The following is a 72,089-nucleotide window of genomic DNA, read 5'->3' as shown; positions in this document are numbered from 1 at the left end:
TGTTAATTCGTCGATGACGTGTGTATTTTTCTTTATATAAATGAATAGTCTTTTTTATTGATAAGTTTGTGATATTTATCTTGTACGTATTCGATATTCTCCTTTATGTAAGATAATTCGTTTTTATGATGTTCTTATAAACAATTTTGGAAAAAATATTTATGCAAAAATTAGTTTAAAAAAATCTTACGTTGCCTATATAACATGTTTCGAGATAATTTAGCTCTGGCTGCTTTGCCTTTGCCAGTGTTTTTCGTTTATGTATGTGTAAAGCGTTGACGATGAACGGTATTGAGGAGCAACATGTATGAATTGTGCATGTATATGAAAAAAAAAAAAAAAAAAAAATAACAATAGACTAAGCGGAGAAAATGCTCGAATCGCAGCGTTCATCGACAAATTTCTTCATATGAAAGTTTATAAAAGAATTCTTCTTTAATAGTGCCAACTATGTAATATGAAAAACAAAAAAAAATAAAAGTCAAGTAGAAAAAATATGCAACCTAATCGTGTAAATCAAATTCACAATATTAAACAATCAGAAAATTTTTACTGATTAAAAAATGTATGCAAAAATATTGAGATGTAACTTATCATATCTTATAATTTACAAATTAATACTATGTTGAGGATTAAATAGAAAAAAAATTTAATTAGTATGCAATCGAAACAAGCATAATATGAATTATTGCGGCATCTTGGATGACGCAAGAGTCTCGTACAGCAATTTCTTTGTCCTCATTGTCCTGCTATTGCACTATTTATTTCCGCACACACCCTGCATCGGAACGAGATGCAATTTGCATACATGCAAGTAGGTGCAGCATTGTCGATTGCTAACTATCTGTGTCAGAACAACGATGCATACAAGAAAAGGTTGTAGTTGTATTACGTAACGCTTGTTACGAGTCAGCATATATTTAAATTAAGTCTCATTTATTTTGCACATAGTCTTACATATCTTTACACAGTACTAATCTACACGAAAGGGCGTCGTGGAACATTGACAATTTCGTTTTCCCAAAAATGTCGTATACGCGAAGACTTGGTATAAGGTACTATATATCTATAAGGCTTGTTTTATATATCTGTAATGTCTAGAAATCAAACATTTACAAATTCTGTTAAATATTGCTTTTAAAAGATATTAAATTTGTCCATCCTCTTCGCGTGTATGGCAGATCTAATTGCGCAGATAACCCGACGGCAGCAACGAGGATAAGTTTTGCGACAGGTATGCAACAGTATTAAAAAACATGGAAGAGAACATCTATGATTCTTTCATCAGTCACTGCTTCTCGGCTGGTGATGCCAAAGAATTCGTCTTTTCTTGGATCACAACACGAAAGAATCGCGGTGCTTTGGGCTCGGATCTGTTACAATTGCTCTATGGCAGAGCGGAGTCGCGGAGAAATCTTAATCCGCACAAATGGGTGCGATTATCATTAATCAAAGGCCCCTTCGAGCGTTATCACAAGTAGAGAGGAGAGCGACGCGCCGAGCTAAAATCAGCTCTCTCGCTCGCGGCAATCGAGTCCTTCCTTTTTTAGAGCGCGATATATGCGGAATGTCATTATTGCAAATTGGCAAGTCGATGCTCTTCTCCGGGCAGAAATTCTGTGAGAAGTGATTATTATCTTGCATATGTAAAACAACTTTCGCGTATTGGCGACTGAATTACTGCGGTCTTCTACCGTCGAGTTTTGATTCGATCATCAATCCTTCCGTGCTGAAATAGCGGTCACAGATAATGTCGAATAGTTCTTTAAACAGCCTGCGGGAAAAGCGGACTTCTTCAGATAGTTACACAGATAGCACCGTACGCGCGACCACGACTAATCTATCGCGAAATAATCTTTTAGCCAACCGACCGATTCAATCATCAATTTCGGTCACAAATTAAAGAACCGCGATCTCGAATGGTTCTGCAAGCGACGTTGCAGGTACTTCTTAGGAATCAGCAATTCGTAATCGAATATCACGATGCGCGTGCACGCGCGAATCTTGCGACCACCGATTTTGATAGTCGCAGTTTTCATTTTCACGAAAATCTCTGAGGTTTTTTCTCGTGTTTCGGAGATACTGACGCTCGCTGGAACACCATTCTAGGTGCGATGAGAGGACCGAGACCTTTTTGAGTATTTCTTCCTCTCGGTGACGATACGTCAAACGGCCCCGTACTCTTCACTCGATGGTGACTCGTCACTGGCTGATGGCCTGGGTGGCCTGGGAGGTCGTGGCGGTCGATGATGCAGCGTGGGTGCTGGTCTTCTTGGTGGCGGCGGCGGATGCACCCCGTAAGTTATATCTTCTCCCTCTTCGCTGCTGGGCGACGGCGAAGGCGCTCGATCCTCTTGTTCCTGCAGCAATTGTCGGAATTCCTGGATCGACTCGTTCAAGGACCACAATTGCGACAATAACGAGAGATCAAGCTGTCGCAGACCAAACTGCAAAAATAATTACTAATATTGTAATGCACTAAAAATGAAAAAAAGATTGTGGTATTGCAATGAGTTTGCAATAGACACGTAAAATATTTGTACAAGTAATTATCGCTTTGAGACTTATATATTGTTTTATGACACTGGAAACTAAATTAATTCGAATTTTATAGCATCTCGATTTCCAATTAGAAATAAATATATAAAATACTTAGATATAATGTTACTGCTTACATAAATTTTATTCTCTAAAAGATTGACTTTTAGATATTTATTAAAGAGATTTTACGATCATCATTTTCCGTAACCCCGTGACTTTTCTTCGTCACCGTGGATTGCTGCGAAATTTCACATAGGGTTCAATATATAGAAGCTGGAGGAACGTATTCACTTTTACCATACAGTCTCCAAGGTAAATGTTACCTCGTGATTTACGGACTGAAACGACGCATTTCCAACCAGCTTGGTGACTGCTTGGTCGTGGGAACTGAGGAAGAGGGAGTTGTATAGGAGAGATATGGAAAAGGAGAACGGGAAGAATATGAGAGACGCGAACAGACAACACGACGAAGAGAAATGAGGCTAGAAGAAGGACGAAGAGTAGAAGAGAGAACGAAGGAGGCGAGGGAAAAGGGGTACAGAGGAGTAAAATCATGCCTGAGGGAATGTAGCGTGGGAGCGGCTGTACGAACTCGCTTCCCGTGTCTGGATTGACTATTAAATTATTAGCCCAACTTAGATACGCGAGTCGGGATGTTGACGCGAACGGAGATCCAACAAGAGTTTATCACGAGAGTTCTCCTCGGAGAGAGCCTACTCAAGATCCCGTTACAGTTAATTTCGGAAAGATTGCCGCAATGTCACGCAAACGTGCATGACAATATTTTTATACGAAACAAATACATAGCGATCGCTGAATCAATAAGATATTTAAATTTCTAATGAAAAGAACGGTTTTGCTAAAATATTCCAAAAACTCACCTAAATAGTCTGAATAAATTTTGTTTGACTATTAAAATAATTATATAAGATGCTATCATGTTTGAGATTCTCACATAATTATTTTGATAGACCGATAAAATCATTTTTAGATTTGTTAGACATAAATTTAGATAATTCAGTAAAACTTTCCACGTAGTTGCAAAGCGACGACAAAATTGAATTGCTAATGAGGTGTACACAAAAAGATGTAGCAATAGTTGTAGTTTAGTTTATTTGAAATAAACAGTCTTTTAGAATTTCAATCATTAGTCGACGCGATAATGAGATCGTTGAACTACTAATGAGATGTACGCCAAGAGATATTGTAGTAATTTTATTTGAAATAAACACAAAGCCTCTTAGAATTTCAATCGTTAATCGACGTAGATGAATACGGCGTGTAACTAGCAGTAGGTATGTGAAGTATATTTGCGCAGCAAACTTGCAAGGTAATATAGCTATTAAAAAGCGGCGCCTCCGCACGGTTGAGTGATATAAGCGCGTCCCGTCTTTCTCTACCGCGGTATGATATACTCTGGTTTCCCTCGCTGCTTATGATCCCACGCATAAAATACACGTTCATCGTGCGGCGCAATTTACTCACACGCGATCACGGCCTCGAGGTAACGGGTCATTCGGGTCGCCCAAACAAATGCGGAAGGATCGGGAGAAACAGACAGGAGAGCAACAGAGGTGGACAACGACGACAGAGTAGAAAATGAAGATTCGCAAAACGTGATCGGACTATTACGGAATATCGAGGATAAGGAGTGGCAAGGATCGAAGTTTAAAAGACAAAGAATACTTCCAAGTAGAAATCAAAGACGACAGGAAAAGGAAACTATTCAAAAGAAATTAAATTTGTACACAAAAATAACAAAGATAATATAAAAAGAATTAGAAAACCAATAAAAAAATATTATCTGAAATAAGAAATAAAAATTATGAAAAATAACAAAGAGAAAAATTATCTAAGTATCGAAGGAATTGAGGAATTGAATTAAGGATTTCGATAGAAACTAGATCATAGATACAAAGCCAACATGAATGGAATAAAAGTTTTAAAAATATTTTAAATACGCGAACATTTTTATGTTATGTTTAAAAAATTCAAATGATAACAAATGTGGTTTATAGAAATGAGAGTCGTTTATAGAAATGAGAGAGAGTATAGAAATGCGAATAATTTGCACAGCTTCCGTCGCGATCGATGACAGCGGAAGAATCTCGACCACTCTGAAATCGCACGTGCTTATTGCACGCGTAGGCGTGGAATTTTCCTGCACATACTCATAAATATACGTTTCATGCCGTGATAGATGACTAATGGTTTCTATTAGAGTTAATGGCTGCCGTTATGGGATGCACAATTTCAGACACCAATTTGAATCACATCGACAATTTACTGACCGCAGTCGAGTGATACTCTGTTACACGTGCCGTAAAATCCAATCCAATGGTCAAATAATTTTCTAAATGTAAAAGATTTCAATTATTCATTTCTAATTACTCTCAGTTGCTTCAGTTAATCTAAAAATCGCATCCGCAAAACTCTTAAAACATTTTATTTTTCCAGATTGCACATTAAGAGTATTTTATCGTGTCAAAATAATCATTGTCCGTATTTCTGCATTTTGTTTGCCTAAAGATCCTTAAAAAAATAAAATAATTTTATATTACTAAATCATTGAACGATTGAGTATCATTACTTTAAAGACTATAACTTTCTTGGGGAATTGTAACATAAAGGAAATTGTAACATAAAGATTCTCTCTCTCTCTCTCTCTCTCTCTCTCTCTCTCTCTCTTTCTGCACATATATATCTTCTATCTTATCATATATAAATAATTAACGTCACTAGACATTAAAAATCAGAGAAAAAAAATCAAAATCCTGATAGTCTGCAAACCAGTTCTATATTGCGCAGCAACTATTAGTTTCATGAGACATCGAGAAACATCGAGAAATATATTTTACGATTAAAATAACGAGAGTGCGATGTTAACGGAGAAGTAAAAGAGTGAAAATAATTTTCGGATGAATACCATTTCTCTCCTGAGCACTGCCAGTTGGGTATCCAAGGTAGTAAGTTGTCTGGCAGGTGGAGACGGCCTCGATGACGATGTTTGCAGCGACGTTTTGCTGCCTCTTTGGGATTTACTGGACGACCTCGTGGGCGGTGGAGGCGGCTCGCCGCTCTCGCCGCGACCGCTCAGGTTGAAGCCACTCAAGCTTCTCGGTAACGGGGGTAATCCTTGTAGGGAAGACATCGCAATCCTTTCTTGAATACTAGAACATACAAGTACGAGATTTTTAGATAATTTATATTCTGTATACAATGGAATATTTTCAGCACGTTTCAATAAACAAGACAACGCAAAGTGTTTTCAGTGATAAAGAATGCATTTAGTGACAGAAATATCATTCTTTGCATCCAATGAGTAAAGAACGGCATTTGTGTTACTAAATGAAAAACACTCAAAGTTAAGAAATTTATTCGACGTTAATTATTAATATTTAATATATGTAACAGTATAGTTGTCGCATATAGATATTCTGGTTATTTTTGCCAAACAAGATACTTTTTGTAAAAATATCGAAGTCGATATTATATACAATCATTTGTCAGAAAAATAAAGTAAATTTTACGTAAGTGAGCGCTTATTCCTATATAAACCTGTCGATAAAAAAATCGATAAAAAATATACTAGAATTCTAAAATACACATTACTTCGATTTCTCCGTATATGAAGGGGAAATTAATAGTTTCATGATACTCGGGGAAGGGGAAACTTCTGCGGGTCGTACAGTCTTCTTGTAAACTGTCACAGATGCAGTACGATAGAAGCCACAGAAAATGGGAATACCGTTACACGATCATCTTATGGAATAAAAATCGATCTGTCTTTAGGAGTGTCAGTTGCCCGTAAGAAGGCAGGGGATTTGGCGAATGACTCACATCGCCCTGCGGTTTATTATCATCGCGGGCACATCGCGGAAGTGTGTGATCCTTCAATCGTTCTTATCGATATCGATATCCGTTCAACTCGGCTCCGTTTACTCGTCTCATCTTATTTTCCGCATGCTGAGATAAGATCAATTCGATACGCCAAGTTCAGCGATATCGATTCGATAGCAATTATAGATAGCGATATCAGTTTAAAAAAATCAACGCTCTTAATAATAAATTCTTCATCAACTTGTAGCCAGGACTGCCACAAATTCCTCGCCCTAAAATTTCATATAACTTTATAGACAAACAAAATTTCATGATTTCTTATAATTTCTAATAATACTTTGAAATTTTTTGTATTTTCTTTCTGGAAACCGTTAAATATTTTTGGGAGAACAATTTAATATAACAATGTAAATTAATGTTGCTAACACTGCTTGCATTTAATTGTTGGTAGTATTTCAAAATTACGTAAGTATATGTTTGTACGCTTGTTAAACTTCATTAAAATCAAGATTAATTTTTTATAAAATTTTGCAAAATTCCCTGATTCTCCTCCAATTTCCTCGACTGTTTCAATTTCCCTAACATTTCCCTAATTTCTTTGATTTCTAGTTTCGTAGCAATCAGTTATGTAAATGCGAGAAAAGTATATTCATGCAGTCTCTATTTATATTTATTTCTCGAGAATATAATATATTTCTTCTTTTTTTTATAACATTCGTTTAAATTATTCGTTTCATTTATATAACTGCACAATCCGCATAATATCGCATATTCATGTGCACATAAATGCTATACAACAATACTCGAAAGATTAGTGTAAATCTTGTAAATTTGTCAGGATTTATCTGTGTTAATTAGAAGCAAATTGAAGGGATTTCAGGATTGAACTGAGGACAAAATAAAAAAAGAGAGCGCAAGCGTTTTTTGAACGTTAGTTGACGCTAACGAGCGGTTGATTTTTACGGTTGGCTGAGACAGCATTTATCGCGAGAAAGCGATGCGTTCACATCACCAGATAGTTGAATTTAGATCAATACGCGTAATACAGTGAGCGAGCCTGCATCGCGACTTCTCGATAATTATTACATCGTTAGCGCTGATGTACAGTAACGTCGCGCCTTGCGACAACGTTACTTATCATAGAACTTAAGCAATGTATTTACATATTTTCCCCAAACACATTATTTTTAATGCTGTACTCTAAAAATAAGAGCATCAAAATTCACTTTAAGAAGATTATAGTACATTTTAAACACACTCAAAAATTAAAAATGTTTAAATTGTTTAAATTAGGAAATCAGTACTTCTTATCTTGCAAATTCTTCTTAATTATTATTGTCATCCACGAGAAAATATTAGAACATTAGATGTAAAGAATGTAAAGAGTGATTTTTTAGAAATTAAAGCAATGTTATCTCCTAAAGATAATTATCACATAATTATGGAAAAAAAATTTCTTTCTTGATTTTCAAAACAAATAAAAACTAAAATCTAAGCTTTGAATTTCTCGATTATGATCAATCTCTTAATTTTACAGGTAGCCCCTAGATAATTAATATTATTGTACAATATTTGATATCACATAATATTATTGGGTTGTCTGGAAAATTCGTGCCGATTTTGAAGGAAAATTTAAACGCAGAAGATTTAAATTTTAGTATACATTTATTAAATTTAAATCTTTTGCGGCACGAACTTTTCGGACAACCCAATATGTACTGTTTGCAAATTATATTGAACCTCCAGCATGTTTGCTTTGAATTGTTTAAGAGACATATCAATAATATTGCAAAATAATAATACAATAATTGAGCGTCTAGAAGCCATTTAAAAGACACTTATAAATTTATTTCATCAATAAGAAATTTTCAAATTCTTTGCCGAATGGATAAGAGTCTCATTCATATTGTAATCTAGTTCCACTTTTATAATTTTAATTTCCAGTAGAGACAATTGTGAGTAAAGTCTCTGGCGATTTAATTTCATTTTAATACCTGATGAAATCAAGATCAGTTATTCTCTCCTCTTCGTGATGATCATAACCATTGACTTGACCTACGTCGACGGTGTCGGTGTCGTCGCCATCATCTCCATGCAAAGTAATCTGCGTGGAAGAGTAACGAACCCCCGCCTCCAGCCAGTCCTGCCGGTGGATATTATTGTCGCTATCGTTGTCGTTACTGTCCTCTTGGTCGCTGGGCGCAATTTTACGCTCCGATTCATCGACGACGAGCAACGTGGTGGCAGCGCGGTCAACGCTCGAGATATTCGTCGATTTCTCAATAGGAGACAGATTCTTGACACCTTCGTTACCGAGCTTTCCACTAGCCACGAACGTTTCCTGCTGTTGTTGCAATTGTTGCTCATCAGGACTCGTGGGCGTCGACCGGGCGTTGTGTTCATCTGCTCTCTCCGAATCGCCGTTGCATTTTTCCGCGTGACTCACTGTGACTCGCCCTCGAGCGGAATCCGGACTGGAGGACGAGGCACGATGCTCGTCTTCGAAGGACACGTTGACAGCTCGGATAGCCACCGATGGTTTCGTCGCTGTCAGTGCCGTTTCGAATTTCTCAGTCGAGGTGACGACACTATTCTTTCTTTGCTGATCTTTATCAGGAAACTTCTTCCATCGGTCACGATGATATGGCAGAGCACCGGCTAGGTCTTTCCCGCGGGAGTTTCTTCGGATCTCCAGCTTACGTTGCGGCCGTTGATCCTCGGTCAGACTGTTGCGCTTCCGCACGATATTCACTGGAACGTTCCCCGTGGGATAAGGCTTTTCTGAACCGGTACCAAGTCTGTGATGTTGATCGTGAGACGAGATAACTTTGTTTCCATTCTCTGACCGGTTATCCTCAACAATTGTGTCTGTATTTCGTGTCTGGTTGCGATCTCGTGAATTTCTGTCGTTGGATACATTCTCATCCTTGCAATCCTTCGTGCACTCCTTGAAGGATTCGTATACAGTTGTACGTCCACCCGTTGGGTCCTTCTGTTGCTGCTGCTGCTGCTGCTGCTGCTGCTGTTGCTGATCGAATCTCCAGGGTTTCGTGTTTGGCGGCGGTGGTGCCTGCCTAGTGGGACAGGGCGGCCTTGGCGATCTCTTAAGGGCCTCGGCAACCACCTGCCGACTCGGTCGAGGTGGCACCGGAGGCGGATGAGGCCTTTGACTTGCCAGCTGCATTCCGCTCGTCTTTCAAATCTTCTAACCTTCAAAGCGATTGCTCATTCTCTATGACGACATACTTATACGTATTCAAAAAACGAATTTTACTTTTCGAGCCAACTAACTGCACAATCTCGACTCGTGGTTACGTCAATACAAAATATCTATGCTATTACCACTATTACTAAACACAATACTAAATGTCAGCAGTAACACGAGGTACCTTCACCTCGCACGTAAACGACAAAGATTGCGCTTCGTTCAAAATTCTCTCAAGATAAGAAGCGACGTTTATCGTTCTTATCGCGTGCGTGTCTATTATAAGCCAACGGAATTGAAGAACGCGGTAAATAACTCGGCAAGCGAGGCATATTTTGTGAGCTTGGCAAATTTCTCGCATCAGCAGTATTTCATCATCCGCAAAATTCTTCGGATAGGAATTCGTTGTTTGCAATTTTATTGTGATGTATTGTCAGTCGAGACGAATATAATAACCGTTGGATATCTTTGTATAAAATCTTGCAGCCCTGAGGTATGATTCGCGAGGCGTGCGTTTCTTGGAATTATCTTATTTCCTTAAAACGCACGGACGAGCATGCTTTAAATGCCGATCGGAGATGACGGGAATGTTGTGCAACGTCGCCACATGATTCCACACACTGTTGCGCCAGCGAAATCACCGCAATCTTGCTGCGCGTACCCTCGATTCGCCGCGTTTCCTTCTCTTTCGCTTCTTCTCTTTCGTTTCTCCCCTCGAGTCCGCCTCGTCCTCTTTATTCGTAAGCGGGTCGCGATCGCGTCGATGCCTCGCGATATCGCCGACGCGATTTTGCATACAATTCTGTGGGAGCCACGAAACGTGCCTTCGTTCGTTCGCTAATAGCTTCATGCGCGGTTGTCTTCAATTTCTCAAATACTTCTTCGTTCGCGATCGCGATGAGCGGAATCGACCTGTGATTTTGCACACAATCGCGAGAATCACGTCGCAAAATATTCCTCGTGCATGTCAATTAAAAACTTCAAGAAGCCACTTCCGATTCTCAATACAGGAATTTATTTCGCGCGCATTTCGCCCTTTTCCTTTCTTTCTCTCTCTGTCTTTTTCTCTCTTCAGCTTGTCATTGAAGCTGATCTTCAAGATGACGTTACGGCCTCGATAGTCGCCTTTCTATCTCGATCGCTCGAGCTTTCCTTCCATGAAGAATGTACGAGCAGATCCGGCGAACTCGCTTCTTTGTGAACGAACGAGGCAACCTGACTTGCCGCCTTTTGTAAGTAAACTTTCTATCGCATGCCGCGATTCACAGTGCGCACCAACCATTCAATGGTCCTGACAAAGGACTTCTTTTCTATTTTTTTTTCTGAAGCGTATCAAAATTTATTTTTAACAAATTCAGCAATTAAATTTCTTTATATAAAACTTTTTTATTCTTCCTTTATTATAGGACAGAGGAAGTAACAGAAAACTTTTGTTGGAAGAATCAAGAATTTAATTTAATTTATGTATTGTTATTTCGAATGAAAGAAAATCATCTTCTTTGACTCGAGCCATTTCGTCTTCGCATCATCCGCGCGTCTTCAGCAGTCACTTCCGAGTCTCGCTTGACGTCACATCGCGTCTTCCACGTTTCAGTGCACCGAAATCCACACTTTCTAACGCACAAATTGGCAATTCCTTCTCCTTTTCTAAAATTAAAAACACTATTGATTCCTACGTCATGATCGCATCAATGATGCCTCCTTTCAAGACTTCTCTTGCTCCCGTGATGATAGGAACCAATCACTTGAGAAACACTTGAAAACTTTGATTCGGTGAACTACGAGGAATAAGCCGAAACGATCGCGCAACGAATGCCTTTGGACAGGTAGTTAAAACAGCGACGATCCCGAGACCCCAGGCGGTATCCCCGATCCAGTATCTCCTCCTCCGTTCAGTCCTTTCCCTCTTCCTCTTCCACCCGATAGCGTTTCTATCCTCTCTTTCTCAACGGACCGACCGCCACGGACTGACTTTGCGGTCCCACAAACATCCTTCGCGATCGGTGGCCACGTGACTGGCCGAGCTCGAGTTCTTGTCAGGTAGTCAACGAGTGTGCGCCTTATGCATGTATGAGTATGTGTGAGCGAACCAGTGGGTGAGCGAAGGAATGAGCGTGCGAACAAGCGAAAGAGCGAATAAACGAGTGAGTAAGCGTGCCTAGGTGTGTTCGTGTGTGGAGACACAGAAGGGAGAGACACAGGCGAATGCAAAGAGGACCTGCGGTTGATGGTGATGGTAAAGATTCACGACAGCGGTCTCGTGACGATCTCAACACTGTTGATCATGATGATGTGTGAGTTCTTGACCTGATAGGAAAAACTCTTGGATCGCTCGACACGTTACGTAAATTACAGATCTCAGAAGAGGGAGAGGGAAATGCGGTTGCCGTTCTAAACTTTACGGAAAGTCGTGGTCACACTTTCTAGCGTCGTCAAGGCGCTATAGTTTCTTCTTAGGGATGCTGTCTTTCAATGATTTTCATAGTACATTACGATCTCTCGGTCATCTACACTATAATCATTCAAAATATTAAAAATGAGAAAATATTAATTTCAAAAGGCAATTTAAATAAGAACAAACAACACAGATATTTCTTCAAAGTCTGATTTACAAATATTTTGAAATATTATAAATCTTTATCCACACTGAAGATGGTTCAGTGAAATGTTTGGATCTGAATGTGTGAATCTTAATTAATTTTAATTTGCACTGCAGCTTGATTTATTGCCTTGTTATTACTTATTTAAATTTTAATTCTCTGAACCTTCAGAACTGGTTATCAATTTAATTTCGTTATAAAATTATTAATTTCGTATAAAATTATATTAGATTTTATCGTTATATTACATCGTTGATGTAATGTATTTTCACAGGATTCGCTCGAATGGATTCAATTATGTACCAGCGCGTCCTAATTACACACATGCACTCGCCCGAGATTGTTTAAGTTTATGTAAGTCGATTTCGCTATGCTTCCATAGAGTTACGAGTACTACACTTCACGGAACACGTCACATATCGTTTCGTTTCTTTACGTCATATATCTATCGCAGGTGTAGCAGTTAATTACTCGCGAATGTGCGTTCATTTCGCAATACGCATTATTCGCATCGACGCGAACGCAACGACGATCTGTGATAAGTGTGAACTTTCTAGAGTTCGTGAGGCATAAAATGTCTTATCGATCATATCAATTTCCATGCTTTGCCAGAGCATCGTTATAATTTTTCATAAAAGAGATAAACGAAGTAAAGAATACACGTAAAAGATCGCATAGACGATTCCGTAGGAAACGCGAAAAGGAATGAAGACTCGAATGAATTTTTTATATGATTAGTTGTATGACTAAAACAGACTAGGAGTCACGAATTAAAAGAACTGGAAACTATAAATTAAAAAAACTAGGAGTCTCATGAATTAAAGATTATAAGACTCAAGAATCAAAAAAAGAAAGCATAATTTAAAAGGCTTAGGAGTTAAATTAAAAGAACTAAAAATTATGAATTGAAAGATTTGGGAATCACGAATTAAAAGGATTAGTTGGGAGTCATGAATTAAAAGGATTAAGTTTCATGAATTAAAAGAACTAGGACTCATGATTTAAAAGGACTAAGAATCACGAAGTAAAAGGATTAGGAGTTACAAATTAAAAGGATCAGAAGGACAATTATGAAAGGACTCGGAGCCAACCATCTCGGGGTCCATCTACCTCCATCATTGGGTGTAGGTGTATACCGCGACCAGTGGTATCGCGTGAGAGAGTAACCCGTGGCAGACGAGGAGAACGGGATGGAAGAGGGAAGAGAAAGGAAAGGACTATTAAAGGAAGAGGTGAACGAAGAGAGATGGAGAAAAGGGAAGGGACCTATTAGATCCCCTCCGTCTCGCCGTTCTCTGCAATAGCACGAAGGTCTGTTCACCAGTGCCGTAGCTTGTGCGACATTCAGACTTCCCCCGTTTTCTTTCTTCTCTCTGTTTCGAAGATTGCGGAAAGAGGAATCCAGGGGAACGCGATTACTCTTAATTCGCGCAATTCGTCTTAACGAAGCGATTTCTCTCCTTTAAGATACGCTCTCGAGCTATATGATTGACGCGATTTTACAAAATCTTGAAACTAAGTTTTTTTCTTCAACTTGTTACATGTGGAGATATACACCTCATTCAAGACAATCGGTTTCTAAACTCGCTATATCGGGAGATGGCACATCTCTCGAATATTTCACAAATGTTTTCTGTCACTCAACTGAAACGGAATGACGAAGATAAGATATCAGCGGTATCCCGCAGTCTCACGTGCTCCGTAGAATGAAGTAATCGCTGATGATACGCGTTATCGGCTTGCGATCATCATGCGTATCGCTCGCCCATTCACGGCGCAATTAAGCTCGAGGAGGAAGTGGCACGACCGGCCGGCTGAGAAAACGCGAGCCGCGGAATTTATTCACACTCTGTTTCGCTCTGGCTCAGGCAAAAACGACTTGTTCCACTTTAGCGACCGATCTTCCGCCGATAAAATGCAAATTGACTCCACCTCTCCCTCCCGCCCGCGCAATCCGGCCGGTTCCTTGATCGATCGAAATCGTACACATCACGAAGACGTTTCTGTCCGTCCGGTTGTTACCGTACAACGTGGCCGTCAAAACAAAATTCGATTACTGGGTCACGGGGTTTCGTGAAGTGCGCGTTCGAGATGCGAATGCCAATGTCAAACGTGAGTTCGTCTGCGACTCTATTGTGCATTTCTACAAACAGGATTGTCAGAAATTTCTCATCCTAATATTTCATAACTTTTTCCTTTTCAGACAAAATGTCATGATTTTGCTTAATGCTTTTAATAATATTTTGAATTTTTTGGTTCATATTTTCATATTTCCTAATTTGGAAACTGTCAAATATTTTGTTGAGAGAGCAATTTAACAATGTTACTATTTATATCGCGCTAGTAACTGCTTGCGTTTGATCATTAAGTTAATAATATTCAAAAAGTACCGAAGGTAAGATGTATGTACATTGAACTTTTTTAAAGTCGAAAATTTTAATTTTCTGAAAAATTAAAATTCTTGACTTTTTCTTGATTTTCAACTTTGGTCAATGAAGATCAGTGTTTTTTAACCTTTCTTAATTCGCAATACATTAAATAACAAACCATTTTTTCGAGATACATTAGCACACGCTTCAGCGCTCATAGATCTTTTATCAGATATCACCAAATACGACGTTCAGAAATAAAACGTAAAGTTCTCAAATTTTTATTTTATCGTTTTAAAAGATTTTATTGCAATTATCACTTTGGTTAAAATGAGAATAAATACAATCAGGGTTGTCACAGAAAATAAATTTAAAAATTCCCTGACTTTTCCAGAAATGAAAATGGAAAAGTCAGGGATATATTTAAAGTTAAGAATTATAGGAAAACTAGCTTATATTAAAAACAACGCAAAAAAGATTAGTAGCATATTAAAATTTTGAGTGCAAATTCAAGCTAAAAAAAAAATTAGTATTAAAAAATTAGTATAAAAAATGCAGTTACGAAAAAAGGCGATCAAATAAAAATTGAATAAAATATAAATTTTAATTACGTTATTAAAGAATTTAAGTGTGCGAGTTTTGAACGTATTTCACTATAAACGTCAAATAATATTAAATTATTATAACAATTATCTAGAATAAGAGCAGTTTAAGGAAATTGTAAGCAAATTTCAAAATTTCAGACTTTTTTACATTTTCCCTTGACTTTTCCCGGATTTCCCGATTTTCTAGGTCTGTGGCAACCCTAACAACATTACATAATTTAAATAATTATAATTTTTTAAATATTTTTACTTCCTTGTTTTCTTATTTATTTCTGAAGTTTTACTTCTTATTATTTTCTCTATTTTCATGACTTGAAGACCATTTGCGGCATATCGATTAAAAAACCTTGATATATGTAGATAGATTAATTTTAATCTCGGTTTGATTTACTTTTATCATTTTCTAGTTTTAATTAAGAATTAGAAAACATAAAGAGAAATTAATAAAGAAAATTAAACCAAGATTAAAATTAATCTACATTGAAACGGACATATATTTATTAATTCGTAAGCAGAGAGTTCATAAAGGACATTTTTTAGCATCTCTCTTTGATCTTGATAGGTCGCATTGACAAATAATATTTTTTTTTCGTAAATATTTTTAACAATCCTTTTTTTTTCTAAAACTCACGATATCATATTCGACATTAAACTAATTCTGACAGTCATTCTTCAATTGTCGATATGTCCGTTGAATCATACATTTTTTTCTTGGAATTAAACATGACTCATGTTGCTATTTTTACACTCCGTCGTACTTTGAACACCGCGTCGAAAGAAATAAAGTTGAAAGCGGCCGTCTTTTTTTACAATCATAAATAATTCAGCCCCGCAGTCGAGGTAAAGAGTCAAATTGACTCGCAAAAGCGATCAGTTAAAGTGCTGCATTGAAAATAGTGTTCTTGCTGTCGCAATTTGACTTAACCATCCATTCGCGCTTCGCGTTGAACTCCATTAAATTTCGCGTCGGAGTTTCCTCGCGCGCGATTATGTCAGCAAAACGCAATTCCCGCGATTAAAGCGAGAAAAAAAGAGGGGCCTCTCCCCCTTCCCGAGCTCACGATAGAACTATTTCTAACGCGTGGTAGAACCGCAACCGCGTTGCCGAGAGAATGGATTATGCGGCGCGGCTGCAGCTATTACGTTACATTCGAACACACGCAAGATACTGATGACGCGTATGTTGTCGGATACAACGACTTATTAATAATTCAACGAGCCAATGCGTTGCCCGCAGATATCAGACCGAGAGGAGAGAGGCTGATTCGCACGCTGCACGTTAACCCTTTGAACCGGAAACGTACTCTTTGTCGCGCGGAGAGATCAGAGTGAAGGGGACAAGAGATGTTCAAATTTCACTGACAGTGAAGACTCGGATGTCATATGGAAAGAATGGTTTTGCTGAAGTATAAAAATTTAGCTAGATACAGATCTGAAAATAATTTTGTTGGACTATCAAAATAATTATTAGGACGCTCAAGCTGGTTGTTAGAAAATTTTTTACAGCATTGCTTCAATGACCCACATAATTATTTTGATGACATAAATATCTAAAAATTCAGCTAGAAACAGATCTGAAAATAATTTTGTTAAATTATCCAATAATTATACAGACGCTCCAGCTGATTGTTAGAATATTAAAACTTTTTGTAGCATTGCTCATCAGCTCAAGTTTTTTTACATAATTATTTTGATGATTTTCTAATGAAATTATTCAAATCTGTATCTATCTAAATTTTTAAATGTTTTGGCAATCGGTCTTTCCATACAGTTTCGAGTAAATAGCACGACGTCTTTTATACAATTCCTCTCCAAGACTTTTTTTGTACGCAAAAAGAAAAGATTAATCGCAAGTACTGCTGTGGTGAAAATTCTGAATGGAATGAGGCATAAAAAGATTTTAGATATTCGCGAGATGACGAATTTCAGATGTCATCAATCGCGACAACATACGAGAATGTACAACGGGTTGTCGTATGGCAGGCGAATTTAATCGTCGGCGGATGGACGACTCTAGATAAGTTTCTAAATTTAGGTACGACATTTTCTCTTGGAAGACATATAAGTCATTTGTATGAAATTTGTATAAATCTTATTACACATTTTACGGCGAACAGCGCATTGGATACGACGAATCGGCTTAAAAAAAAAATGCTATGAATAAATAAACATGCTATAAAGCATTATTATTGGCATTTACTAGCTATTTGATTACTCCTAATGGCTTTTTTAAACAAATTTATGTAGGCTTGATGCTGAAAGCCTGAGTTTATGTGAATTTGCGAGGTTTAGCAAAAGAGATTCGTGTTACACAGATTATTTAGATTGTATAAATTATATAAACCGGTATTTATAGTTGCTCCTATTTCTCTCTTAAATTCTTTGAAATGAAATTTCACTCTAAAGAGTTTCACTCCAAAGAATTTAGAGAACCTCTTTAGAAAGAGATTCCATTCCAAAGAATTTAGAGAGAGTTTCAGAGAGTTTCTGTCTTAAATAATATATCTTAAGATGCTAATATTCTATTTTTGATTAGTATACTTATAACATCTTAAGACTGTACGTAAGACTGGTCTTAAATATAAAAACCAACTATAATATATATATAAGAGAATACCAGCTATAGATATAAACAGACTATGAGGAGATGTCTAATTTCCTAAAATAACCGGTCCAATTTACATCCGAATCTCTTCAGAAAGGAAACCTCGCAAGGAGAAAGAACGAAGAGGCACGCGTCATTTACCTGATCACTCGCTGCGTGCTGACACCTGCGGGTCTGCGGGATAAGCGGCGGTTACTCCTTAAACTTCCACTCCTGGCGACACATCGGGCATATGTGGTTGGTCTGCTGCGAGTGTAGCCACTTCATGATGCAGTGTATATGGAAACAATGCGAGCACTGCCCCCACACTGAAACGAAACGATGTATACGAGCGGTTAAATTAATTTCGTCGGTGTTGGGCAACGGACCGGTGAACAGTCGGGTGCACCTGGCGATTAGCAGCAAGAGAAAGGAAGGGTGGTAACAACGGGAAGAACGGACGGACGTGCGTGCACACATTCGCCGCGCATCGATACCCGAGGGTGCTTAGGGCGAGGGTGAGGGACAGCGGCGCCTACCAGCCGCGTTTCTCCATCGGCCGACCGGCACGCGTCGATCGATATCATGACATCGCGCGCCGTCGCGGATGCGGCCTTCTCGTTGTGGCGGTATTTTACAAGTCGGGAGTATAAAGCCTTGTGTTTTATGATACTCGAAAAGAATGATTCTGTTGAAGTCTAAAAATTTAGCTAAATACAGATCAAAAATAATTTCATTAGACTAACAAAATAATTACGTAGGTTGTGCAAACATAGTGAGCAATATTGTAAAAAATTTTCTAGTAACCACTTTGAGTGGTTCTTATATAATTATTTTGGTGGCTTAACAGAATTATTTCCAGATTCTGTTGATTTAGATTAATTTTTAAATAGTTTAGAAATCTTTTATTTCATATAGAAATCGCTCCGAGATTTCGGATGGTGAAAGAATTGACAAATCACATTTGAACAATTCAGCTTTGGCCAATGGTCGATTCTTTGCCTGAGATCTCGAAGCAATTTATACAGGGAAAGAATAGTTTTACTAAAGAATCTAAAATTTAGATAGGTCACTTTGTGGACACAAGGCTTAAAGGAGATCTATTTTTAACCTGATTTTTTTTGGCCATCTATAATTATATATTAAAATTTAGTATGATATTTTATTTTATGTGTAATATATGTATATAGAACTTAAATGGATACAAATAGAAAGGGTATAACTATTAAAATATATACATATATTAAATATATATGTATATTAAATAGATTATAAATAAAAATAAATAAATGCAAATTATAGATAATTAAATTTCATTTAACTTAATCAATGATAATTCATTTAACAGAAATGTTTTTCCAAGGAATTTGTTTCCAAATAAATTTCTAACTATATAATTTGTCCAATTTAATCTAATTCATAATCTTTCTTGTTAAATATGTGTTAAATAAAAAATTAATCATTCATTTAAAATACAGATACCACATTTAATAAATAAATCTTATTAATTTAAGTAACAGTTATTTCATATGATAGAATTTTTGCTTACATTAAAATTTTTAATTGCATAAATCATCACTGTTTCTAATTTTTCTCTCGAAAAATGTAAAAATATTCAATAGCACTAATAAAAAATATAAATATATGCTTTTGTTTAAAGGAACAAGAAGAAATTATTTTCAAATAAATAATTAAGAAAAGAGAAAGTAGTAAAAAATAGCAATCATAAAGTTTACTTTAGTGGAATATTGCAATAAAAAGAATATGTTTCAAGTACCCAGTGGACAGTCATCTCCAGGGATCTTGCAATCTGGACAACTGGCGTCAAACGGCATCCTGCATATACCGCAGTTGTCGTCGTTCGCAATCCATCGCCAGGTGGCGACGCCTGTCCAACCTAGACAGAGAAATACTCGTAGACGTTGATCTATATGTTGCTTTACGGCCAAGAAAAACGTACGAATGATGCGAACGTTAGCCATGACATAACCATAACGTCCATTATCATGAGATTGATATATATTTCATACATATCGCAGATTAGAATTACATACACAAGACAGAACAGCAAGAACATTTCGAATGTCACTCCATATACTTACTCTTTATCGTCACCTTCATCTCGAAAAGTTAGGATTGTTCTCTCGAATAATAAACGCAATGCGATGCGACTTGAACTTCTCTGCGAATTCTCTGCTATTCTCCGATAACGTGACTTTGGTGAAAATAATTTAGGTAAAATTATGCGTTTATATATCGTGGTAGAATGATCAACTGACTGCAGCTGCTGCAGCTGACAGAGAAACACGAATAAAAGCGATAAAAGGCTGCGCCATCTTAAGATTTTCAAATCGCGATTCAACATTCGATTCTCGTGCGGAGCTCTGGTCTGGAGCTCACTTCAGACAATTCGCATCGGTTTTAAGAATAAAATTCTATTTATTATTATTTTATAGTTATTATTTTATAGATGTTTAAAGAAATGTACATATATTTAAAATATATATTTCATAAATTTACATTGCACTGTAATATTGAATTAAGTTATTATACAAATTCTAGACAGTTGGATTTTCTGAAGTGAACATCATATATAAATAATAAATAAATATGAATAAGAAATTTCGATATATAAATAAATTTTGCTGTGTCAATATTCATTTTAAGCAAAATATTAAAAATAAACATATGTTGAGAAATAAACAAAAAATATTGTTAAATCTGACTTCTTAAAATGTATTATATTATTCTGTGTCTGCGATAGATACTTAATTATAATTAAAAAATATTAAAACATAAAATGATTAGTTTCAAATTAATTAAAATTATATCAGTTTCATCTTTTGCTTTAAAATGCAAAAATAATTTCTATCTTTATTTGTAGCGATCGTAGCGATGTAAAGTGATATAATTGTATTTTTTTGTTATATCTGTAAGTATATAAAAATCTACTAATTTTTCGCTTTCATTTGATGCAGAAATAATTTCTTAGATTTATTCGCTACATGCAGATATCCCAACTCTCTGATTGACTCTTTTTCACGTACGAGAGCTAGATTTATAAATTCTATCGCTTCCAATTTTTTGCTTCACAGTGCAAAAAGCGATGATTTTATCATCGTTCGTTACGATGGAAATAATTGGCGTGACGGCATTCGAGTCACGCGGAACGCGCTAATCAATCTCCCCCGTCATGTATCTATTATTTCCGAAAAAGCGGGAGGTTGATTGGCCGACGCGCATATACGTATATATTTTCTGTGTCTATTGCGCGTCAAAAAATCAGACATCGCGCCTACAGAAAGCATGCCGTCGGTTTCCATCGGTATTCGTAGCGCGGCGCGACGGTGGCAACCGAGTGGAAACGAAACGCGAGTCGCGACTGCTGACTCCTGTCGCAAGTATCGCAAGCAAGAGGCGGTTCATCGCGACTCGCGAGTGGAGGAGCGCGGCGCCGCTGGACGGCCACGGCACGGTACGGTACGGCACGGCACGGCACCCGTACGTCGTACGTCCCGTACAGCGTCGCAACGACACGGTCAGCAACGAGAGCGCGGGCGGCGAGGAGGAGGCGGAGGAGGTGAAGGAGGAGAAGGAGAGAACGGTCGCTGGCGGCTTTCGTCGTGCGGTGATGCGAGAGGACCCGCGCAACGCCGGGTAACGTTCACTAGCGGAGCGGAGTAAACGCGCGCGCGTTGGCTGGACGGAGTCGGCGGGCCCGACGTGGCCGCCCGTTGCGTTGCGAGTTTCTGTCTCTGAGTCCCTGGTTTCTGTCAGAAGTCGTACACTGAAACGGCCAGCGGTATGACGAGCCTCACACGGGCGTCGTAGATCGGCTGCCGCGCCACCGCCGCTACCAACGACGGTCGTTGCGTGCGTAGCGTAACGTGCGTTGGTGTCCAACCTCCCCAAGTTCGGCGGGGCCTTCGTACGACATGGCGGGCTTTCATGACAGAGATAGGGCCCTGTTCCCGATCCGGAGCATCTCCGCGATCGTGCAGATCTTCAAGAATCAGCTGGAGAACAGCGCCGAGCCGGATCTCGCGTTGCTCTCGATCCTCATCGGCGCAGTCGAGAATTCCTTGACGTGCAATCGCGTCTTCACGCCCCAGGAGAACGCCGTCTACGACGAACCGAAACTGCCGCCTGTGGAGTATCACATCGCCGAGGCATTATACACAAAGTTTCATGCGGTGATCAAGGGCGCTGTCGATCTCACCGTGTATGACACCAAGTACGCCACCAGGGAACTCGTGAAAAAGGTATCGGACGTTATATGGAATTCTCTTACCAGAAGCTACTACAAGGACCGAGCGCATCTGCAAAGTCTCTACAGTTATTTAACAGCGAACAAGCTCGATTGTTATGGAGTCGCCTTCGCTGTGGTGGCTGGTTGCCAGGTTTTAGGTTTCAAGGATGTGCATCTTGCTATGTCAGAGGACCATGCATGGGTCGTGTACGGAGAAGATGGTACAGAGACTGCGGAGGTTACATGGCATGGTATGTGGGTAAAGTCTTAATGCAATTAGGTGTAAAGTTATGATTATACTTTGTACCGAAATAGTCTTTCTTCAAAGAAAAAAACGTAAACTGTATTTAAAATAAATTATCTTGAGTATCCGAATTATAAACTCAGGTCTTTCAATCCTAATGCTTGGAAGAAGAAGTGAAACACTATTTTTGTTTCACTTTAACTGCACATGTGCATCATCAGTTCAGAGAATTCTTCAACAAAGAACAGGTCTTTTCTTTCTTTCTTCTAGAACTTTCAACTGTTGGGATTGAAAGACCACAATTTAATCAGATATCCAAGATGGATTCTTTTAAATATATTTTATATTTTTTCTTTCGAAACTATTAATCGACACAAAATACCACACTTTACACCAAGTAATTTTGGATTTGTTTAAGAAAAGTTTTTCTTGTTACACGATATAATAATATTTGCTTCTTAAAATTCTTTGATAGATGCAAAGTGATAGAAAGATTCAACCTAGAGCTTTCGACTTACACTACTTCTATTAAATTCTACTTTTATTAAATTCTACTTGCGACTTCAAAAATTTAGGGTAAGAGGTAATTACAATTTATTACCAGGTAAGGGAAACGAGGATAAACGTGGGCAACCAGTGGAGCCTGGTGTAGCGTCTCGATCGTGGTTGTATTTAAATGGGCAAGCTATGGTGTGCAGTCGTGCTTTAGAAGTGGCTACCATAGTATCAGCTATAAATCCTAGTCTGAATGCAACTACCGATGCGGTCGAAGTGGCGTTGCTCCAGCAGGAATTATTATGGCTGCTGTATGATTTAGGCCATCTAGCGAAGTATCCTATGGCACTCGGTAATTTGGCTGAGTTGGAAGAGGCTGCGCCTACGCCTGGAAGACCACCACCTATAGACCTTTTTCAGGTTTGCGATATTAAAGTATCAATTAGCATCACTAAATCTGTTTTCTATGACTGAACTAGTATATATTTTTGAAATTTAAAAAGAGAGATTGTACGTTTGATATTAGGCGAAAACGAGAAAGAGAAGTTCTAATGCAGTCTAATGTAGGAGGAATAAAAATAGAAAGACTTGCTGTTTATCTGCAGATATAATGCATATACATATTCTGAACATATTTTGTAGGAAGCTGTAAGATCAGCAAGAAAATATTATGGAAATGCGCATGTATATCCTTACACTTATCAAGGTGGATATCTGTACCGGCATGAATTACACGTAAACGCGCTTGCGTCATGGGCCGATGCCGCGGATGTTTTGCGGAAGTAAGTATCTGACGTATGCGTTTTTAAAAATCTTTTTTACATTCTTAATGAGTTTGCTGAAACTGCGTTTGGAGAGTGGTAGTGAATATGTTAAATGCTTCATGCGGTTTGTTAGCGGTGAATAATAAAATTCTATGCGCGGCAGATATGATTATTCGCGGGACGACGGGGAAATATACAAGGAATTGCTGGAGATTGCCAATGAATTGATACCGCACGTGGTGCGCGTCGACAACGCGCGTTTACTACGACAGCCACGTTGCTTCGCATACCTGTTGAGATTCTACGATGGTATCTGCCAATGGGAGGAGGGCGCCAATACTCCTGTATTACACATAGGTTGGGCTCGTCCATTGGTGAACACGATCTCGAAATTCGATGCTAATATACGCGCTCAGGTTGTCATAGAGTGCTACGAAATAGAGGTGAAGCAGAAGGAGGAAACGACACAGAAGAGAGAGACGAGTCCCGAGGAGACCTTGAACAATAATAACAACTATTGTAAGACTAAGGAGAGAGGAAACGCGGCACGAGAGCTGATCAAGAGCCTAGAGTCCAAAGTGCCCTCTAATTCAGCATCAACACATCCCAGTATTCAAGCTCTAACGGCAGCCTGCAGCGAGAAGATACTTAACAGAGATTACCTACTACAGGGTGGTGGTGAGCCGTTTGTCGCGCCGCCAGATGACGCTCTACCACCGGCACCCTCCACTTCTCAGGAGAATGTCGAGTCCGAAGTTCTTCCGGAGGCTGATTCCGAGAACGAAAGACCAAGGATAACACTATACAGCCAGAAGATGAAGGGTCTCAAAGATCTGTTGCTCGCGGAGAAACTCAACACCCACGCGATCTCGCTGCAGCTTACGGCGCAGAGCCAGGTACAAATCGGTAAGAAGTCACGTGGCAGCGACGACATGGGAGTCAGTCAGCGTCCCAAGAGGACGCGTCGGGAATAGTATAAGATCTTCGACCGACGTTTCGGTATAGTGAAGTATTGAAAGTGCCACCACATTTCTCGAGATTAACTCTCTGCTCGTGCTCGCTGCGAGCGGAAACGCGAGACGCAAACGGACGGCTATCCGACGCGGCCCGCGCAAACAGTCATTAAGGTATATCGACCTCCTCGCTCTCGGTGTCTCCCGCTGATACCCGGGACGCGGATTCTCCTCGGCTGGACTCCTCCGGAATCTCGACTCGAGAGCGTCGTGATGAATTTTGTGCCGTTTGATTTGAATGAAGCCCTCCACGGTGCTCCTCTCGTTTTGCAACGACGCTGCGGGTCTTTGCGAGACAACGTTTACGTTACCGTCGGGGATATATCGCCGTTAGTATCTATAGAGTATAAAAGTAGATATGGAGAGAGAAAATTGTAGAAAAGTACAAAAAAGTTTTCCCCACTTTTTAAGTTAATAGACGGAATCGTGAGAGTCGCTCCCCCGTTGTCTCGCTGATCGTCAACCCGTGACTCGAGTATTTTTATGTGTAAATATTTCTCTTGATTCTTCCACAGTGCGTATAGAGCTGTGACTTGCGGTATAAAAGGGGGAGAGGAAAAGAGTGGAAAAAGAATCGAATATTGTACCTAATCTCTATCTTCGCGGGTAGACCGATCTTTTTGGAGCATAGTTATTTATTCTACGAATTATACAATTTGCCGACGATATCGCCGATGGATGCGTTTGTCGGCGATCGTCACTTTGTCATACGTATATAATCTCTTGTTGCACTCTTATTTATTGATTCACGTTTTTTCTATTTGAAGCTATTGCACTATTGATAATTACGATTGACAAGTTGCCGTTAATGTTTTTTACACTTGGTAGTTGAACTTCTGTTAGAATTACGCTTCTACGATCTAGTAAGGGAAACACATTCCACTCCGCATGTGGTGCAAACTAATTAAGTTCTTACCCTAAGGTATTTTTAAGCATAAAATTCTCGCTTATTTTTATAACTATTTATTTTCGGAATAACTCTAAGTATCTAGATTTGTAAGACTTCTCTATTTTACTGTTTGTCAATAGAGACGGAATGAATGTCCGAACAGTTCATCATCCTTGATCTTTGAATCTGAGTCATCTGAGAGTAGCAGATGATGTTTTATTGCAAAATAGAATAGGAGCGCGCTTTTAGTATCATTATATATTATAAATCGTGTATCATTTGATCACCGATCATGCATAATCTTTCTTCCGTCTTAATATAAGAATGCGTTTACTCTTATCCGGTGATGAGACTCGAGAACTGTCCGTGGCGTGTTCATTCATGTGCTCTAGAGATTCGTATTCGTTTTGTCTTATTTTTTTAATCCGTCGCGAAAGAAAAAAAATACAGAATGGCGACCCTTACGATTGCACTTGCATTGTGACTATGATCATGTTTAGTTAATCGTCGACCCATGTGCAAAATCAATAGTCACGCTTTTCCAGCTATTAATCGCCTTCAATCAGACGCGGCTCTACGATCCATCCTACGATTTTTAATTAATACTCTCTCCCAACTTTCGCAGGTGATCGATACCCTCTCGCCTGTCTGTAGTATGTAAAACTCGCTGCATGCCGAACGCATGCCGGGATTCTTTGATGATGTTTAAAGCGGATTGTTGTAGAGTATGTTGTTGACAGGAATGAAAATATAATGTCCGAGCTGATCGACGATAACTTAATAATGAAGGGCGCTATCTTACTGTGATGCTGAATATATATATATATACTATATTATATTATATTACATTATATTATATTATATTATATATATAAAACAAAGTATATATATATATATATATATATATACATATATATATAAATATAATTATACGATTTAATAACCGTAGTTGATAATGAGCGACGCGATACGATCCCGTGAACGCCGTGTCGCGACTATAAAATTAATTAAAGGATAATAGTATTAACTTTAATCAAGGAACATGAAATACCGATATCGCAATGACAGTCCGTCGCCTGTGGCGCGCGCGTATCAAAATTCACGCAAGATTCTTCTGCGGAAAGAACGATGTTGTACATCATTTTCTCTCGTTAAATTTCCGTTACCGCCTCTATTTTTTTCTTGATATAAATTTTTCAGCCAGTATTGCTATTAGCGTTATCTTCTCTTGATGCGTATCGTCGTGCGGCTCTCTTGACGCTCACCGAGACTGAGTTTCACCGACATTCCGATCTGCCTGACTCCGAGCAGTGATTTCTTATAAAAAAAAGATCTGAAATGCAAATCACATAATCATCACTTATTATTAATCACTCTTAAGAATATTTGCAAGCGGCAGCTCTCTCGAGAGACTTGAAAGCAATCAACTTTTTGATTACTACATATTTGTATAGTCTCATGTACATATGTATCCTTTGTAATATATTCTACATTACTCATGTATAATCTGCATGTATAATACAATCGCTGCTCCGAATTAGCTGCAACCAATGTCGGTGCGACTGGCTCTGAAATAAAGGAGAGTAAAGATTGCGCGCGTTATGTAACTCTCAGAAATGAGCGTTTCATCCAGAAATAAGAGTACGAGCTCTCATGGTCGAAATTCGGTACATTCGCAATACAATTCTTTTTTCTTACATACATACACACACATTGTATGACACACACCTCCCTATTCAGTATTCTTTCCTTATCCACGATTACGGAGCGTTTTAAAGACTACAGGGATTATAATGTGCATAATGATAGGGATAGTAGGTGAAGATATGGTGCATCAGAACAGTATTTTTGTATTTAATGGAGGATGTGCCCTCCGATCGACGTATTATCGGTGATGTTTACGAGCGTAGGAAAACAGAATGAAAACGATTGCCGAAATGGCGGTCACGTTAATTGGCTTATCGTGAAGCATTAATACTTTTTCCATAGACTTTTGTCCGGTGAGTGCAACCGTGTGTGCAATCATCGCGCGAATCCAGGCAAATCTTGCGTGCGGGTGAGACGAATGGCGACTTTGAGAAACTTCTTCGAAAATGATAATAACGAAACTGATGAGATCGTCGCGCGACATTCATCGCCTTTTTGTCAGTCACGTCCTCTCGCCTTCGTTCGTAAACGATTGCTCGGAATTATGACACTTGCGCAAAGGATGTCTTACCCTTGCCCCGAGTTTCGACGTGTTCTTCGATAAATTTGAAATGGATCTTTATTAGCGAAACTAGCAATACTGTGAGAAAATATTTCATCTGCAATTAATTCGGGCAATTCAGGTATTTTATTCTATCCCTCAGGAATTTTATTTTACTTCCCTGCGAAGAAAATACATTTCAAATTCGTCGAGATAACATCTCATTATTAATAGATTTGGGGTGAAGGTGGGATATCTTGTAATGAAAAATTGTACACGGTAGATGGTAGAATCTTCGTCTTTTTATCTGTGCCCTTTTTACTTCCAACTCCGTATTTTAATCTAAGTAAGAAAGTAGTACTCGCCATACACTTCTCTCTTTCTTCTTTTCTTCTTTTTTTAAATACGACTATTCGAAGTTGCCCCGCTTTTTATCGTAAAGATGATTGATTGAGAAAGAACGAATTGCTTATAGCATCATTTTATACGTCAGAGCATATTTTAACATATTAATTAGGCTTATAGTCAATGAGAATTTTTATTGCAAAGGAAAAATATTCTAGGTACGATCGTATGATCATTTTTTAATTGTTATAAATAAATATGCAGATAAATTTACAGTATATAGAAAAGTAAATAAGTTGTCAATAAAATCAATTGCGAATATATAAAATTTCATATTAAAAAAAATATGCTCTATATTTGTTTTTATGATTTTCTTAGTAAATGTTCAGTATATAGAATTTTATTTACTACGGTCTGGATTGTACCTGGAAGTTTTCTGTCTCTCAATGTGAGAACCATTGCTGTCGAATCCATCCGGTATATTTATTTATTTTTATGTGCCATAAAGCCTGCTTGCTGAAGCATGCATGATTCATGCTGCATACTATAACGACACGTGTTAGCCACACCGTTAGTTTCCTTATGAATGCTTCATAGGATTGATCAATCTTTTCATCATGCGCAACTCATTCCGCTTGTTTCCATCATTTCCTTGACAGGAGCGTATTCACACCGAGCCTCTAATCCGAAAGAAGATCTTAAATGCGAATCTAGTTTAACTTACACGATTAGTGAAAGTAAAAGCCCCATTGTTCGCATTGATTTTCATAGAATCAGCACTTCGGGCTTGTACGACATGACGAAGCTCTTGTTGAGACAGAGAGTACAAACATCCGAAGAATGTTACAAAGACGACGCCCCAGATCCTTGTAAACGTCTTTCAAACATTCCTCAGATTTTGCATTGTCGTTCCTATGCCAGGTTCAATCAGCAAGAGAATACAATTGGAAATCTCAGAAACTTCGCGTTCTTGCCGGAACGACATCTCATTTGCTTGACTCGTGCTTTATTAATTTCCATGACAGACGGACGATGCGATATTTCGCTGGTTAAAGAGCTCTTGCAACGAATGACACATTACGAATCTGAACTCTCGTGCAGATGACTGCGTAAGGTTTCATTAAAATAGTTCTTTGACACTATTGTGTATGACTCTTTCCCGAGCGTTACACGTCGATTACCTTTTGCGCCTGTAAGATGCGCTTTGAGATTTATTCACGCGAACGATATTTCATCCAGAATTTCGTAATGGAGATGTACTTCCACGTAAGGGCGTGTTAATTAGAGATATATAGGAAAAAAAGCGCTATTAGAGTAAAAAATTAAGTCCGAATGTTTAAACATCTTTACGACTAATTACACTTGCTAAACATAACTTCTTATGTACTTAAGCGAACAAAACCGAAGAGGAGCCTCGGTGACGTAAGCGTTACACGCAGAGCGTGAAATATTACTTCACAGTGTTTCGATTATAGGCAGTCAAATATTCTCTCGCATAATCACTTTCCTCTCAGAAAGCGCAGTAATCGGGGCGTTCCTCAAACGCCATTATACATAGATTTAGAGATTAGAAACGAGCTAATTATCGATACATACACATTTAACGCATAAATAATAGACAGTGAGATATGGAGAATGTACGTGACGCTCGCAAGAATGGAGTAATATTTTGCTTGTCTCTGATTACATCGATAACGATAATCGCGTCGAGACGGTCCGGATTCAGCCCGGACGTCGTGAACACGAGGAGAAAAAAAAGAACGAAGGAAGAAGGAGAACATACTGCGCTATTCTTCCGCAATGCGATTAGAAGGATAGACGTATCGCGACACAGCAACAGCCAGTAGTAAGCCGCCGGAATCGCGATGTCGCGCGGCAGTAAAAAACCGTAACTTCTTTTTATCTTATAAGGATACAAAACGCATAATCCGATCCTTCGTAAGTCTGGATTCTAGTTGAGTACTGACTAGATCTAGTATTAAGGACTGTCGCTGCTGCCGGTATCGCGACACGGCGGCGAGCATTTTCGCGTGGTCTCGAATTGAAGGGAGTGTAATCGCAGCTAATTGTTAAACTGACAGAACAGTGAGACAGACAGATCTTAAGGCATCATGGAAATGTCTTGTTTTTTTCTGTGGATTACAATAAACTATTTTATTCTAATCAGTGTCAATAGTTCAATTGATCCCCGTACTATCCATTCCTTACGTAAAATGTCCTTCGGGCGCTTATATGTTACAAAAACATGGGAATATACTTTACATTTGATTCTTTTCAGGAATGAAGATATCATTAAAGTACACATTTCTCTTTATTGATAGACTCACGGTCTTTAGGAAACGTCACTTTCGTACATTATGTGGAAATTATGCTTCGTCACTTATTTCAAAGGAGAAATTCCTTGCTGAGAGCGCGTCGCTCTTGTGCCGATATCCACTTTAGCGCGTGCGACGTTTCCATTAATACTCTATATATTGTATATAAGATTAATATAAAATGCGTAATAAATTACAGAATTAAAGCGGTCCTTAGCTCGCTAGTAATATTTGGTCATTTGGTCGCTTTTGTAAAATCAAACATTGATATTGCTTAACGTACGTTGCCCTTATACAGACATATATTTTGTCGGATGATTTAGATGGTAGTTCTGTTGTCAACGCACGAATCCTCGAGTAAAGGAAACAGTACGATGGTAACTTATACTTTACAATAGAATCTAATGAATTTATATAATACAAAATGCTGAAGAGATCGCCGAAAGAGTTGTGGATATATTATTTTCGCTCAGTGTTTACGTACCTCCACAATTGTCTATGGTCGTCTCCGATCGATCTATTCTACATCTATACGTTTAGGCGAAGGTCGCGTTAATACTGTACTTACAATGATCATGATCCGAGCGATCGAGAAAAAAAAACGCGATCGAAGTAAATCGATCTAATTGATAACGATTGAACATAAAGATAACTCGTTTAGTTCATATTTAAAGATCATTGGCGATGATATGTTTTCATCTTCGTGTAAATAACATTCAAAATTCATTATTATATTGATTATTGATGATCCATCGTTTGAAAGAACCACTCCGTGAAACGCCGGAGTTGCTGCGCGGCTGCGTGATTCTCATCCTTTAGACGGCGGTTTTCGTCTTCTAAGGAGAGTCGCAAACTCTCGGACTCCTGCAAACGTCGATTCTCGTCACGCAATCGGCGCACCTCATCTTCCAACGACTGTCGCAAACGCGTCTCTCTCACCATTCTCAGCTCGAGAGTGGATAGATGAGATTGCAAGTCCGAAACGGGATTCCTGCGAAAGATACAATGTTCTTATTAACTGTTTAATATCGCGTGCCCGATCAAATGCTGTATATATAGATATATACTTACGCGTTTGGATTGCATCCATCGATGAGCCTGTCATCGGACCATTCTTGAGGATGCTGCTTCGTCGATCTGTTGGAATCCGCATGCTGGTTTTTCCAACAGTCAACATTTGTGTCGTTATGAGACTTTACGTCTTTGATTGGCGTTAGATTATTGTGCGGTTTCATAATTGGATGAAGTGGTTTCGTGACACGCGGCGATAATCTACAGAAAAATTATAGAGTCACTAAGCGAATTATTTACCTAAAAATTTTTGTATTTTATTATTTATAACATAATCATATATTATATTTTGTGTAAGTAAAATTTAATTTTTCGTAATTAATCATTAAGTTTTACAATTTTCCACACCTTTCCTCTTTCGACAATTTATTTTCGCTCGGCGCCGGACTCGAGGCAGTGCTGGCATTCGAGATCACTGTGGCTGGCCTGGCCATCGTCAGAATCACTTCCGAGCCATTATTTCCGTTTTCCTGTCCATTCGCGGGCAACACACTCAAAGTAGATGTACTGTTGCCGCACAAGTTCTCCCTAGACCTACATCTGTTTTGAATCTCCAGCATATTATTGTTCATCTTATTTGAGTTTTGATTCGGGCTCATCACACTGTTCACGAGATTGTTGTTAATGATCTGGCTATCATCAGCTATATAATCAGGATTGATTAATCTCATAAGGTCTTCCTGCAACGTGCTGGATGTCAAGTTCGCGGAATTCCGGTGCGAATTCCTCATACCAGGCTTGGGTCGAGGACTTTGGTTTCTAGAGCTGCCGCTGGATGGGGTGCGATTGCCGCCGCGATGTTTGTTGGCACGTCGCAGTCTCGGCGATACACTACCTGAGCCATTCGAGAGCTCATCCTCGCTGGGCATCGTAGTTATCTCCAAACAATTGACGTCAGTTATTCTCATTTCTGGTGGTAGACTTGCTGGAAAATCCTTTGATTGTCGGTATTCAACGGTTACTTTATGAGGCACTGGTCGTTCTGACATGCTGGTTTTCAAGCAGGTGACTTTCTCGCCTACTTTGAAGTCATGCGGCATCTCATATTTTATGGGATCTCGATTGTGCTCTCCATTACTGTCGTTGCTATATTTTCTTTCGTTACCATGTTGACATTCCATTTCATACTTGGCCATCTCTATGTCATATTTGCTATTTCTCCTCTCATAAATATCCTCCGAATACTCGTAACCGATCCTCTTTTCGTGAGCTCGTACCTCGTGTTCATACTTGGCCGTCGGTCGTTCGATTACTTTCTCCTCCTGCATTTCGTACTTTGAATTCCTTTCCGCTTTTGTGGGCGTCTCATAGTCATATTTGCCGCCGGATTGCTCGTACTCGTACCTGCCAAGATTGTTGTTGCTACCTGATTTTGGTAGACTGTAAACAGCATTGTGAGCCAATGGCAGAGAATTTGATACACCAAGCTTCTGATGGCCGTGATGTTGTACGTCATTTTTATGGAGCTCTCTTTGAGACGCATACAAGTTCTCTTGCTTGATTTCATACCGTTCTTTTTGCAATTTTACGTAATTCGTTGTTACGTGATCTTGACCGCGATGCGCATTTTCTAGTTGCCGTTGATAATTCTCGTGTCGCGCGTTCTCTTGGATCATTTTTGATGACACGTAATTGCTCTCTTTCGTATAATGCTCGTGACTATGATCACGATGCTTTGAACTGTCCACAAGTTGTTTGGCGCTGACGTAATGAGATTTATCTTTCTTCTGACCGGACTTGCTGGGTGTTACGGCTTGGTAGTTCTGTCGCACTGGTAATGGAGGGGGCGTGCCATCCGGGCGGTGATTACCGTCTTGATCTTGCGGTTCCAGAAGCTCGTACCTGAAACAAGAAGTACTTTGGTCCCTTCGATTCATTTATCAAGCCTAAAATGGTTATCTATATTAATTGGATCCGTCAAAGAATGTGATATTACGCAATTTTGTTCAACGATCGACAGTTCAAAAAGAAGGTTTGTTAATATTGATATGATGATCCATGTAAGGATTAATACAATCTCGATGTTAATCACTCACCAACGATCATCGGCACTACTGTGTCCGCTACTGCTGCTAGTCATTGTACCCTCCAATGGAAACCGTGGATCGTTGAACGATCTAGAGCTTGATCCAGTACCGTACCCGGAGCTGTTGCTCGATCGCGGCGGACTGAATGATCGTTCATATCGTCGTTGATGCGACATCGCCGTTTGCTGACTCGGTGTGTTATCCGCGCTTGTTACATTCTCGTAATCTCCTTCGTAATTATTCGCCAGATAATGACAGTTTTGCAGCGTGCAGCCTCTGTCATAATAAAAAAAAAAGAAAATTTATGGAATAATTTAATTTAGTTAAGCTAATTTTTAGTTATTCTAACTATTTAATTTAAAAGTTAAAACTTGAATTTATAAAAGCGATGCACAAGAAAATTAATATAAGATTGATTAATTTTATATTTGATTTTCTTTATGAAACAATTATAAAAATCGATTGGAAGCTAAAAAAGCCGGGATAAGATAATTTAGAATTCTGTACCTTCGCGGATTTCCTTCATTGGTCGGTGGTATTACAGTGACGGTAACCTGGACGCTGGTCTTCAGTAGATCAACCATTTGATCATGACTCAAGGTCGACACGGCTACCTTGCAAATCTCGACCAACCTGGATGCTTGCCTCAGGCCCGCCTGCCATGACAGCCCCATACTTTCAACCTGCGTCACAACGCCATCGGGCTGAACGTGGAAGCCCAACTGTCCGACACTGTTCCTCTTCAATGACAGTTCTGAGGCCGGCGCGCCTTGAGTTACGGCACGCAGCCGAGCTACAATTTCCATTAACTCGTCCCTCTCGCCGTAATCACCGCGTACGTGTATAGTAATACACTCGCCTTGATGATGATACAATCTTAAACTATACCGCAAAGCAAAGCAAAAATGTTAGTCTGCAATTAATCGTCCGATTTCCAATCGTCCGCGAGCGTTTTTACGATACTTAAACTAGTCATGAATAATGCGGTAAGTGGCGGTTGCACTCTAGTTAAGCGACTCAAGAAGAAATTATTACGATTGAAAACTGAAAGACTTAATTTATTTTTATCAATGTTAAGAAGTTAAATTTCAAATTAGTAGATGTGCGTGCAAGTAATAAATTAATTTGACATACTAAAATTACAAGACATTTACCTGTTTGTTTGGGCGTGCCATCCGAGTACGCTCACGCATGGAGTGACGAATACTATTTGTCTGGAGTGCTCTTCGATCAATACAATGGTATCTATGCTTATGCCTAAATAACAATCGGTATTCTGATTGCTGTCTTCGAGTACGACTTGCCAGCAAATCGCGCCGCGTTGAGACGCATCACAAGAGAGTCTCGGTCGCACTGTTGTCTTTTTCTTGGTGCTGAAGGAGAGCATCGCTATTTCACAAAAAAGAAAACAATAAGCTCAAGAATTAAAATAATTTTGATCTATATCTATTTTAATCTAATTAAATGATAATTTAATTAATTACCATTGTGTCATTATGAATTACTTATTATGAACTAGAATCTATTAAACTTTCAACGTACAAAATTTCTGGCCTGTGTCGACAACTGTGGTAGTAGTATAATTCGTAGCAAGATCCTTCAGATATTCCTGTCTTGTCCTCGTGGCCATTGTGGCGAATTTTTCGGATCTAGTGAAAAATATGTTCAATTTCATTAATCTTATCATACAAAATTAAAAAGAAAAAAGTTAACTTACCTGTGAGCCGCATTTTCGGCGTTTATGACTTTCGCCAACATAAAATCCGCAAAAGCCTTTCCTTTTGTGAATGTAGCACCCTGTGGGACAGGCGGTCCAAAGATAGGCACTTCTTTGCTTCTGGACACCGCTACGCTGTATTGTGTGTTCTCAGTACAAGGATTTACGGCTCGCACAATGATAAATACATGTTGAAACTGGGAGCGTATTCTTCGTGGACTGAACGGTAATGCACCAGGTTCCTGAAGAAACAATTATTAATTATAGGCATTAATCTACACAAAAAGAATGATTTTACTAAAGTATTTAAAAATTTAGTTAGATACAAATCTGAAAATAATTTTATTGGACTATCAAAATAATTATATCGGTCGTTCAAGCATAATGGTGCAAAAAGCTTTGAGCATTGTAGCGATAGACTTGAGCATCCTATAATATAATTATTTTGATAATTCAACAAAATTATTTTCAGATCTGAATCTAACTAAATTTTTGAATAGTTTTAGACGGTTTTTTCCGTATTGTTTTCGTATACATAAATGCATGCGACCAAACCACCTGTTGAATATCTAGCTAAACTCGAAGAACCGGTATTGCGGATGCAAATAAATTATTTCACAAATCTAACACAAGTATGCGACAAACATCGCGATTAAATATTCAACGATGTGAATCACAGGGGCGCGATCGCGATGTCTCACGTTGCTTATTGCGGACGGAGCTGAATAATAAATTTAGTGAGTCGCAAGAGAGCCGTGCGTCATATTCATGTTTCATCGCGTAGTCATTATTATACAATTGCGTAATCGCGCGGCCTTAATTTACGGCCGGTATAAAACTGTACCTGAAAAACTATCGTGACTATGTCATTTCCGATGTGCCTCTTCCTTAGCAGCTGCTGCCGGTTATTAGGCGTGAAGGGTAACATGGTGGACACATGAAAGGTGACTTCCGTCCCGCGATGCGTCGCCGCTACAGCGTGTGTACCCGTCGAGTCAGTTCTGGTATCCAGTCCAGCCTTGTAACCCTCGAATCCTCGCAGTCTTATTCTTTGGCCTGTCATGAAAACATGCAATTATCTCAATTGCCTGGCGTGCATCGAAGAATTGTCGATCGCATTATGCGTCTTCAGGACGTGCTTACGCTTGCACGTCGAACGGGGTTGTCAATCCTATTTTCTGTGATTTGGTCACACATAGTTGTTATGTTAAAATATAATTATCGGACGTAATCATAGCTTTTCAAAGGATGTAAAATATAAACAAAGAAGCAAAAAGTATGTCAATATTTTATATCAAACGATCTAAGTTTACAAGAAAAGGAAAAAATGTGTTCATGTAAACTTCTTTGAATCGTTTGTTGTTTTCAGAATTACATAGAAGCTGATAATCATGTCCACGAATTAAGATAACCATCGGCCAGGCACTCACAGAAGCGACGTGAAACGCAACGCGCGACGCGTGAAGAAAAAAAACAGGACGTGCGTTTCTCTTTTAGAAAGCGACAGTAATCGTTAATAACTAAGAATAACTAAGGCGATCGTAAACAATTCAACAACAATTTCATTCGGACAGTTCGTACGTAACGACCGCGAAATTACGCGCGAGTTTGCGGATGATTAGCGTTACGAAGTGCAGTAAGTAAAATCATTCCGGGACATTGAATCGATTAATCGCCGATAAAGTGAGTCAAACTATCCGCGAAACGACTGGATCGCATGTAAGACCCATGTGTAAATCGCTTTTCTGGCTGATTTATTTATGGTATTTACGAGAGAATTTTATTGACTTTCAACGAGACTTCTTCAACTCATTACACTGTGTTGACTCGCTTGTTAATGCAAACGTGAAAACTTTCTAGCTGTGTAGATCTCCTAATAGATAACAATAAGTAAAAATTATAAAAATTAAAAGAGCAATTTTTTAACATTAATATGAATAAAAGTGAACAAATATTCTTGACAAGATAGACGCTAAACTAAAAATTTATGCTAAAAGTGAAAGCATGATTGTAAATGCAAACCCTGTTTTTTAACTTCATTGATTTTTTATAGCAAAACATTTATTTATATATTTTTAAGTACTTTTAATCTTTTTACTTGTAGGAACGTATTTTGATTTTAGCTTCAATATTTAAGAGCAAAAGTTATAAAAAGTTATAAAGAGCATTGCGTACCAATAGTGTCCAAGAATTCCAGGAAGGCTGGACCGGCATGCTGATTGTTGTACATCTCTTCTTCGGACCTCTGGCCGGATCGGCAATATAGCACACCAACTTTGTACTTATTGGACAATCCTTGCTCATCCAACCTGGCTAGCGCTTCCTCAGCGGCAGGCGTGCCGAGCCTCAAACAGCCCAATTGTACCTCCGGTGCAACCAGCTCAAGGAGTTCCCTTGTAGGCGGTCGGCCTTGCGGCCTAATGCCGAGAGCCTCCTCCGGCACAGAGCCACGTAGCGTTAGTAATTCCGATGTGCGCACGATTACGCGGTACTGATTGACATCTTTGCGGATACTGATAGCTACCGGTCCCAGTTGTTCGTCCATGCCGAACCAGTTCTGATGCTCTCGTCCTACAATAAGATTCCATTCTCTTTATATCCCGCCCATGAGCTTTTGAGCGAATAATCGACTAGAATTTTCCATTATTTATATACTTCTAGTTTATGTATTTTACTTCAATTATTAATAAATAGTACAAGCGTAGCAAATTATTTTATAATTTCATAGTGTTGATTGACTGGTCGTCAATCAAAAGTTTTGACTTAAAAAAATTAAATTTCCGTTTATAATACACGCATGTAATCACGCAGATGTATCTCGCGACAAAAGATTTAAACAAGCACAGATACGCGTCTTTACTTACCGAAAAAGTATCGCCGATAGTAATAGGCCCCTTCATCGATGCTCTCGATGGGCAGGGGCCGTTTCTGTAGTGGACAAGTATTTTTCCACAAAGTCTCACCGGGCAGGGGCTCCAGAACGGAGACACCGTAAGACAACGATGGTCTATGAATTCCGTTACCCTGAGAGCAGCGAGTGAGACCAACCTCGCGTTCTCCCTCGCCACCGATCTCGTTGCGGAAGAAGGGACACGATTCCAACAGATCATTACCTGAATCGTCAATCATTAGCATGATTCTTTTAAATTCTTTTCATTTGTATTAAGTTGTCAAAATAGTGCTGGATCACTCTTCGATTTTTACATACAAATTTATTCTAAAACAATAACAATTATTCCTCAAAATAAAGATCATTTAATAACAATTTGTTAATCTACTAGCTGTCCAATTTGGTTTCATTATCATTCGAGTTCCTTAGACGCGAAAAATTCATGACAAGCTGCTTTAACTTGCTCAACAATTTCGAATCGTTGCCTTCGCAAGAAATGTTTCATTGAGCGAAACAGAAGTTAAATGATGCAAGAAATGATACAAGAAACGAAACGTAATTAAACGATGCAAGAAATGTATGTCAGGTGCGAATCTCGAGCCATCTAGATTAATGGTACTAAGACTAAATCCGACAGTTAACAGACTGATGGTTATTGAACATGATAGTCTTTACTATTCGAGGAACAATTGCCGTTGTTTCAGAATGTATGTAAAAACCGAAGAGTAAATTAGAATTTTTTTGACAACCTAATATGACTGTTTTTTCCTTTTTTAACATACCTTTTCCATCGCCGGCGTCTTCCTCGGGGGTCTCGTCAGGCGTGGATGCTCTCAGAGCACTGGCGGCGGACGCTCCGGTGGCCGTATTTCTTCTCCTGGCCAAGAGAATCCCCCGGAGCTTCGCGGCGTAGCCTAGATTTGCCGTCAACGACTGGCAGTCGTAATGAGCGAACGCACGTCTCCGATGCCGCTCTTCTACGTCGGCCGATACCACCGGGCTGGTGCATGTCTCCTCCATCGCCCGTGGCGGTTTACTGCTCCACAGTCTGTTCAGCTTCAACCGCAGCTTCGGACTGGAACCAGCGCCGGTCGGACCGCAGACCTCGTCGACGTCAAGCGGTTGGCTAGATCCGTCTTGTTGATGAACGCGACGCAAATAGTCAGCGGCGACGACGCCGCGCTGCTCCGACGGTCGAAAGTCCTGTAGCATGGCGAAGAAATTTTCGCCGCCTGTGATGGACTGCGCCACTACATCGATGCTTCCTACGATGGGACAAGTAAAATTGAAACGCTTTTACAACATTATTCTAAAGCAGCACAGCTAATTTCTTTCAAAAATTGAAAAATGAAAATTGAAAAATTATAAAGGAAAATACTAATAAATCACGAAAAATTGAAGTCACATTAAAATTATATAAACTCATGCGCATATTTTAAAATACTCTTTCGTCCTGATAATACAATTGAATAAAAGACGAGGAAGTGGATGTGTTGCTCTATATAAAAAATTATTTTCGGGGAAAATATTAAAAAAAGAAATAAATTTAACTCGTACCATGAGAACCATACTCCCTTCTCAGAGGCGTCTCTGGCACCCGGGAGGCAGGATCCGGACTGTGTGGAAGCTCCAGACTAGAATTGGACCTGTGAAGGGCCAATCCACGACCTACGCGGTTCACCGGCCCTCCGCTGCCGTTCATTGACAGACTCGCGATCATCTCTTCATTCTGTTAACACAAAAGAAAAAGAAAAACGTAAGAAATGGATATAATACACTTAATAATAGAGTAATGGATTCACATTCGGTGTTAAATTGCTAAATACGTTCCTTCGCGTTCGTTCGAAAGTAAGAAACTAGATAGTCGCCACGCGGCTCAAGTGTAGATAAACTTAAGTGTCTCTAAACAAGCGCAAACTAGGACGACTAATTAGAATCATCGAGCCTTTTGCCGTTGTACTTGGCACTTGGTACGTAAACACACGTGTATGTGCGTGTTACACGCACACGCACATATGAGGTAGAAGTATACCCGAGGGTACTACATATTCTCGCGACGAGTTCATTCATCCTGCGAAGTAACTCTCGTGCCGCTAGCGACTTTTTCCCTGTCCTTTCCTCTTAATTAAATTGGCCCTTAATTACAAGCAAGGTCGACGAGACGGTAGGAGACGAAGAATGGAAGTATGATGGACTAAAAGTCGCGACACACTAGTTTCCCTCGCCGGTATAACTGGATTTCTAGGTATAAAAATTGCGTTTTTTTTAATATGCTTCTATTTAGTCGGAGAGAATAAAATTATTCTAGAGCAGTTTTATTATCTCCGGCTTTAGCTTTCCAGCAAGAGACATAGATGACACAGCGTAATACAGTGAATTATCACATCATCCTGTTGTTTGCCAAAGTTAAACAAAGATGAAATGAAATCACTGTGTTACACTGTTTCTTGCTGGAAAGTTCCATTAACTTCATCAATAGATAGTTTTAATTGAAGTTTCCTTTTCCATTTTATATTTATCATTATGTATAATTTATACATAATATCGCGATATACACGTCCATTGTCAGGGTTGTCACAGAAAATGAATTTGAAAATTCCCTGACTTTTCCAAGTTTTCTAAATAAAATTAGGAAATTTCCATAACCAATATAAAATATGCAAAAATTTTAATATTAAAAAATATCAACTAATACAAAAAATTTCAACATTTAGAATCAAGAATTGTAAGAAAGTTAGCTAGCTTATATTATTAAAAACTCAAAAGAAGCTTAGTAGCGTAATATAAAATTTTGAGGGCAAATTCAAGCTAACAATAAAAATTAATTAGTATTGAAAAAAGAATGCAATTATGACGAAAAAGAGCGATCGAATGAAATTAATGAATAAGGTTATAAATTTTAATTATTTTTAAAACATCATTTAAAGTGCACGAGTTTTGAACGAGTATCTGACTATAAATATCAGATATAATATTTAAAAAATTATTAAAATTATTGAGAATAAGAGCAGTTTAAGCGAATTATAAGCAAAGTTCAAAATTCCAGTCTTTTTCATATTTTCCCCTAACTTTTCCCGATTTCCCAGATCTGTGACAACCGTGTGATTATGTATGTAAATTCATCCAAAATATTTTTTTATACACATTTCAAATTGCTGCCTTCCAATTGAACTCTTCAAGAAGAGATCACGAGCGGCGTAATCTCCCCTCTGGATCCCCGTTTCTGGCTGGTATTCGAACTGGCGCCGTCTGGCCTTCTCTCTTTCTCTCATCTGTGGGGAAGGAGCATTAATTAGCCCCGTTCTCTCCGAAGTGTACAGTTCATTGTATATCGTCATCGAAAATGTGGCGCTCGCAATCTACGAGCATCGCCGGGAGGGCAGCAAAATTCACGTAGAATGCACCTGCTGCGATTACTCGACCGGGTTCGAATTAGCCATGTACCGTTGACCGTTTTGCCAAACACGTCCGGTGAATGGTCGTTCGTATTGTTAACCCCCTCGAGCCTTACGGGATGGCCGAGTTGTACACGCGCTGATGGGATCGGCATTGCGTGTCGTCGTCGCCACCGCTGTCACCATTGCTGATACCGCATTATTCTGGCGACACGCACCAACGTATCCGGGAACAATGCGTGCAATTCCGAATGTCCGGCTGTTCAGGTCGTTTTATTTAACCTTGGCAAACGTTCCCAATGTGTGGCCAGATGTCCGGATTCTCAGCGTACGGTCGAACACAAAGAGAATGCGGCCTCTTTTTCGGATGCCCTCAAAGTATGCTATCGCATACTTTTTTAAATGATCTTAAAGATCTTAATGCTCATCCGTGACGGAACATTTACGTGTATCTTCCTTTTCTGTATATTATCGCTTATATTTACAAAACTAGAACACATTTTTTTACACAGGATTCATTTATCTCTTTCTTCTACCTAAATTCTTTAGAATGGAATTTCCCTTTTAAAGAAGAATGGCAGAATTTTCATTCTTTAAGAATGAGATTTTACTCCAAAGAATTTAGAGTTTCTTTCCTTCTTAGTTAATTTCAAGAAAAAGTTATTAATTAATCCAAATCGAGTCTTTATTATAATAGTAAATTCTCACAGTATCCACAGACCTCCAAGGAACTCGTGTCCTAAAGACAATTCCCTACACTGAAAGAAAAGATTAGTTGAATATAGCATAGAATTTTTAATTGGTTTGCATTAGCAAAACAAAATCCTATACTGACATTACGGATAGGCTAATGCAACAAAAAATTGGCTGTTGCAGCCAATTAAAAATGCTATGCCGTACTTTACCATCTAATCTGCTGCAGCAGCCAATTTTTTCTTCCAGTGTATATTCTAAAAACGTTTCCAGAACGTCTTTAGGACATAGGATGAACTAGATTTATTTTACTTACACATTTCTTTTTTTTTATAAATTTTATAATAGAAAGCAAAACTCATTTAATAGTTTTATACCACTGTTAAAAACCAGTCTCAGTTTTTCCTGTCCTCACTATGTCAGTCACGGATGAAAGGTGCGGTCACGCTATTCGACGCTGCATCCATTGTCTCGTGGCTCGCCTCATACCGGATATCATTCGCGTATATGACGCGTCGCGTTTTATGCAACTTGGAACGTCGATTGAAGCCGAACTTCGCCCTCGACTTGCTGTGAAGTGACGAGTGACGGGCGCGTCGCGTCGTGAAAAAACGGGAGCTCGGACTCCGGAGATATTCGGGCACCGAGAGCGGTCCGTGATCATCATCGGGGAACGTCGGTGGCCCCGTTGCATTCCGCGCATTCCGCACGACCCTCCGTCGCACTCGTGCTCTCTTGCTCACGCTATGTAGTTTCGTATGCACCGGATGCACGACGGCGACCTTACGTCCGCCTGGTCCGCCTAGCCGGGAATGCGCACGTCTCAAATATCGTATCTTCAACTGTTGCCACAATAACGAAAATTTAACCGCGGACATTTCCAGAGTTATCAGTGGCGAAGCTTGGCTTTACATTGCTTTTTTCGTTTACGTAACGTTTTCTCTACACTTATTACATATGTAATCATAGCAATTTCTCTTCATTTAATGCGCAATTGCGTTTCGTGTTATAGGAATCCGTATTATATTCGTATTATACAAGACTATTATTGTCAGAAATGAGAACATGTTTCTCTATATTTACTCTATAGAAAAATAAAAGATGATTTAACATTATAACAAGAGAAAAAGTATTCTTATTAATAAGAATAAAAAAATATTCTTAAGTTAAAAATAAATTTAGAAATTTTATTAAATAAGTGATAAAACGAATCTTAGTATTAAGATTACAAGATTATATTTTTTTTTAATTTTTAATTTTTAATAAAATTATTAACAAAATTAATGTACATGTAGAAATAATCTTATCACAAAAATGCAAATTAGATTGATCATACAATAATATATGACAAGAATTGCACTGATTCATTAAAAAAAAGTAGGATAATATTATAATTTACTGCGAATTACTGAGGATTATTGTAAGAGAAATTGCATTATTATTATGTGTATTTTTTATTATGTGTATTTTCTACGCGAAACAATGCTTTCGTGAGTCATTAACGCGTATTATGCCGTTTATTCATTTCGATATAGATTTATTTTCGAAATGTATTCGCGAAAGATTCAGCGTCCATCTGCGAATTGCATCTTTCGCAGAAGGGGGTAATAATGATGCGTACAGACTCTACGCAGGCGAACGTAGAATACCAGATGCGTCTGTGGATTCGCTACCTCCTGCCTTGCAGCACCCTGCACGCGCGTGCTTGCATATGCTCGACCACGCGTGGGTGATACTTGCAGCGTGTACGAGATACGTGCAGAAAACGAGTAGCCGCGACCTGCATAATACAGGTCTCTATCTGAAGGTAACGCGCCTATTTCACTCGTGAATTGCGTTTAACGTAACTCCAAAGTCGTTCCTTTCTGAGGCTTTCACAGAGAAGGCTATCTTTCTTCCCTTCGTTACAGATACACGGTGTTCTAGAATTATCGGCAGTCTTATGCCCGTGTCTACCAATGTAGATAATTTTAATCTTAACTTGCTCTTCATCTTTTTTTAGTTCTAAGAAGTAAAGAAAGATGAAGATTATAAAATTCATAATGTCAAATTATTACAATTATAATTTGAGTTACTTTTAATCATTTCTGATAAACTATCATCGTGATACTTTTTCTCCAAGTGTAAAGCTGTCTTTTATATTTAAAATATATCAATATGGACATTAATTACTTGAAACTAATAGAAATGGATTGATTTATATTTTAGTATACATGGGAGTTAAAAGTAATGAAATGTAACTCAAGATATTGGGTTGCCATTACTCTTTTGATATCTAATAGTGAAGAGTAAGATTAATCCACATTGATTAAAAACAGGCATAGACTATCACGATGCAAAAGTAAGAAAATCGGTTCCTCGATGTTACGTTTGTATAACAGGATCGTTTTGGTATCATATTAAATTTAATTAAATTTATCTTCTCACATTTTATCTGTCGTTTATCCCTCAAGTTTGCTACGAGATCTGTTGTTTTCTTATTTAACGTTTCTATGTAAATAAATAAAAAGATAACATGAAGCGCACACGAAAACAAAAAGTGCGAAAAAATGAACACGACGAGATCCTGCGGGTAGCCGGCAAGGCGATAATAGAGAAGAAACTTAAGAACCAATCCCACGGTCAAGCCGAGTTGACTCATCGAGCACTCGACTCGCCAAGGACAACCGTGTCCGTAAGCTTCGTCCCGCCGGAAGGAAATACTTATGTTCGTTGTAAACAGCCGTGCCGCGATCGTATTGAGCGATAATAATTCGAATCGTACTGACTCAATCGCTAGAACAACTTATCGTGGTGAATATGCGTACAATATATCGAATATCATGCGTAAGGGACTTCCCACAATAAAAGGAACAGGGAATAAGAATTTCAACTTATCAGAAACTGTATATTCCACAATGATTTCTGATAGGTTGAAATTCTTATTCTCTGTACTCTGTTCTCTGTTCCTTTTTTTATTGTGCGGAGCCCCTAAAATCTATTCTACAATGTGCTTCTTGTTCTCTATTTCTTGCTTTTTGCTATTATTTACATCTTGTTTTTTTTGCTTTTTATCCGGTTTTTTGTTTTATATCGCCCGAGATAAAAGTTAACGAACTTCGAAAGAAACAAGAAATATGTAGCAAAAAATACAATTGTCAAATGGTTGCAAAGGAGAAAAAAAACAAAAGGTAAAAAACAAAAACAAGAAACAAAGAGTACATTGTAAAATAGACTTTACGCTCATCTGTTTGACCATTTTAAATTAGACATCAAAATATAATGCATTTTTGAAAAAAATGTTACAAATAAAAGTTACAGGATTTAAAGAGGGCCGTTAGATGAGCAATTTAGATTTTAGATCCTAATAAGGCCCAAAAAATGAACCTGGCATCAAAATTTGAGCATCCAATTATTTTAATGATGCAATGAAATTATTTTCAAATTTGTATCTAGTTTTTCAGATGCTTTATAAAAATCTTTCGTTTATCATTTATTTAATATCTCTTGTTTGCTTACATTTTATAGATTAGAGTAGAATAAAAGTTCGTTAGAGTAGAATAAAAGATTAAAAACTCGATAAACGTAGAAATTGTAATAATTAACAATTATTATATAAATACACAATACTATTATAAAAAATTAATTAATATTCTAGAAGAGTCATAGAATAAGAAACAAAGAGAAAATAAATAAAGGAGCTTCAGTGTTTCACAATTTCATTGTTTTACGTGTATTCACTGCTTCACAGCTCATTGCGTAATGACATTCGTCAAGATTAAGGAATCCGGGCGATAAGCGGATGTTGAATATCGACATGACGTGCTCTGCGTTGCATCAGCGTGTGAACGCGCGTAATCAGAGCTTATGTGTTTCGTTTCATCTCGTTGCACCTTTGTTCGGGAACAGCTGTTCGTGCGCTTCCTTCATGTGCGATCGACGATCTTGTATACGCGATGCAGTGATTTATGCGTCGATTCCCGCATCGCGCAACGGGAACGAGATAGGTGATTAACACCAAACAAAAGACGTCACGCGCAGGTGCAGGCTGCACTTAAATGTAAATGCACCACGCACTGAGCGTTATCGGCCATTATTTATTATTCCATTTATGTTAATTGCTCTCCTACTACTTGGAAAATAATAAAACGAATAGTAAAATAATCATGAGATTTGTGATAGATCAGCAAAAAGAATAGTTTTGCTAAAGTATCTAAAAATTTAGGTAGATACAGATCTGAAAATAATTTTATTTGAACCATCAAAATAACTGCGTGGGAATCTCGAATATGATAAGCAATGATGCAAAAAAAATTTTGACATTCTAGCAACCAGTTTGAGCGTCCTGCATAATTCATTTGATGGTCAATAAAATTATTTTCAGACCGAGCCAAATTTTTAAATCAGCAAAACCGTTCTCCTTTCAATGTATTTTTTTTCTTAGAATCACTGGCTCCCTCGGATAAAATAACAAGATCGTAAAATAAAATAGTTTATTTATAATGCGCTTTTTATACGCCGATTAATGCATCCACGCATTTCAGACTTCGTCCGCGGAAGGTAAGTCGACAAAGTCGGATAGGTCCAACCAAGAGAGAAAATGACAGCCGATGTTACACGTTCCACAGCCATTCTGAGAGATAAGAAGACCACCTTCGAGCTACCGAGAAGTTCTCGATGTCTCGATAACCGGTCGCGGACGATCGTCATACGGATGAAGAGCGGGTGGGTGGCCTTGTAGTTGATTACGATGAGTGCTCCTCCGGTACGTAAAAAAGGAAACCTGAAATCCGAGAAGAGCCGCGGATGCCATATTTAACACATTAAGTATGAAATAATTGTGATTATTTATGATCGGATTGCGTAAGACCGTATTACGGAAGTCGAGATCTAACACGCGATTTCCTTGCGAACAGCGGAATATATCTTCTCCGATAGTAATATTTCTGATAACGTGCCAAAAAAAAAAAAATATTCTTAATGTACATAATTTTATTGCAACCGTATAAAAATAAAACATTAAAACATTAAAATTAGTTCAATATAATTCCGATTTTTCTCTCTTAATTGAATATAAGATTGACTTATTGTCTTGAGACAATAATAATATTGTATTTTTAATTTATATATTAATTCTTACATTCGGAATAAATCTTTACTCGATATTATAACGCAAGATGCTGGCATAGTATTTAGCACAAAATCGATGTTACTAAAATTATTTTATTCTAGATTTAAAAATTTTCATTGAGAGTAAAATATTTCTCTTAATAATAAATATAATCATCAAATTGTTATCTCTATATCGATCCTATTTCATGACAGATTTAAGAATAATAATATTGAATCCGAAAATCTTTTCTGCACTGAAAGAAAAGGTTGATTGCTGCAACAATTTAGATAGTAAAATATGACATAGCATTTTTATATGACTGCAGCAACCAAATTTTTGGTAGCAGCAAATTTTTAGTTGTATTAGCCTACCGCAATATCAGCATATGATTTCGATACAATCTAAATACTACAACCAAAAACTGGTTACTGCAGCCATATAAAAATACCATGCCATATTTTACGATCTAAATTATTACAGCAATCAAGCTTTTTTTTCAATGTGTGAGTGAATTCTGCGTTCTCTATTCATTTATAAGCTATTTGTGCACGGTGCGCATTCCGGCTCCGGAAAAGCACTTATCGGCGAGAATTCAGTAAACTGAAGAAAAGAAGAAAAGATGACGAACACAATCACGAAAGCGGGCAATCCGTTCCACCCGCGATCGCCCGTGTTACCTTCAGGAATTTTCTACGCTTGGTTTGCCTGGGAAGAAATCCTTGGCAACACCCCGGCGTGTCGGTGCATCGAATTCCTCCGTTGGCGATCAGCGAGCGTGTCGTATACCTGCGCGACGACTTTTCCGCGTGTATACGCGATGTGGGAATGCTCGCGGTGCGTGCAACCGCGGCGTCGAGCGAGTTCGCGCGACGGCCGACGACATGCGGACGTGCGATGCGTGCGACCGCGTACTGAGAAAAAGAATTTTGTTAATTTAGCAAGCCACCAGTACCTTTAATCGGTGATCGATAAATATGTGACAACAAATTTTGCTGCTAGTCCAACCAATTATTAGTAACAGAAGCAAACTATATAAAATCTAATCTATCTTTTGGATAGATTAACGCACTTTAGGTGCGTTTACATAGAATTCGTAGATGATTCGTGGAGTCTTAAGTCGTAAGAAACCGACCAAGCACAGTCAAATATAAGGAGAATACTTGACTAGAATTGATCAATTTCTATGATTTGAGACCCTGCAACCGTCTACGACTTATATATATATATATATATATATATATATATATATATGAGCTTCTTATTTGCTAGCGATACTATTGATTATTTGTTACATTGGCAAATTAATTTGCAATCGTAATTTTTAATTTGAAATCGTTTTTTTTTCAACAATATCACATTTACTTTTTCTTGATTTGTTCCTATAACAAAATCATTTCTCTCATTGCGCGCAACGGTCGACGACGTACGATGCGTGCGATCATCATCGCACGTGTTCTCGCATCATCGCAGGTCGACGCAGGTACAACACGCAGGTGGATCGTCCGTCCGCACTCTCTTCTCTCTCTCTCTCTCTCTCTCTCTTGTTCTTTCGAATCGGATGTCCGCTTCGATAAGTTTCACGGATGGCTCATACACTATGTTCTACCGAGCAGAACCGAGCGTATTGCAGTTCACTGTCATTTCTATGCCCGGGAAGCATAAGGGAGTCAGTCTAAAATTATCGGTTCCGACATATTTATATCGTTGTGTTTGAGAAAACGAGGCTAGTGAGTTGTGGAACAAAGAAAGTCCAAACTCTAAAGTTCCCAGGTATACAACTTGAAAATAGTAGAAACTCTCTAATTAATCATAAAGTGTACCATTCATTTTTGATAAAATCCAGCAAGTGAGAAAAATATGTGCTATGTGGCTTTATTTTACATGAATTGTCAGAAAATGTCGAATTAATCAGTGGACTTCTTATTAGTGGTCTTTAATTAGAAAACAATGTGAAAACCAACCACCATCTATAATGTTATGATCAATTTTATAGAATATCAACTTACGTAATTTTATAATAACTATTGTTATATAAATACTAAAAAGTCTGTGCTGTTTTACGATATTAAAATTTTATCGATTAATATGTTAGCGTCACGGAAAGCTGTTGTGCGAAATCTTGTTGTTTTTCTCAAGATATAGGAAATTTACATGAGATTGCGCCATGTTGCGTCTTTAATAAAGTAAATAAACAAACAGATATCTCGATGATCGTAGGTATGCTTCATTAAATATTACACAACATCCTTTAGATGGACCTTTCGATTGCAGGATGCTACTCTTTCAGCGCGCACATCATATTCGTTATTAATTAATTAATTAATTAATTAATTAATTAATTCATGACATGGATTTTTTGTATCGTGCGACTAAATGCAACTAAATTTTTTATTATGTAAACAAAATAGTATATATATATATATTTAGTAGCCATTAAAAAATGCCTCCAATAAACAGTTTTGCTGAAGGCACTACATTTTTTTTAGTGCAGGTATCCAATGAAGAAATCACGAGCGACGCTGCGGCGCCGCGACATCCTTTCGCACGTAGTTCTCGATAACGTGAGCACACCAGTTATCCCACAATTTCTTAAACGCCATATATGCGTGCAAGGAACGCGTTGCCGAACTAGTTATGTAAATGTACGCTGCGCATTCTCGACACGATCTACGAGCGATCGGAATGTCCGTCTCAGAATGCATTCATGAATTGCATTCTTTCATAATTCTTAAACACGAACGGCAGATTAGATGTCAGATTTATTTTTGGCGATTAATTGAGAGAAGTCGATAAGAACTAATTGTGCAAACATTCGCGTTGACATGATAATTATTTTAATCTAAGAGGATTATTTTCAGATCTGTATCTCTCTCTACTTAAATCTTTAGATATTTCAGCAGGATCCTTCTTTTCAGATAATATTAAGGAATAATTCGTTGAAATGTCGCGTGAAAATATAAGTAAGCCACATAAAACTCGTATTGACTATGTACGTTCTTATCCTTGGGCTCTCGTTAAAATTAATGCAGCACGAATTCTTGAAGCTAATGAAGATTAAATAGATAAAGAAGTATCGTGGAAAGTACAGTGAATTTTTCACGGGGTCGAGTGAGATAAAAATGCGTCATGATGTATTCGCTCTTTTACGATGCTACTATCGTGCGCACACGTGTGATAACATGCGACTTTATTAACCGTTGGGAGTTATCGCTGCCATATGATGAGTCGACGTCCTTATAACCCGCCAAAGAATTTTCCTAATATTAAATTTCGACTCTTTTAAAAGAACGAAGAGTAATTTCAAAAAGATTACTAAAACAGAATAATTAAAGTGAGTATATATATATATATGTATGCACATTATAATTTTAATCGATAATAAAAGATTGATATTTCTACATAAACTATGCTAATACGTATGATTAAAAAATTCCTATGAGTTTTTTCGATTTTTCAAATATTTAGAAAATTTACAAAAAATGTTAGATTTCCGAAAAAAGTTTCGAATAGAATGAAATTTGTTTCCTATGGAAACTTAAAAAATTCTATTCAAGGATTAAATGCTAAAATAATCGTCAGAATTGTTGAAAATCTTTATGCAAAAAAAGGACAGATTGTAATAAAGAAAAGACTTCAAAGAGATTTAACTTTCACATCCATATTTATCTGTATCTACACTCTTCGTTTAAGTCTATATGAAATATTCAATATATGCATATGCATCTCTATTAGGATACACTGAGAAAAATGATCTGGTTGAATTAAATAATAATTCTGATAGAAAATGGACGAATCAGAATTTTCTGGTTTATTAGAATTCTAGATAACTAGAATTCTGATTAATATAATTATTCTGGTAAGAATTCTAGTAGATTTTATCAGAAATATTGTATCAACTAGAATTCCAGTTATCTCAACTAGAATTTTAATAAATTTAACCAGAAATTTTTGATTCTATTTTCAACCAGAAATTTCTTTCAGTATAGTATAAAAAAAGCAATAAGACTTTTCATAATTACGCAAATTTCCATCATGAGAAAAGCCATTCGTATTTTTCCCCCTTGAGTGCCTAGAGCGTGAATACAATCCGCATAAAGACATGAAGAATATTGCTTTACCGTTCTCGCGAAACTAACATGTCGAGTTTATAATGGTTGTTGCAGTGGAAAGCGTTTTTCCGTTGATTTCCGCCCGTTGATTACATTCGCACCTCCTTATGCGCATTGGGAAAGTCATTATTCTTTAAATTATTTCTTGCGAGGATAGATACAAATATACGACACCGTATTTAGAGCATCGATGATACTAAAGGCTTCGGCAAATGCACAAGTATCATAATTCAAAAGGATCTTTTTAATTTTTAATTTTTTATTAAAAAAAATATACATATTAATTTTGATATCCGCGCGCGATATAAATCAAATACTTATGCGAATTTCCACGATTATTAGCGCGGATTAAATGCATAAATTAAATTATTGCATAAATTAAATTATGCATTCATAACGCGATAATTCGCAACTAATTGGGATATACTTATAAAAAGAAATTAAAGTAAACGCAAACGTTTCGACTCTGGATTTGAATTCCTTTTCAATGCGAAAGACAAGTATAAATTGTTGACAAGTATAATTTGATTAATAATTTGTACTTGATTTTCACACTGAAGAGAAGCCAAATCCAAAGTCAAAATATTTACTTTAATTTCATTTGGTATATCCAATTTAATTGCAAATCTTATCTTATCATAAATCCATAATTTACGCATCAGCAATCACTGAGTCGTATACAGATATTTTACTTGTATTGGTTTTATTTTTAAAACCATAAATATTATAGTTGTATTTTTTAATTTTTATATCATTGCCTATTGTTATAAAATCGTTGTGTATAACTCTGAAAGAAGTAGAAGAAGTGGATGGTAACTCTTTAACTGTCCTGTACAATAATTTCGCGAGGCAATTACTCCAAGTGGCATGTGTCCAGAGTGACGGCCAAAACTTGATACATATTACAAAGATTAACCACAGTACGCTGGGCTGCCAACGGCACGCACCCTCGGCGAGTTTCTGGCGAGAAAGAAATTCCTAGCACGCGGCGAACATTAATTTCGCGGCCGGTTTTTGCCAGCCTGACGAGCGGCGTGGCGTTACGTTCCCCGCCAACGTAATAACCATTAATGCCTTGGATACGCTCGGAAAAGTCCCTTTTTCCTCTTCTGTCAGCTTCTGACAACCACGCGGCAGCGAAAACGTCAGTTGAGCCGACTAGTGTTTTTCGCGAGAGTCCTCGAGCGTGAAAATCTCGCCGAAGGAAGCGGCCGAGGCGATAGCAAGAAATATTCTGTTATCGCGACTAGGAACTCACGACTCGATTATCACGTATAAGAACGAGAACGAACGCTAATTATTTCCTGAAGAGAATAAACTAACGCATAGCTGCTCACTAAACTTCCCGTTAGAGACTATTAATTATCGCGAAAAGATTATGCATGAACAGATACCGATATAGACGTCAATAAACAACCGAGTAACCGAGAACTTTTTAATTGTGACACCAACTAAGCTCATCAATATCAAGTTACAATCGTCGAATAATGTGACGACAATTTTCTAGCAGAGGTCGCCGTCTTAACGAAAGTTATTGCACTTCCTTCGGAAGTCTGAATGAACGAGTGATGTTTCAGATAAAGCAATTAATTGCACTTAATTATTTGATTAACAAGAACATGATATGCTGTGATAAGATATGTCACAATTCTTCTCAACGAGAAAATAAACCCTCTACGTTTTTTCAAGATTATAATTATTTTACATTATCAAGATTATAATTGCATTTATGAAAGCATAGGCGCATTTAAAATATTCGAAACATTATGTGTTTAAATAAAAATTTTCCCCATTTCATCTTAATTATTTTAAAACATGTCTACTTCTTGTTGGAATAATTTCTGATTCCAGGCTCTAAATCGCCGTCAAATTTTTTGTATTACTTTCAAATATGTACAATATGGAAAATTTCGTAATTTTTTCATACTTTTTCATTTTGTTAAAAAATATTTATAATACTTTCTTAATCACCATCCTGATTTTTAAGTGTAAAATTGAGATTACTTATTGACTCTCCTCGTATATTAAATTACTTAGGAATGAATTATAGTTATCTGATAAGTTGTTAAGAGATACATGAAAATCCTAATACACGCATAAAACATGCGATAACAAATTGCGGTGTTCTAATAGCCAATGGAGAATACGTGTGCGAGCGTATAGCTGATTACAGAATCGCAATTCTCTCTTTTCTCGATTTATACCTTCCTTACATCCTTGGCTGCAATAACTCGTAATGTTCGTAACGTTTCCTAACGCGAGCGCATCGAAGCGAAGCGTCCGGTTGTGGATTAATTGGCGTAATGCGATTCAAATTTGCCCAATTAAAAATTTATAATTCTCCTATTGTGCAGAGGACGTGAAACATGCAAAGCGGAATTACGTTGTAAATACGCTGGGCCAGAATTATAACGGGGTGCGGGAGGAAAATAGAATGTGTGTATCGCGTGCGTGTAGCGGACGTCGACAGAATTTCTACATAGACTCCAGGGATTTCTCTTGTTAGACGCTATAATGTTAATTACAATTTGATTCTCATTACTTTCACAGCTAGACCCGTTAGGATTGTGCGAATAGGCTGCTCTTGATTATCCCCAATTAATATTCATTAACAAGTTCAGTGACGTGACTCAATATTAGCGAGACTCGAATATAATGCTTCTCATTGTATTCGTGGTATTTGCCGCATAGTGTTGGACGCGGAACACGTTCGACGTTATCGCGTAACTATATAGCGTAACGTTTCTCGACGTGGACGACGTAATGAGAAGTCCGATAATATTACCGCGTTACTCAATACAGGATATCGGAAATCGAGTGGCGCGCGAAGGACTGATTGCAGACGACGGTACGACGCATGTGTGTTTAATTTGCGCGAATTCAAGGACGCTGGCGCGTTTCGCATACCGGCTAATTACGCGCCTGTCTCATGGGCAACGCACCTCCGCGTGCGTTGACTGCGTGCACGCACGACGATCCATTGCCAGTCGGAAGAGAAGAACAGAGAGCATAGTCAGAACTAGAGATCTTCAAGTAACAGATTGGACACTATAGCCGGAATTCGTAGTCAGATTTTATATTTAAGACCGTCTTAAGTATTGTCTTAAGAAGTCACGAACCAATCGGAAGGCTGCATTAGCGTCTTAAGATATTAAAACGATCTTGAAATAAGACTATGAATACTGGCTTATATGTTCGACCATATTTTTCAAGATCTGCTTAAGATAGAATAGGATAGATGTATAAGATATTAAGGTGACCTTACATGATCAATAATACTGTCAGTACTAACAATTACTGATTGTGTATGGTTAATATTGATGGATGACGTAGAATGTAGGTGATCTAGATTTTGATTCAAGCATCCAGTATTATTAAGATCCATGTCATAATATGTTATAGTGTAATAGATATTAAACATAAAATTAAAGTGAAATATTGTCCATAATATTGATCGTGTAGATTGTCAAAATACTAAAAAGATTGATGCATACTGTCAGTATTACTGATTCAGTATTAGTGATCAGTATTATTGATTGTAGGATCACCTTTAGAATGAAATAAGGTAGTTCACTTTTTTTTATATATGTGAAATTCTTAGAGTTAAGCTGGAAACACAAGAGGTGCAGACAACAGGAACAGAGAATAATGAGTCATCCAATCAGAGATATAATATTCTGAGATATAATAATATCTAAAATATAATAATATTCAATATATTATATCCCAGAGTTCTTGGGCGTTATTTCCTGTTCTTATTGCCTGTGTCTATCCCAATTTCAGATTCTTCGTTTCCTTATTTTTGTATGTTTGCAACAAGCATACTGAGCGCCTTCAACTGAAAACTTATCGAAAACTCGATACAATAAAATAACAAATGTTTCCAATATACTCGGGCGTTCATGCATGATGTATATTAAAACGTGCGTGGGACACAATGATGAGCCATAAAGTCAGTGGCGCATCAAACCCGCCTCTCTTTGTAAAAAGGCCGCACTCGGCCGTAACGGGTAATGATTACTGGTAGACAATAAAAGACCGCGAGCGGGCGGAGAATCCGTGTAATGACGAATATGGTGTTTATCGACAAAGTGCATTTCGAAGTAGCGTTCCGCCGACGATAAGTCCGGTACATCATTCTGACACGTGAGAAAAGACAATTAATTGCACGCACGCCCATCTACTATCTTACGGTCCTTAACCGCGATATCGTAACCTTCTTTCCCTTCGCTAAGAAATAAACTTAATATTTCGCAGCGGGATGTACGGGATATATGAACGAATTGCAAACTCGTGTTTTGACGATATTATCTGATGGAGGCAATGATTGCTGCTACATTATTTATTTACTGCCCAGAATTACTTCATCAAAACCTTAACAGCGAGTATTAGATCTGTGTTGAGAGAACGATTTTACTAAATTATCTAAGAGTTTAAGTATATAGACACAGATTTGAAGATGAACTCTGTCAAAATAATTATGTAGGAAACTCAAATATACATAATATGATGAGCAGTCCTGCAAGAAATGTTGACATTCTAGCAATTAGTTTGAGCGTTCTTATTACGTAATTATTTTGATGCCAAACAAAATTTATTTTCAGATCTATATCCGGCTAAATTTTTAGATACTTCAAAATTGTTCGTGTATAGTTATATGAATAAATTAGGTTAATAATGCAAACTGGTGCACGTAGTCATGAATTAATCGCCATTTTCTGTGCAAGCCCGACAAAACCTAATTAGCCAAGTAATTAGGTGTATCTAATTTCCTTTAACCATACGACGATGTTAATCGTTTTCATACAGCTAGTGCGCATTGTACACTCTGAATATTTAGATAACATTAATCGAAGCAAATGCCAATGATGTTAGCTCGGTGAGCCGACAGCGCGTAAACATTTGCGAATTAACGAGATCATGGATCAAAGTCAGATTTCGCGTGTGCCTGCGGTGACAATTAATACAAGGGGATGGATGCATCCTTATTTGGTTCTATGAAACTACTTTAGTTTCCACGAAACATTCGTAATAGTCGGAACTGCGTGGAGAAAAAAGGGATTTAGGACGACGAACCTGCGCGACCAGTTGATCTTATCGCGACACCCGACTTATTGGTCGTCGACCGCATTATATTCTGTAATGGACGAAGCTAAGCTGCTTGTTGTCCAGCGGTTCAGCGTGATGATCCCACATCAGACACAGAAAAACAACCGAGGTGTTTATGATTTCTCGAACGATCTTACGAGATATCATCTCTCGTTTTATGTTAAATCCGGAATGTGAATGGAATGCAAATAAACTCTTCATTAGGAAAATATAGAATCTTCATTCTGTTTGTTATGCCTTACAACTTTGTATGGAAACGAACATTATTTTCTTTTTACAATAATTATATCAATGTCTTGTAATGTTATCCTTCAATTTTTTAATCATTTCTGTATAAATATTAATCAAAATGAACTTTTTTAAATCCAGAAATAATGAGATGTTTTTATATGAATAAAAGTTGTTATTATTATTAATAACACATTGTAAATTATTGATTGTTTTTCGATTTATTTGAAAATATGCATATGCATTATGCATATGAATTTAAAATTTTCTGGAAAAAATAAAATCAACAAACGTTAAATGAAATAAACATGTTAGTAGTCTTTCTAAAAAGATTTCCGTAAATATTACGTTTCCTCTATTGCGATTTTGATGGAAATGTATATTTACAGGTTCTTTAAGCGTAGTTATTAAAAAAGAAAAATATATATCAAACAATATTCATACAAAACAATATTTTCCAATTCACATTTATTCGCCACTGCTCGTCGTTCACATAAAAAAAAAAAAAAAAAAAATCAGGTGAGTATTCCTCAAGGCTAAATAAAAATCATTTTAAATATTATTTGTGAAAATTATTGCAGTATACGCTACGTAAATGTATTTAAAAATACAAATGTTTTCATATAGATGCTACTTTAATTTGAGAAAATGCATATTTCATTGAATAGACGCTTAAGGAACGAAAAAGACTGCATCAACATCAGCGGCGAGTATTATTATGCAAAGAAGATTCGAGAACCATTGCTCTCTAGGAAGAACGCGTAGCTGAGCGAAACTACTTACACTTGTTGGAGTAACAGATCGCAGGCTGTTCGCACGTTTTAATCCGACAATGCAGACGATAAGTTAACGGTATATCGACGTATCGAGCGATTGTGCATATACAACAAGCACAAGAACATCAATCACGGGCACCGTTTTGAAGACGATGAGCAATAAGAGGAAAGATGAAGCAAGAAACGAGAGTAGAAGGAGGCAGAGGAAAAGGAGAAGGTTCACGAGGCCAGATGTAATCGAGATCATCATGCTTCGTGAAAAAAAAACAAAAAGATACACCAAGAGCAGTCACTCTAGACCGCCATGCGGTTACATCACCATGCGGAGCATCGGCCTCGCAACCCTTTTTTTACGCGACTTGCGGACATATGCGAAATTTTCTTGTTAGCGAAGGAGATTGTTCTATCGATCGCAAAGTCGATTCTGGCTCTCTGTGAAAATTGTTGAAATAAAAGAAAAGTTAAGACATGAACTTGATAAATTATGCGAAGGAGAAAAAATTTGTAAAAATTAATTCATAAAATGTATACAAATTAATAGAATCTACTAATTTAAATGCTTCAAATAATTCAAATTAAATGAAGTAAATAAAAAAAAAAGAAAATAAAATGACTGTTGTTATTTAATTAATTTGCTGAACCTCTCTTGAATAGATTTTATTACGGAAGTATATATTTTTTTAGTATATAATCTACTAATTCAAATGCGTAAATGGAATATATAAAATAAAATAATAGAAAGCACAATTGATTGTTGTTATTTATGATTAATTTGATGTAGACTTTGAATTGGATTAGATTATTTTCCAATAGTTTTATTATTACTGAAGTGTGGTTTTATTTTACGGAAGTGTATTAAAATTCTTGCGCAATTATATTGGCGAGAGTCGGATATAAGATTGAATTAAACCGTAGCTGACTGCGACATTTGGGAGCCATTTATTATTTCTGCGTGATACATCGCGATACTTTACTGCCGACACACGACGGATATTTCACGGTCTCGCAATGGGATATCTTCGAATTTATGAACCGGAGAACGAGATATTACGGTATACCAGGATGCATTAAAGCTCGCTACAGGTATCTTGAAACTAAAATCAACTTCCGATTAGCAAGGTTTTATAATCGTGTTTACCACCATTAATTTCGCTATTTCTAGAAATAGCTATTTTCTAGAAATTCTGAAATATTTATCTTTCGCAGCGTTAACGGCAAGTGCTAAAGCTGTTCGAATGAAAATACATGTACTACGATTAATCGAAATTCGCGACAATTACACGATAAAAATCGAGCGCATATACACACGGCAATCATCGCAATCGCACGTGTCATTTGTCCAATCGCCATTGACTCGGTCCGGATGGGTGACGGTAAAAAGAGAAAAAAAAACTTTCAAGCAAAGTTCGGCGGTGTTGTGAAAATTTCATTTGTAAGTCAAATATCGAACCGCCGCGTCTCTGTTCTGAATCCGACAGTTGCCGCGTTCCGGCATGCGGTTCGGTAAGGTTTCAGGAATGTACCCTCTCAATTCAGGACAATCGGACGGGAATGCGAGGATCGTCGGCGTCGTCGGTTCCGCATCACGTCGGGAGAGGAACGAGGGGAGGCCCCCGCGTGTGTGGAATTTCTCTCTCTTTCTCTTTCTTTCCGGCTCCGCCGACAATGAGTCATCCACGAGACCTATGCGTCGCGTCGCGTCGCGGACCTTGAGTGCGTAATGCACGATACTCGATAGGCTATCGAGTATCGATGCGGTCCCCTGTGATTTCTCCGAGGGATCTCGTCAATAAATATTTAGCCCCACGCAAGCGACATATTACGAAGATATTACGAAGCTAACGATTTTAATTTTAATAACAATTTGATTCTCGGATGAATTCAGAGCTGATTATGTATTATATATTTAATATTTTTCTTCTGAAGAAATTATTGAGGAATCGATTAACTGAATTTGAATAAGACGAAGATTTCCGCAGGGACATCTGTCGCGAAAATGATATTTCTTCATTACGAACATTGTTTATTAAAAATTGTCCATTAATAAAATCATAATGATTTAATATAGAATTCAGGTTTATATAGAAATTGAAGTATAAACGCAGTATTTTTTTTAAGCATCTCTAATCGTACCTCGGTCTTCTTCGCGAATCGAGGTTCATCCGCAGCATCCGCGATCAACGCGTCATTTCGCGGCAAATTCACTTTCATGTCCTCGCTGTCATTCTTTTCTTTTTTCTGTTTCTTCGGCGACGGCGTCAAACACGTTATCGCATGCCTAATGCCGCGAATTATCATTTTTGACATTGTAACGCACGAGCGAACAATCTGGTAGTTGCCCTACCGATGGTCATAGTTGAACTGAGCAAGACCACAAGGCGGATTCGTACGATTAACAATAGCAGAATCGCGCGAGTCTGTTCATGCAATGCGCGCGGAGTAAACGTGCACCGACATGTTTCTCACAGAGGGGGAATAAACTAGCCATTCGTGTAACCAGAGGATATCTGAATCTTCATAACTCTTCTCCAGCATCATCGTAATATCAATTCGATAATCGAACCGATAATTTCTCTTCCACTGGAATTATATGACGTTCGACTTCATATTGATATTTAATGCTATCATTGATTGGAATTTATGTAACCTCAGTTTCTTAAGTCGTAATATAATAATATGAAATGTTTAGAATATTTTTAATTATATCTGGACTTAAATTTTATCAATAAAATTTCCAAAGTTTCAAATTATTTTTAAACATTTGTTATATGACAGAATAATTCTGAAAACAATTATGTTTATAGTATTTAGAGTTTATCATTAACTGTAGTTGGAGTCATTAATTTTATTAAAATTAAAATGGATTAAACTTATATCATATTAATATATATGACATACTAATATTACTGCAATTATTATATTTTCCTAATATTGTCAAAGTTTTAAATTAATGAACAATGACAGAACAGTTGTGAAAGTAATTACGTTTTTATAATTTTTGGAGTTTGTCATTAATCATAATTAAAAATCATTAATGATTTAAGTCATTTTAATAAAATTAAAACAGATTAAACAGATTTACATAACTTATGTTATGTAAATATATGACACACTATTTACAGTTATTACAAACATTCGTTTCCTTGATAATATAATCTCATATATAATATCTTTTTTCAAGATTACTAATAATCTTATTCGATAAGATATATATTATATTTTCTAGACCAACAAATATATAGAATATTCTGTAACTAAATATTTTAATACATGAATAAATCCGTTTATCTCTTACTATATCGTTTTAGTAATACGGCGATAAAGATACGAATATCAAATCCAAATAAAGGCACAGTTGGGAGAAAAAAAAACTCAGGCACGAATTGCTCTGTCTTTTTCTCCGTCATGATAATATATCAACTCTCGCGAGATATTATTGATATCCGGATATCCGGTGTATGTCTATCACATGGGGTATTTTGTACATGGAGATATGTGTTATCTCGTATTAGGTCTTGATCCAATTGACACTATCAATAACGGTCCGTTCGGCGGTCGATTGTAGAAGAAACATGTGGATTCAATCGATTTATCAGTTAAAGTAACAAATTTACTTTATAAAATTAGGCTGAAGAATTTTGCAACGAATAAAAGTTAGCGTCAATATTAGGGAGCTTGCGTAAAGAATTCGATTCCCAAGGAGAAATACTCGCAGCACCAAGTTGATCGAAATGTAATTTTATCGGAGCTAGTACATCTTTAGTCACTCTGTAAGTTTCAACTAGTTTATAGCTAATTACTTATCGTACTTCCACAGCTCGGTTGCGGTTGCATCGCGACCCTGTTTGCGGATTGAGTTACATACTCCCTCGCTTTCGCCTCTGAAAGGGCCCTATTTACACTTTCAACCACGTTGAAAGAGCAAAGTAAGAGCTGTCGGGACGTGACACATCTGCAAAACAGAAGTGGTTTATAGGATCAGCCCTTTCGATGCAACGAAGTAAAAAGCAAACGATTGGCAGCGTCATCGGGAGACATAATCTGGAGACAGCTGCTTTACGTGTGTGCGTGTGCGTGTTTGTAAACTTGATCCAGACATTGCATCGTGCGCATCTACTTTTTCCATGAGCGTTTAAACTCGCGTTTAAGACGGATTTCCTTTTACGAAAGCTTGCTCCGCTAGGATAACTATCGGTTATCCAACCGAGGTAGCTTTGATTAATCGCTATCCCCGCGTGCAATTAATGTCTGGCACATCAACGTATATTGTATCCTTGAAGAGTTGCGACATGGCTCGATTAGGAATGGCTGTTGATAGAGAAAGATTTTATTGCGCGTAAATACACACGCTCGATGAGTGATTTCGATCATAAATTAAAGCGTAACTATATATTTGCGAATGAATTTCTACTAAGGATTTGCGAAATTTATGTAGTAATTAATGAGTAAAATATATGCTTATCGCGATAATCTCTTCTTTTTGCAAATAACACGAAATTGTTTTCAAGAACAGTTATTTTAAAAGAAACAAAGTTTTCAATTAGATTAAAATAAGTGAAGCATAGAGAATTATTTTATAAATTAGGTTCTCTTAATGGCGCATACAGAAAAATATTATTCTACTGCTAAGAAAAGTGATTATTCAATTTACTTTATTTTAAATAACAGGGTTATCTTAAAGTGGAATAAAACCTAAGACAATAACATGTATTTTTTGTGTGTCGTGTATATATATAATAAAAAATATTTTCTTGATAATAATCTTAATATACTTATTGTTAATTTAAAAGAGGATTCATTAATATGTATTCAAAACAAGAATTTATTTTCTTTCTAAAAAAATAAATAAAATATTATAAAATTTTATTAAACAAGTTATTTTATATAATAAATAAATCAGATTTGTTTTAATTTAGGAGTCTTTATTGAAGATATTAAATTTACTAGGATTCAGAATTTATTTTGAATAAATATGATGTTTGTAATAAACTGTACTGTACGATGGATTTGCGGATATGTGAAATTCTGAAATACTTCAAACAAATAAATAATATTTAAACACAATATATATTATTCCGTGTGCGTGGCAAATATGGTATGGTACAAAAAGAATATATTTCAAAAGTCAAACGCCTTTCCGACAATATGTAAATCTCAAAAGTTAGAAATTCCACTGATTGTGAAAGACTACATCGTGGAAAATCGAGTCAGTTGCTTTTCCAACGTTTAGATTCAGAGATTAGTAACGTGCGAACGGACGACGTAAATGAGTTCTCGTTCGAGGAACGTTCGTGGAAATTGTAAGAACTATCCGGGGGAAAAATGAGAATAAAACTCGTAGACGTCGCGCCAAATTGGAACTTGCTCCGATTGCGCGATGAAAGAAAACTAGCGAGAGATTCTACGTGAATTCTTACGACACTATATCACACTTTCTATGTTCCCGGGAGGACAAGCGAATACCTGGACGTAGAAGAGAAAAGAAACTAGAAGAGAGAAACATTGAGGAAGAATAAGTTTCTAAAGGAGCCTTCATTTTTCTTTAAACTAGTGCAGATTTTCGCACGAGAGAATTGTCGTCTCGCTACGAGCTCCGTTATCTCGAACCATTATACTTCATAATCATTTACCGTTCTTAGATGTCATCGCGAATGACGCTGCATAAAGTACGCCGCCGAGATCGTTAACGTTCTTATTCTAGTACAGCTACACCGGCATGCCGACCGGTATAATCCATTTGCGGAATCGGCTATTAGGATGCGAGCGAATCTCAGTCAATTCGCGACGAGACACGTAACCATGCAGCACATCAATAGGCGGTTCTTCAGGGAATAATAATCATTAGTAACACCACACCATATCATTTGCATCAGAGATCAGAATACGCCACTGATTACGTCGTGAGAGAATTCTTTGAAAAAAAATCCGGGGTTTCAATCTTTTTGCAGCAGGTGTGGCGCTTCGATAAAGTTGGACGTATACAAAAAAGAGCGTTTTAAAGTCGAAGGATAACTGTATTGATTTAAAAAAAAATTTTCTCTTCTGAATACATATAAAAGATAAAATATGCTTCTTTTTAGAAAGGATAATGAATCCATGTGTGATTCGAATAGATAAAACCACATATATGAAAGTTACTACGCACTAAATACTTAATATGTACTTCTTGAAACGCTCTCCCGAGCGAAGAACCGTCATTCTGATGATAGTGACTTCCACGGAATGTCGCTTCAAAGTTATGATCATAGGACGGGGGAGAGGAACGTGCATCATTATCTCTGTAATTTCTTATTCGGTTAATTGCTGGCGTTTCTTAGTGTGCAGGTGCATAAGGAGACAATGAGGTCGTCGACCTGATACTGTCGTTGTTGCATAACGAGCCTTTTACCCGCGTGACCTACGCACGCAGAAAGGGGGTTGTCAGCCTATAGTGTTCGCGAATATATTAAGAATGGGGACCGAGGGACACGGTGTAATTTAATTGTTGATTTAATTATAGCATCTACCGCGCTGCTAAATTGCTTTAACGCCACAATGCTCAGCGCCCATGATAATTAAGTACCTACGTGCGCTATTTTATTGTTTCCTCTCGCTCTCACGCCGTGAGATAATGCGGGTTGTCCCGAGAGACTGCAAACTCCTTGGGATTCTCGATGTTATACTCCGTTTAATCTATTTCAATTATTTTCAAACGGAAGTTTTACGTAACCAGGTAGGTACTTCGAGATTCCCAAAAGGAGATGAAATTTTCTAAACTCACGTTTTTAAGGTTTTATCGCTATTAAAATGGATCTTGCGATAATATTGATATATGAAGTTTATAAAGATATTATCTTCAAAAATAATGTTAATATAGTAATAAATAAGAAATATCACGAGACTAATATATAATAATGACAAGTATGTGTTCGTAGACATAAAACGTACATAAAATTCGAATGCATAAACATTACATAACAATATTTCTTTATTATAAGCGATCTTTATGATGCTTATTAAAAACTTTCATCAGCGATAAAGACATTCGAATAAATTAATTGACTTAAAGTGCGCATAATGACGACTTTACGAAAATGCGACGGATGAAACTGAATTTCATGAATATTTGTAATTCGACTTCTATAAAATTAAGAAGCGTAATATCTAATTTATAATACTTTTGGTAAGATGCAAATTGGTCTTGTTAGAGAATTGTCTTGGAAGAGTATAAATTTGATTGTCTAAAAGGACGGAGATTGGTGCAGCAAATTCGTACTTGAACATGTAAAACTTTAGTTTCTTTAATTTCTTAAGAGAAGCGTACATAAATTTAATTGTAACTTGCGTATAGAATGACATGAATTCTTGTTATATATTTTGATTCTTCTTTTAACAACTATAAATTGTTTATACAATCTGTTAGTTATATAAGAAATGGTATAGTTTGGAAATTACAGAGTTAGCTTGTTATAATTCTTTCCACGTTATTACGCTATTCTCAAACAATTTATGTCATTCTGTAATTTATAAAGCTTGCTTTTTGTGTCCGATTACGACATAAACATGTCAAAAACGACAGTGTTGCGCTTACTTTTTTTTGCTTCTCTGGTGCGAAATTGTTCGAAACATTTGCAAAACGGAAGAACGCAGCCTGTCATTTGTAGCATATGTATGTTTCACGTCCGTCAGCATTTATCGACGTAAAATTATAGTAGTGCGCGCTCGCGAAAAAATCGCGAAAAGGTTGCGAGAAAGAGAAAGAAAGAGGGACAAAGAAAAAGATTGTAAAATGGTTAAAAAAGATTTATAGTATCGTAAAATGGGATTGTTATACATTGCTTAGAATAGATCGCAACTAATCTAATTTTCGGAATAGGAAGTAAAATTACTATGCAAGGATTTCTCTTTTTTATTTTTCTCCCTCGTTTCGTTGCGATTCTCTTGATATAACAATGAGATATTGCATAATTGTTGTGCTTTAATTCATTCCAAAACTATTTTTAGATAAAGAAATTCCGAAACTACTTTTAGCTATATATTTAAAGAAATGATATCCGAAACATATGTGTGAGAGAGATTTGATGCGCAGATTCGTGCCAACAAAAAGGAAAATAAACGGAATCCTATCAAATGCTTGCTCCGTTAGAAGCTCCGCTGCGACGTTATGGTGTTTACCCAGTGTTTTAGAGATAAGCTCAAACCAGATAAAAGATACGGCACCTTGGAACCAGTCTGTTTCTCTCTCGCCGCTCAAGTAAAACGGTCGTCCGCTATGCGGCCGAGTAAGTAATGCCGCTGTTTACGGTCGTGCCCGCGTCTAGCTTGGTTCCCTTGTTTAATCTGATCTTCGTCTGGAAATCCATCTATAGACCTCTATACGTTGGATGATCTCTATTCTTCAAAGCACTTAACTTCTAAATTATAAAGGCTGCAATAATTAGCAACAAACTTCAAGTTCCATCGAGTAAAAGGAAGAAGCAAAAAAAGATCGCGCCCGTTGAATCAAATATATATAATATATAAATTAAATCTAATTGATTTAATTAAACAAAGTTTTCTTATTGTATATTCACGATTATCACTTTTGGACAAGCATTCCTCTACATTGTAATATATTGATTATTCCAAAATGGGAGAAATTGTTATCTTGTTTTTTTTTTAAAAGAAAATTATCAGATTTGATCCTCTTACAGAAAATTACTATCATTTTGTCAAATGTTATTATTATATCTTGCTTACCATCGATATTGTTTTGTAATGCTTTCATTCAAACAAAAAAATCACAAAATGTAATCTTTGCGGAAGATTTCTTTTCGAAATCGGAGAAAAATGGATGCGCGCATCCATTAAAAAGTCATCAAAAGTTTGCGATTAGCGATTAGCTGGAGATTTTTTTCCGTTTTAATTGTACAGCTGAAGATTCGTTCAAAAAAATTAGATTTTCCTGGTGAAAATTTTTTTCATAATTTTTATACGAATTGGAACATTTTTCAGAAATATTCAGAAATATTCGGAAAGTTTACATCTTCTCTCAGAACTTCTCATACAAGTGAATTCTGAAATATTCTGAAATTTCTCATCCCATAATTTTTAAAAAGTATTTTTAAATTTTTTAGATTTTGTAACATTTCATCAGAAATTATACTTACAAAAATTTTAAAAATCTTACGATATTTCATAATTAACATATATGAAAAATTCTGAGAAAAGATGTATTTTCTGAGAAATATTTCAATTCTTATAAAAAATGTAAGTTACAAAATTATAGAGGAATTCTGAAAAATCATATAGAAATTCTAAAAAATTAATATGAAAAATTCTGAGAAAAATTTTCACCAGTGTTCCGACTGAAAATTGTAAATCATTCATCTCGTTATCAAGTCCAAAGAAATAATTCCGAATAATTCCGTGGAGTCATCTTCATACATCGATAAATTACCCATCTAGTTGATCGTGATAATAAACGTTGCTCGCTCGCGTGTCCCCCGAATGTGCGTACCGTTCCTGCGGTTCTTGGCATATGGGGGCCGAAATGAAATTAAGAGCGGCGATTACGGGAGATAATGACTCGGGCGGTGTAAGTGGCGTTTCGCCGCGGGGCAAGCGGATCCTGTTGATGGACGAGTCTTCCTCCTTCGGCTCATCTCGTGCATCTCGTCGTCGTTTGTCCGTGCATCCGCGCTTCGAAACTGCCCGACGAGCCCTGCGTACGGGATCGTTACTTGGAAACGATCAGCCCGTAACTGGACCTAACTCGCACCCAAGTGATCGAAAGAACGCGACCCACTCTCTCGACTCACCGATCTCGTGCGATAATCCCGGTTGAAGAATTCAGTGGCCCCTTTGATGAATCTTCGATTTTATCGAGCGAGAAAAAAATTTAGACTTCATTTAACACGGAGAAGCTCGGTGAGATCGATACAGTCGATAATTTACAAGATTAATCGAAAGTATCAGAGGAAGGATGTTAGATGGACAACGACGTAATTAACACCTGACTGAAATAAACACAATGCACTGAGAGAAAAATGTTTTGTATTTGTAACTATAATTATATATTACTATAATTATATATTACTATAATAATGATTACTGCTATAATAATAATAATAATAATAACAGTAACTATGTATAATTCTTGCAACAAATGTGACGTTTTTTTAATGCTATCTAATGGGAAAAACGCCACGAACTTTTTCCCACACCTAATATATACTTGGCAACCTAAAATGTTATAATTATAATTATTATAACCATAAAATAGTTGAAATTACCATAAAAATGATTCAAGTGATTATAATTTTATAATTATATTTTGAGACAACTATATATGTTACTAAAATTATATATTTACTGTTATTATTATTATAGCAGTAATAATCATAATTATAGTAATATGTAATTATAGTTACAAAACATTTTTCTCTCAATGTATGTACAGTAATTCCAGTTTACCATACATTTTTTTTCCTAAAGTTGCATAATATTTTCCTAATTTCCAGACATTTCATGATTCTTCCTAACTTTCAATAATATTTTAAAATATTTTGTATCTTCCTGATTTAGATTTTTTCAAATATCTTGTTGAAAGATTAACAATTTTACATAAATTATCATTAATGTTGCCGACACTGCTTGCATTTTTGTTAAATTAGTAATATTTCCAAACTGTATGTAGATGTGATGTACGCATATTAAACTTCTTTAAAGTCAAGTTCTCCAGAAAATTTTGCAAAATTTCTCCGATATTTATCTGATCTCCCATTTTGTGACAATGTAAGATTATACGAAGGAACATGAGCATTTTATGAAAATAGGCGCTCAATTTTTGCGATTTCAATTAAACCGAAAGTGACAGATGCCGGTACAACAGCCACGTGATATTAGCATATACATTAACGGACACATCCGAGCGTGGCGAAAAAGAATGAGAGCATATGTCGATCATAGCATGCGGGAGTATTCGCATATTTCAGCATATGCCGCTTGTCTCTTTTTGTCGGATCCCCCTTTCGATTTCGTTCTGAATGGACAGCTCTTTGTTCGGAGGGATTCCAACGAAAAGCGGAACTGACACGATTATTTTACGACTCTATGAACGACTCTCGTTGTACGTAGCGTATCTCATTCTGTGAATTTTCGCGAATACAATGTAGTAGTCTAGCTCTCCAAAAAATAAAACTGGTAATGATGATATCAAAATTTCCAGTATTAGACAATTACTACTAACAATTTTATTTAGAATTTATTTTACCCTATTTTAATTAATTTAATATATTGAGAATCGCCATATACGCTACACGAATAGAATTTTCTTTTAAAATTTACCCTGAAAATATGGTAGTTGTAGTACAATATTTTAAAGATTTTTTTCCATTTTTAATAAAATTGATCAAACTATTTTATATTTTATTGTAGTTTTATTAATAAATGAGAGAGATTTACATTAAAATTCTTCGAAATACAATGTTGTTCCACAGTCATATTTTCAGGGTAAAAATTCTCTCCGTGTACGTCTAATTGTTTGTTAACTTTAATTCCTCTATTTTGCATCACTTGAAACTTAATTTCAATCGAAAGTTTAATAATGTTAAAAAGTATATTATTTATTTTGCACTTTTATGATTTTTATCACATTTCATATAATTTAACGAAAAATCGTAATATCGATCGATTCCGATGGATAAGATAATCTTTCCTTGCAAGCTTCAAGATATTATCATATAATTTTTTCCAGTTAAATTTAGGCAAACAAAGTAGTATTATATAATAAACAATCGAGGTTGTGTTCCGATAGCTGTGTCGAAAATTTTCTTTTTAGTTACAAGGTTGGTAGCGCTGTAACTAACATAGTTGTGTTCCGTAAGAGATTAGCTGACACTGTAGTTTGCATTTGCTTTATCGAACTTGTCTAATTTGTTATTTAAAAATGGATTTATTTGTATTATTGAATTAGTTTCAAGTGAAAGTTCTGAAAGTGAAGAAAAAATAATAAATATTATTTATGACAATAACAAAAATCATCCGAAAAGAAAGAAACCAAGAGTTCAAAATTTTATTGAAAATATAAAGTCAACATTTTTGTTATGAAATAATATTTTAAATAAAGGGAATCCTATATTCGGTCAAAGTGGATCTTAGTATTTAAATATATAATTCTTTATGAATTTATAACTGAATTTATAACTTCTGATTCTATATATCGCATAACCGAATATAGAATTCCTTTATTTAATTAAATTTATTCTCATCCAATATTTGTTTCATATTGTTTAAATAATATTTCAATAAATATATATAAATAATAATAATCAACTATATATTATAAAAGTAAAAAATAACCTCCTTCCTGGACAAGCCGACAAAGTAAATGCAAATGCTATGCTACGGCGTCAGCTGATCTCTTACGGAATACAGTTATGTTAGTTACAGTACGCTATCAACCTTGTAACTAAAAAGAAAATTTTCGACACATCATTGGGAATACAACTCGAGTAGAAATAATGAATGTTCATAAAACGGCGATCGGTAATGTCTCGAAAGCGTCGGAGGCCGAAGGCATGTTTTTGCTGCTGACGCGACGATGCGCAGCGCACGTGTGCGTGTTTATTTTCAGTAAAGATTAAGAGACCGGTCCCGTACTCTACGTGGCCCGTTGAACGGCCCGTCGCCATGGCTATATGTTGTTTTTAACGGTCAAACTATAAATATACTGCCCGTATGCACGGACAACCGCGAGAAGAGCCTTTGCCGAAAAGATCACCGTGAAAAGTCCTGAAATATTTGCCTCGTAAGGAGAATTCGACCGTAGAAGAAGATCTAAAAAAGGTACAAAGACAAAAATCCTAATAAAGAAATTCTTACAACTATCGCAAGAACCGTCCCAAAAATCCAAAAAATGTCTAAAGATTAACTATCTTTTGTTTTTCGACCGTATTATCCATTTATCCGTATTGTTTAAATTTTTTTACAAATATTTTATTTTTAAGAAAATATTAATAGCCAATGATAACCAAGAGAAAAATCTTCAAATTAATTAAATAGAGAAAAGGTTAATAAATGGCGGAAAGTAAAAAAATACAACATAATTAGAATCATGGATATTAGAAAATATGTAAATGTAATAAAATTATGGAAATATACTTTTCAAACGGGAGAAGATTCTGACATATGTATAGAAGATATGTATTTTTCGAGACGTTCAACACCGATTCAATGTCGATTTTGATTTCAACATGTTGATGATACTTCACGAAAAAGAGTGTACTCAAAAAAAAAGTAATCTTGCAGTTAGCAAGCAAAAATTATTTAAGTACGAAAAATAGCTAAAATAGATGAATTTCTAACAAGTCCGATCTAATCATATAGATGATAGAATTTTGATTTGTGCTATAAATTCTATGCGTATGATACATAATTTTCTATCAGATGCAAAAAACAGTTATAGAGTAATTCCGGTGTATACGCCGCACCTATCAAAACTTAATTTATTATTTACTATTTATAGTAAACGACGAACTATATTATTAAAAACTTTGTACTGTCTACTATTATGAAAAAAATATTAGAAATCCGAAATATTTATTTTTATATTAAAAAATAAACTTTTTGAAACTTTTGCATTTTTGCCGTATATCCCATAGGGGGTGGGATATATAACTACTCATAGGGGGTAAAACTCATGAAAAATTTACAAATAATGCATATAAGTAAGACGTATAAATGACATAATAATGATGTAATAACTTACAAAATGTGTTTATAAAATTTTATTAAGGAATAAGAATGGTAAATATGTATATGAAATAATAAACAATAATTTCTTCCTATATATATTTGTTTATTGCATTTAGTGCACTAAATTCAATCTTTGTATGCTTTGAACATAAATCCCGCTCGTTAAAAATGCCGTATATACCAAACAGGTAGGACATACAAAATAACAAACTAAACAAAGAATACGAAAGCAAAACACTTGTATTTTGCTATACAACATGCTTTACTATTCTACTACACATATATATATCACGAAATAACCACTAAGTCTTTTACACGTCCTACAGTAATCATTTTATGTAGATTCTAATTTATGATGGTACTTATTACAGTGACAAATCGATTCAACTCACAATAATTTCATTAATATTAACAATAAAAAGCTGAAATCATAACACAATACTAATATAACATAAAGGCATGTAACAGAGTAGTTGCGGGAAAATTACCCCCACTCCTTCTATTTTTTCTGACTGTGGCGTAAATCCCAGCGGCGTATTTGTCGGAGTTACCCTAATTCTAGCTGAAGCAGCAAAATATTTTTTCGCGTGTACGCGCTCTTTATATTATATCCGAGATCATCTTTCCGCGGGCGGTGTCTAGAATCGACGGTTCAGATGTGATAACGCAAATACCGCGCGTGCAGGAACGAAAGTGGGGAAAAACGAAAGAAAGAACGCAGGAAGAAAGCTGACACCCATCGCAGCTGCATAATTGAGCGGCGGGTCTCACGATGTCAGCGCATGTGATAATGCACTCGGTCCACTCACTTTGTCTTGTAATTCTAAACCCATTTAAGTCCGGGTGAGCGATACCACGCAAACGTACGACCCGCGCAAGTCGTCTCCGTGCGGCCAGACGAGATATAGCCAATGGTGTGTATGAATAGCATATTTCTCTTCTTAGTAGTATATTCCGCGGCGTATAAACTCGGAGGTATATAAGAGACTCGAAGCAAGGCTAAGGGACTATTAAAGTCGC

General features: G+C 37.0%; 4 protein-coding genes across 4 annotated transcripts; 1 reads left to right on the top strand and 3 right to left on the bottom strand.

The window, feature by feature from the left end:
* Positions 1-2,165: 2,165 nt before the first annotated feature.
* On the bottom strand, positions 2,166-9,565 carry LOC105625898 (probable WRKY transcription factor protein 1). The gene is made up of 3 exons (XM_012207208.1): positions 8,376-9,565; positions 5,468-5,711; positions 2,166-2,447 (listed from the first exon to the last, which is right to left on the bottom strand). The coding sequence occupies exons 1-3, from the start codon at positions 9,563-9,565 to the stop codon at positions 2,166-2,168; spliced, it is 1,716 nt and encodes a 571-aa protein (XP_012062598.1).
* An 8,392-nt stretch (positions 9,566-17,957) lies between these two features.
* Positions 17,958-19,865, bottom strand: LOC105625897 (anaphase-promoting complex subunit 11). The gene is made up of 3 exons (XM_012207207.1): positions 19,847-19,865; positions 19,522-19,641; positions 17,958-18,073 (listed from the first exon to the last, which is right to left on the bottom strand). Exons 1-3 carry the CDS (start codon positions 19,863-19,865, stop codon positions 17,958-17,960), a joined length of 255 nt encoding a protein of 84 aa, XP_012062597.1.
* A 1,814-nt stretch (positions 19,866-21,679) lies between these two features.
* LOC105625896 (menin) lies at positions 21,680-24,470 on the top strand. Its single transcript, XM_012207206.1, has 4 exons — positions 21,680-22,244; positions 22,842-23,152; positions 23,375-23,514; positions 23,660-24,470. Exons 1-4 carry the CDS (start codon positions 21,680-21,682, stop codon positions 24,468-24,470), a joined length of 1,827 nt encoding a protein of 608 aa, XP_012062596.1.
* A 6,514-nt stretch (positions 24,471-30,984) lies between these two features.
* On the bottom strand, positions 30,985-59,660 carry LOC105625895 (signal-induced proliferation-associated 1-like protein 1). The gene is made up of 15 exons (XM_012207204.1): positions 59,523-59,660; positions 40,035-40,064; positions 39,509-39,680; positions 38,734-39,216; positions 37,926-38,174; positions 37,237-37,632; positions 35,906-36,117; positions 35,062-35,303; positions 34,887-34,993; positions 34,499-34,733; positions 33,852-34,226; positions 33,354-33,620; positions 31,666-33,159; positions 31,318-31,518; positions 30,985-31,237 (listed from the first exon to the last, which is right to left on the bottom strand). Exons 1-15 carry the CDS (start codon positions 59,658-59,660, stop codon positions 30,985-30,987), a joined length of 4,854 nt encoding a protein of 1,617 aa, XP_012062594.1.
* Positions 59,661-72,089: the final 12,429 nt, after the last annotated feature.

This window comes from Atta cephalotes (assembly GCF_000143395.1).
Source record: "Atta cephalotes unplaced genomic scaffold scaffold00004, whole genome shotgun sequence".
Classification (NCBI taxonomy): domain Eukaryota; kingdom Metazoa; phylum Arthropoda; class Insecta; order Hymenoptera; family Formicidae; genus Atta; species Atta cephalotes.
Note: the sequence above shows the minus strand (reverse complement) of the source record. Positions and strands in the feature narration are given on the sequence as shown.

Bases quoted from the DNA above. Each gene is read 5' to 3' on its own strand.
- LOC105625898 (XM_012207208.1), bottom strand. From the start codon at position 9,565: ATGCAGCTGGCAAGTCAAAGGCCTCATCCGCCTCCGGTGCCACCTCGA. The intron at 5,712-8,375 runs GTATTAAAATGA...TGTATGTTCTAG, and splicing joins ACTGATCTTGATTTCATCAG to TATTCAAGAAAGGATTGCGA. The intron at 2,448-5,467 runs GTATTCATCCGA...TTATTTTTGCAG, and splicing joins CAGTGCTCAGGAGAGAAATG to TTTGGTCTGCGACAGCTTGA.
- LOC105625897 (XM_012207207.1), bottom strand. The intron at 18,074-19,521 runs GTACTTGAAACA...GTTTCGTTTCAG, and splicing joins TGGAGATGACTGTCCACTGG to TGTGGGGGCAGTGCTCGCAT.
- LOC105625896 (XM_012207206.1), top strand. From the start codon at position 21,680: ATGGCGGGCTTTCATGACAGAGATAGGGCCCTGTTCCCGATCCGGAGC. The intron at 22,245-22,841 runs GTATGTGGGTAA...ATTTATTACCAG, and splicing joins TGCGGAGGTTACATGGCATG to GTAAGGGAAACGAGGATAAA. The intron at 23,153-23,374 runs GTTTGCGATATT...CATATTTTGTAG, and splicing joins CACCTATAGACCTTTTTCAG to GAAGCTGTAAGATCAGCAAG.
- LOC105625895 (XM_012207204.1), bottom strand. From the start codon at position 59,660: ATGTCAAAAATGATAATTCGCGGCATTAGGCATGCGATAACGTGTTTG. The intron at 37,633-37,925 runs GTAAGTAAAGAC...ATCTTATTGTAG, and splicing joins CTATCGGCGATACTTTTTCG to GACGAGAGCATCAGAACTGG. The intron at 34,994-35,061 runs GTAAGTTAACTT...ATTTTTCACTAG, and splicing joins GCCGAAAATGCGGCTCACAG to ATCCGAAAAATTCGCCACAA.